Consider the following 72,089-nt stretch of genomic DNA (forward strand, 5'->3'; position numbering starts at 1 on the left):
ATGTGCTGTTTGAAAAATATTTCTATAATTTTTCTGTTCTAGGGCCTTTCTTCTGATAGTAAAGCACAGTTGTTCTGTGATCTCATTTCTAATGCACAGAGACACTCTCACACATTGATCAGAGTTCCAGATCCTTTATTGATTCTTTATTGATCCCACGCTGTTTGCATGCCAACAATGGTTAAATCCTGGATTTATCATTAATCTGCATCAATGGGCTGCTTAAGGGTTTGTGCGTGTAGTCTGAACTATAGCATTATTGAGCTATTGTGTGTGTATGTGTGTGTGTGTGTAATCTATAATCAATATGTGTTGTCTCTGTGGCATTGGGTTAATACGTGGCATACAGACCGATGCTAGCAGCATTACAACACATCTGCTTGCTAACGTAGAAAATCACAACTTGACGCAATGTATTAATTTTATTTACACACACTTTGGGAAACATTAGCTATATTATTGTTCCAGAGAAAACATTTTAACATATTGGTTTCCGCCACAACATTACAGCACACAACGAGATAAACCAACTCCATACAGTATATAAATAAAGATAAAGCAGCCTGTAGGCTGAATGCTCACAGAAACTCATGAAAACAAACACACAACCACACACAGCTGGCTTTAATGTCCTTCTTTAGGATGAAGTACAATCTCATGTCACACCTTTCCTACTTTGAATTTGTAACTTTCCACTGGTTTGAACTACCTGGGAAGTATTTGGTAGGTACATCGGAACTCCTACTAAACACAGGAAAAAAATCTAATATCTTAGTGGTCAGCCATGTTGGAGACATTTCCACGTGCTAACTCTGAACTCGGAGATCATGTTTTGAACTCGGAAATACCAATGTGCTAGGATGTGATGAATTTGATTGTTCTCTGGTCATTTCATTTTTTGTAGTTTCATATTAGCATTTCTAATATGTTCTCATTCACCAGTTCTAGACGGAACAAAATGTGTTACATTTTATGATATTTTACCCACCCTGCCCACTCATTTTCCTGGGAGGATGGATGGAGCAGCCTCGCAGAGCATTTATTTCCAGGGCCATCAACATCGTCCTGCTCCTCTGGCACACACCGATAGTTATAAACACTGCCAACGCCCCCTGAAAACTGCACCGGCCCTGCTGGTTCCCTCAACTCAACTCAGCACCAAAAATAAGGAAAGTGGATATTTCAACAGGATTTTTTTATTAACTCTGCTGCACAGTCCTTTCAAATGTGGCACCATTCAGATTTTTTGCCAAGAATCATTGTTAAAGAAAAGATAAAAGTTGAACAATCACAAATGTCTTTGTTTTTTGTGCTAAGCCCATGTTCTGCTGCCTGGTGATTCCTAATGAGCTGGTGTGGACTCAGGAGTGTTCCAAACAAACAGCAGAACTGATCAGAATAGAAGTGGAAGAGGTGAAGACTGAGGAGAACAGGACAACTTTACATTGTTTCAGTTTTCTTTCTTTTTCATTTGATTTTTCTTTTCAGATAATTTCCTTTTAATTGAACAAATGAGCAGTTAATATAATAAAAAGTTAATATTCAATGTACAGTATAGCATACAACTAAATATATTTATTGTATATATACTGTATATATAATTCATTATGTAATTCATTCTTAAACTAATATGGGTGCATATCAGAGCTACAGTACATGAATACAACATGTGGTGTCGATCCATGTGGCACACCACCCCAGTGACCTGGAAAAGGAGCAAATAGATTGGAAAATGGATGAATGGGTTTCTATACCAAAAAGGGACAAAAATCATACTGAAACACTAAAATAACAAAAACGCAATATCTATGTTCAGATCTGAATTTGGTCAGAGTTTTGAAAGTTAAAAAAAAGATATTCATATATAATTTTAAAGGTCCCATATTATACTGTTTTTCATCAATTTCACACAGCTGTCAAATGTCCACTAACACTGTATTCAATGTGCATAGCCCCAAACCCATCCGTGGTCCTGAATTTCAGCTGTCAAAAAGTTGCTCTGCTGAGAACAGGCCGTTTATGTGCCTACCCCTTTAAATGCTAATGAGCTCTGTCTGTCGACGCCTACTTCTGTAGCTGGGACAGAATATAGGCACTTAGGTTGATTTGTACAACCAACAACAGAGCATGTTGCGTGTCTAGCTCTGAGCAATGACATTGTGAAACGCTACTATCTCACCTCTGGACACGCCAAACTTCACCTTGAGGATGAACGCCCACCTCTCGAATGTCTCCTATCACTGTTTAGAGGAGGTCAGCCAATGAATATGACTCCTTTGATTACGCAACGACGGGAGCTGAATCTGAACAGCCATTAGGAGCGCCGTTTTACCAGTGGGTGGGCTGCAGAGACCATGCAGGAATTGCTTGTTTTCCTCATTCTGGGAGTTGGCAGGCTCAGGGAGGACCAGTTTATAGATTTAGAGACCAGAAAAACACTGTTTCTCATAATATAATTCAATGCTAAACATGTAGCAGCTAGTACCTCAATGTTAAACATGTAGCTGCTAGTACCTCAATGATAAACATGTAGCAGCTAGCGCCTCAATGCTAAACATGTAGCAGCTAGCAGCTCAATGCTAACCATATAGCAGCTAGTACCTCAATGCTAACCATGTAGCAGCTAGTACCTCAATGCTAACCATGTAGCAGCTTGTGCCTCAATACTAAACATGTAGCAGCTAGCACCTCAATGCTAACCATATAGCAGCTAGTACCTCAATGCTAATCATGTAGCAGCTAGCGCCTCAATGCAAAACATGTAGCAGCTAGAGCAGCTAGCGCCTCAATGCTAAACATTTACTTTTTTTATTTAAAGGCCTGACACGTGTTGGAATTCTGACTAAATAGTGATGATTAAACTTTAAAGCTGGTGTACTCAAATTATTTTTTTTAATTAAAAAAAGATTATTATTAGCAAGTAATCATTTCAGGCCCCACTTCTCTGGAACCATCTACCAACCACGGTTCGGGGGGCAGACACCCTCTCTACCTTTAAGGTTAGGCTCAAAACATTCCTCTTTGATAAAGCTTTTAGTTAGGAACCAGCTCATAGCTCATAGTTAAGATGCAATAGGCATAGACTGCCGGGGGGGGGGGGTCTGGCATGCTCGGTTGGAGAGAGGTTGGAGAGGGCGTTAAGAGAGAGGTCATTTAGGTTAGAGAGGGACCGGAGAGGGTCCCATTCCTCTCTGTAACACTCCCTCTATGTTTGCTTCTTCCCTTGTGTGTTTGCTCCTGTACTCCTTCTGGCTTTTGTCTTGCAGGTCCGTGGGATCCTTAGTGTGGAGTTACAGAGTCTCAACAACTCTGTCTCCACCCTCTCCTCTGCACACACCCAACACAGCATAACGTGGATGGCTGTTCATCATAGGAATGGGATCCACACAAGGTTCCTGCTGCTTAACAGAAGGTTTTCCTTGCCGCCATGATGAATTCATGTTGGGTGTGGGATACATATGTATGTGTATATACGTATATATGCATATGTGTGTATCCATAAAATGAAGAGTCCGTCCTTAAGACTGCTCTACTGTAAAGTGTCTTGAGATACCATTGGTTATGATTTGGCGCTATACAAATAAAGATTGATTGATTGATTGATTGATTGATCATTTCTGAAAAATGGTACGTCTGCATGCTGTCTATGCCTTATAATTAAGTATTAAGTATAGTTAATAAAACCCCCTATGGCAAAAGGAGGGGTGAGCAGAGCCCACAAAGGAGCCTCCTCATTGGCTGCCTTATATAGGAATATACACATTATATAGTGAAGCGTGTTTACGGTGCTAACTTGTTTTCAGTCTTGGACTAACTTTGGATGCGCAAGTGGCTGTTTTCCTTTTTGACAGGTCATCTAATGTTCCATTTTCCTATATTTTCTGTGCATCCTTTTGCGTGGCGACATGTTTTACCGGTAGTGCACGTTCAGCTCTCGTGCGCGATTTCGTGCATTATCAGAGTGGGGGACAGGATTTACTCTTTGAATTCAGCCACGCCCCTCTGTCATGGTTCAAGAATCAGGTAGTGCAGCTTCAATGTATTTCAAATATACACATTATACAGAATGAAATTGGGTTGCACAACCTGATAATTCTAACTATTACATTAAGAGTAAAGTGTAAAAGCAGTTCTTCACTACGCAGACATACAGTTTACATTAAGAAATGATGAAAAGTATTGTTTTTTGAAATGGTCTCTCTGACTACAGAATTTTCTTTTATATTTAATGATCAAATGAGAAAGTGTAAAATACCTGGTGTTTCAGAATAGACTCTTAATGCACAGCGGGGAAGTGGATAAAAGAGATTAATCTGTATTTGTGACCTTTTACCTCCTGGATGTGTCTAAAATACAAAGTGTAGGGGTTCAGAGTGATGAGGGTTGTATGAACTGTTAAGTGCTTTGTGATTGTTACCACACAGATGTGTGACACTTCTGATCATTTGTTGTGTCAGTGTTGCTTTCACAACCTCTGTGTGACATTTCAATAGTCAGGCTAATGTTGCAATCAGAGCAAACGTGCTGTAATGGACCTGCCACATGGGGTCAAAGTCAGTGGGAAACTGTTAGTGGACTTGGGTTTTAGTAATTGTCAGATAAAAAGTCAAATGTCAGCACTTTTAAAGTTTCTGTGTATTTGCATTTAAATAGAATGTTTAGGCTTATACTTCCTATAAAGACAGTTGCTGCATTATAATGCACACACAATCTGTCTTTAAGTATAAAAGAGAGAAATACATACAATTTTAAATCTTTGCATAAAGTTTTGGATGAGCTTCTGAATGATCTGTGATTGTTTTAAGTTAAGTCGTGTTTGAGTGCTTTGAGTTTTCTTTGGGTTTGTTTGGATCAGAGATTGATTTTACTTCTCAAGATTTCATTCTGATCCATATTTTATTCTGTCTGTGGATCCAAGTTGCTTCAAGCATATACGAGTGCTTGAGCAACTAATTCAGTTCAATTCAACTGTATTTATATAGGACGATTTACAACAAAAGTCATATCAAAGCGCTATCAAAATATAAAATTCTTCTTTTCACTGGGAACTGGTTCTAAATAAGAACCGGTTCCCATCCTTCCTTACTTTCGTCTCTGTGGTACATCACAGAAACTTGGGACCTTGCAGACCGAGACAAAAGTGATGCAGCATGTAATTTTATGAGAATGAAGTTGTATCTTAATAAAGCTGTAATTTTATGAGATTAAAATAATAATATTTCAAGATTAAAGTTGGAATAATTCAACAATAAAATTAATATTTTCTGAGAATAAAATTTAAATACAAATTGGATGTTGTGTGTGTTACGGTCACTTCTGTGTTACAGAGAATTTGGAACATTTAGGGAGATTTTATTTCTCTTTAGGTTTCACACATGGTGATATACTGAGCCTTATGGCCCATCATCGCCACACTGTTGTCAATTTTAGGACTTTAAAGACACTTTGCAGACATTTGTGTTTGTTCTGACCAAAGAACCAGACTGGTTTGGAGCAAATAGCCTCTTTTATTGTGGAGGAGGAAATGGATGGAAGTGGTCGACTTCAGGGCTATCGCTGTTAGTTAAGTTCACTTCAACAGGGAGTTCTGAGCGCTAAACCATTATGATTTAGAAGATACAGCTTTATTCTCGTAAATTTATGACTTTATTTTCTAAATATTTAAACTTTAATCTCGTAGTCCTCAGTTCTTTTTTTTCTTTTAATGTGGCCCTAATATGCCATCGTAAAATCACACCACATATCCACAAATAGGAGGATAACCCATGTATGGGTCAAATAGTAGAGGTCATCTAAGTCTATAAAAGCATACAGTATCTAGCTTGGCAGACATGGCAGATTAATGGAACTGCTGTCTGAACTGGTATAGAAGCTAAGTCAGCACAGTAGTACTGTATCATAGTACAGGTGCCTCACACACACGTGGCCATCCACTCAAGCCAAAGTGTCTCTACCCATCGAACCATTAGATCCAGGTGCGGAAAGCCCAGAGAGTGGGAGAGACTCAGCACAAGTGCCTCATGCATCATACCTGATATGAAGATACACTTATGGCCAACCTCAGGAAGTGCCACATACTGTAGATGATAACTCCTGGGAAGAGCTTTGCTAAGGACCATAAATCTTGGATATCCATTATGTACAATGGTGTCTGCCAATTTGAAGGTGAATGCATCCAGGCTGCACAAGACAAGTGTCAGCTTTGGAAATGAAGAACAAAGGAACCAATTACAACAAGAGCTACAACGTTTGTGGTTGAGTACATATGCCGTTCTTAGCGAGTACTCAACTACCACTTAGTAGACATTGACATTAAAGTTCAATCAAGAGGGAGAGCGAGTCCTGGGTTTTTCCCTCTCAATGATATGTTCATCACATTTACACAACTGAGCTTAATTTACTTAAGTCTGCTCTGTAACAATTTTAGTAATAAGTCAATGGGCTAAAAAGGCTTGATTGTTTTAACTGTAGTCTCGAGTCTATTTTCTAATAATAATTTATGTATGAGTAGGTTTCTGACCTAAAAGCACACATTTATGAGTGAACTGACTTTCTTCTTGTTGCCATGAGATATGGACTGTTTTAAGTCAATATTCCTCTGTTGCTTTATTTCAACAGCAGTGGTCTACTTGACCCTTTTGAAAGTAATGTATTTCTTCTAGTCTTAGACCATCTTATAGTTTAGAGATTTTTTCATTTGGTACCGTTTATTTATTTTATTTTATTTAACTATTTTAAAACATTCAACCACTGTTTGTGGTATATACAGTATATACAGTATATATTTGATAACAAAGGATGAAAATCTTCATTGATTTTGTCTTTCAGAGTTTCAGCTGGGATGGAAGCATTATACCCCCTCTAAAGAAAAACACAAAAACCTAGGGTCACAACACCTCCCCCCTGAAAAATCAAACATTTCTAGGGAAAAATGTTACTCTGAGAGCATCCACCATGACTTTTTGGGGGCTTGTCCGGGATCTGAACCCAGGACTTATTGCACCTTGAAGATTGGGGATTGGTGGTTTAAAGTCAGCAGCATCCCAACAAGATCATTTTGCAATGAATAGAAATTACATTGACCTCATATCGCACCTGCAGACTAGACGTTGCAATAAAGCTAATCACAGAGTTCATTTACGAGAGCTTCAATTAAACTGTGTTGAAATATCTGATGAAAGACACTGGATTAGACCCCATTTAAGCTGTATAGGGTTGCCTTGGTAACTTCCACCAGAGGAAAATAACCAGATACAAATGAGCTGGATATGAATTTTTATTTTTCTATCTGAAACTATGTGTAATGAGATGGGTTGAGAACATTATACAGAGTCCCAGTGCTGACAAACATTCCATCATCATTCTGCTAAAACGCTAAGACGAGTGTGATGTTCTAACCATTGAAGCAAAACAGGCAAACAAAAAGCCAATATCCCCTTTGAACAAACACTAAACTGTAAATAAGCTTTTTCCCCCTCTAGCTGTAGCTAATAGCTAGTGTCAAATCAATGCAGGACTAAACTCTTTTCATCATGTCTCTATCACTTTTACCATAGCTTTGAATGACCCAGCCAATGTTTATTTAGTTTTAGTCTTTTGAAGAAAATGCAACTTAGTTTGGTTGAATGAGATGAAGTCCAGCTTTAGAGTTACTGGTCAGATGCTGACTCAGGGTTTATTATATCCGAGGGGGGATTTAGAGGTAAACCAGCATTCAGTGTGTGCCTCTGCTGCTGTTCAGTGATCTCAGGGTTATGTATGTGGCTGATAGGGTAGGCGATTTTCTCCAGATACACTTTTTAAGTTCTTGGTTAAAATTGTCTTCATGTCCTGACAGAAATGAAGGCAAGGCAAATGTATTTGTATAGTGCATTTCATACACAAGGCAACTCAATGTGCTTTACATGATAAAACATTCAACAGCTTAAAATCAATAAGAACATTTAAAATCCTCAGTAAAATCAATTCAAATCATCAACAAACACATTACATCAACAACATGACTAAAAATCTCCCTCTCAATCATACGCAGTAAAGAAAAAAATGTTCACATGTGATGCTGACTTCAGCTCTGCTGCAGTTTGTTCCACTTCTTTGCAGCATAACAACTAAAAGCAGCCTCAACATGTTTACTGTGAACTCTGGGCTCCACTATCTGACCTGTGTCCATAGATCTGAGAGACCTGCTGGGTTCATACCTGACTAACATGTCACTGATGTATTCTGGACCAAACCCATTCACAGATTTATACACCAGCAGCAGAACTTTACAGTCTATTCTGAGGCTGACTGGGAGCCAGTGTAAAGACTTTAAAACTGGAGTAATGTGTTATGACCTCTTTGTTCTTAAGACCCGAGCTGCAGCGTTCTGACCCAGCTGTAGATGTTTGATGCTCTTTTGGGGGATTCCTGTCAGAAGACCATTACAATAGTCCAGTCTGCTGGATATAAAAGCATGGACCAGTTTCTCCTGATCTTTCTGAGTCATTAAGATCTTATGTGTTCTGAAAAAGGAACTAAGAAAATCCATCAACTGTAGCAGCTGTAAACCTGTAATAACTTCAGCCAATGGAAAAAAACATTCTTTTTTTAACCAATCACGTCTCCCTGTCTCCCTGCTCGTTCTCGATTTTTTGCAAGCACGAGCTCACATGAGCATCACCACTGATGGAGTTAAAACAGAGTCAGGTCACGTTTTTACCATATATTATGGTAGTTTATTGTTTACTCACTGCTGAATGAGGCATGAGACAACTTAGTTTCTACACAATACAAGAGATGAGCTAAGCTCCTCTTCAGCAGCACAGATGCATGTGTATGTGAGTGAGACGGAGCACAGAGGGGAGGGGGGTAAAGGGCAGAGAGGGAGGCTGCATTTAAAATTATGCTAGCTTTCGAAAATCGCCTACCCTGCAATTAAATTAACTTTCTAGATCACCAGCCAGCATGGCTAGTAGATTCTTAAAGTTACTGGCCAACCAGATTTTCCACGGGCCAATTTTTTTCCAGTGAAAATAAACTACATTATGAGCCACAGAATAGATTTAACTATTCATGTTTTTTCAATGCTATGGCTGTTGATACATAAATGTATGCATAGACTGCCAGTATATTCATACGCAGCGCCCCTCATTGGCCAGTTTAGGTGATATGATTGGTGCACCACGTGACTTAAAGTTCCTTCAGTTTTATTTTAGCTCATATTTATTTTTATTTACCCCGCTAACCCTATCTCTACCCCGCTAACCCTATCTCTACCCCTAACCCTAACCCAGGAAATACCCTAAAATGTTATTTTTTTTCGTAATTGTATTTTGAAAGATGAAATTTGCCGTGCTGAATATGTTAAAATCAAAAAATATATATGACAAAAGCAGGATTCGAACCCACAGCAGCGGAACGAAGAATTCTTGAATCTATGGTGAAACACGTCACCGTATCAATAGACATTTTGTCTTTTTAAATAGTTTGTGATTTAGATGATTGCAGAAATACATCAAAATGGTGAAAATACATATATTTAATTTAAAAACAATGTTGTAACAATGCTTAAAAGGTGCAAAATGGAACTTTGGGTGTGTCACAGAAGATGAGCTCGCTTCATGATTTTATTCTTAGATTTTACCATAGTCAATCTAGAAGAGTTTAGAATAATTATTCACATTACTATATATAATCCTCACATTTTTTAGCTTATAAATGCATTTAATCATGATTTAATCACCACATTGTTCTTGTTTCTTATTGAATTATGTAAATAAAAGGTTAAACTGTAATCGTTGATTCCTCTGATTTATTGAAACTGAATTAAGGTGTAGATGTGCTGCATGAATCTACTTCCCTGGTTCAATATTGGGTTTAGTCTAAAGAAAAACTTAGACATATTTCCTCTTTTTAAGAGGTGGCACCTCAGCATCCATAGAGCTAATATTAATAATTATAATTAATATTCTCATTCATATAACCTATTATCAATAACCTGTATCTTCCTACACTGCTACATGTTTAGCATTGAGGTGCTAGCTGCTACATGCTAGCTTTGAGGTGCTAGCTGCTACATGTTTAGCATTGAGGTGTTAGCTGCTACATGTTTAACATGGAGGTGCTAGCTGCTACATGTCCAACATTGAGGTGCTAGCTGCTACATGTTTAGAATTGAGGTGCTAGCTGCTACATGTTTAGCATTGAGGTGCTAGCTGCTACATGTTTAACATGGAGGTGCTAGCTGCTACATGTCCAACATTGAGGTGCTAGCTGCTACATGTTTAGAATTGAGGTGCTAGCTGCTACATGTTTAGCATTGAGGTGTTAGCTGCTACATGTTTAGCATTGAGGTGCTAGCTGCTAAATGTTTAGCACTGAGGTGCTAGCTGCTACATGCTAGCTTTGAGGTGCTAGCTGCTACATGTTTAGCATTGAGGTGTTAGCTGCTACATGTTTAACATGGAGGTGCTAGCTGCTACATGTCCAACATTGAGGTGCTAGCTGCTACATGTTTAGAATTGAGGTGCTAGCTGCTACATGTTTAGCATTGAGGTGCTAGCTGCTACATGTTTAGCATTGAGGTGCTAGCTGCTAAATGTTTAGCACTGAGGTGCTAGCTGCTACATGCTAGCTTTGAGGTGCTAGCTGCTACATGTTTAGCATTGAGGTGTTAGCTGCTACATGTTTAACATGGAGGTGCTAGCTGCTACATGTCCAACATTGAGGTGCTAGCTGCTACATGTTTAGAATTGAGGTGCTAGCTGCTACATGTTTAGCATTGAGGTGCTAGCTGCTACATGTTTAGCATTGAGGTGCTAGCTGCTAAATGTTTAGCACTGAGGTGCTAGCTGAGGCGAGAAGAGCCACGGTGATCCATTAACTCTGTCTTGCACAATTTGCACACAACTGTGCCCGTATTCAGGAAGCTTCTCAGAGTTCCCTCAGAGAGCTCCTAATTTAGCCTAAAAATTCCTAGCAAGGAATCTTCAGTGATTCAGGAAGCTTCTGAGAGCAACTCTGACTCTTGACATACTGTAAATTGTTATCTTAGTGAGGAGGTGTGGTTGACCTGTTGCAGGGTATGATGCAGTCATCTGTGATTGGTTGTTAGAGGAAAGGGGAAAAAAAAGAAAAGGAGTGAATGTAGAATGAAATCAACTGATCAAACTTGGACTGTATTAAGAAACGTGTAATCATGAAATTAATTTAATTCAGCAAAATTGTATTCATTTGTACACAGTTTACAATATTTGAACCTCGTTCACATACCAATTATTATATTGTTTTACTTATTGTTGTTAACATTCTATGTTGATAATTTGACTGCTTTATGTTAAAAATTCATAACATGTTTTTTTCAAATGTACAAAAAAACTACTATCATTCAGGATTTTGGAGAAAGACACTGCTTTCATGTCTAAAATGACACAACCTGTGCCCAATAGAGACCTCCTACATTTGTTTAATGTCCTCGCAGATGGCGTGATTAAAACCAGTGATTCCCTGCACCATAAAGCTCTGCCTACTCAAGCTTTTCTCACATGTTAACGCAACACATGTTCTCTGAGACTCTTGTTGTCCATATGTGCTATGTCTGCATGGATATGCATCCATTGGCACATCCCCGTCTGTCTGAGTACCTGTGTTTTAGAACAGCATGATTAAACCCCAGATACACACCATTTGCATAAGTGAATATTTTAGCATATTAACATGCCTCTGGAAGCTTTCATCAAGCCCCGGGTGGCATCTGTGTGTCAGTTCCGCATGTGCTCTCTTATTAGAGCAGAGCTGCACATGGAAAACAGCAGCAGCAGACTGTATAGAACTAGAACCTGTTTTAACTCATGCCCGGTTGTATAATTTGGCCAAAAGACAACTTAACTGTAACTGTTATGTAAGTTCTCCATTCCAAACTAAAAAGGGCATTGCTTAAGGCTGAGTAATCAATCATCACATCATAGGATGCCATTCCAAAGCAACTTCAGCCAGTTTCAAGAAATGCTGAAACTTAAATACCCAGACATAAACTAGCTTCTGTTGAGAGCAACTATGACAAAATAAAAGTAAAATAAAATCAGGAAAAACACAGAGGTGCTGAGAATCAACAATAAGCAAGAAGATTTATGGCAGTTATAGGGCGAGAAAATCACTGAAACAAACAGCTCTACATATTTGGGTAGTGTGGTGAGCAAGGACAGTAGAGCAGAAGAAGAACTAAGGAACCAACGAAGCCAGGCCCACCATCATCACCCTGCACCCAAATGGAGATCACACCAAGATCCAGACCTTCACCAACAGATGCCTATGACACATCCTCAACATCAGGTGGCCCAACAAAAGTTCTGACACCAACCTGTGGAAAAAAAAAAAACAAGTAAGGCTAGATTGTTCACTCCCCAGCAGACCCAGGCTGTGATGGAAATGGTACACTCTGTACTATACACTACAAACCTAATGAGTATATAATGTCTTGAGCAATATTTCTCAAACTTTTTCAGATCAAGGACCACTTAACTCATAAAAAAACACTCACAGACCACCTGACTCAAAATACACTCCCTTTCAGGGAGAAAGGATTGACTGACTTTTGGCTCCACATCCAGCCTGAGCACCCTGAGCTGGCTGAATCTGCTCTGAAATAGCTGATGCCGTTTCCAACCACCTACAACTGTTGGTTTTTTTCTTCCCTTGTTGGTCTGAAAACAAAGCAGCCCAACCAGATAATGTGGACTATGATATGAGACTGAAACTGTACAGTTTAGTGCCAGACATTGCTTCACTTATGGCCCAGAAAAAAAGCAGCACCATTCCTCTCAGAGAGTAGAGTCGATAGCACCAGTGGAAACGCGATAAGATGACAAAAGTACAGAGACAGAGAAGTAATTGTATCTTTGGTAAAACTGTCATTTTATGTTTTCATTTGTGAACTGAAGTTGGCATATTGTTTTGGGGCTATTTTGAGTCAGGTGGTCCAGCTATTTCTCAATCTTTTCATACTATCAAATGTGAACACACTACATACTAATTTTGACGTCAGACTTAGTACGAGTAGTATGTACTGTATGTATGTGATTTCAAACACAGCCATTGAGACGATTGGTTCTGGTGGTCTTTGTCTCATTCTCAACCAGATGCTGAGGCAAAGCCCTTGGTTGAGAATGCTCCCTAAGGAGTCTATAGGAATAAGTCATCAGAGGTGAAAAGATAATGCTAGAATTAAAATATGTTCTGTTTGCCATGACCCACGTCATCCCAACCCAGTAATGGTTCTCCTCACTACATTGCAGTCACTAGCTTCTACTGGAAAAAACAAAAACCCAGAATAAAACTTTTTACCATCCAAAAACCCAAACAATACGGAGGACTTGGAGCTCCACACTCTTTTTACTACTTCCTCTCACACCAACTGCACATCAAACATTTGACATGACAGCAAAAATCCCTTGTTAGACATGGAAAACAGTTCAACATAAGACATGGAAATTAATATCCTCCCATTCATAGAGAAATCTATCACTACTCATAGCTGCTACAAAAATAGTGGAAATCCAACAAGTTTCTCAATCAATCCTGCTCGCTATGTGTCCATACACCACTGTGGAATAACTCCATGTTTTAAATCAATAAAACACCATTCGCACAGTGGCATAGTGGTTAACAACATGATGGTCCTGGGTTCAAGCCCTGGGGTGGACACTTGGGTCCTTTCTGTGTGGAGTTTTGCATGTTCTCCCTGTGCTGTGTGGGTTTCAATGGAGAGCAGTTATATTTACACTGCAAAATGCAGGGCAATAAAAAAGCATGAAAACCATACAAATGCTTTTTATGTGTTAGGATACACATAAAAGAGTGATGTGAATGTGGTTGGCGATATATTTTGTGTGCAAGTCAAAATACAATTACAAAATTACCTGGTTCATCAGAGGTTTATGACAAAAAGGGCATAAAAACATGCAATATATAATATTGCAATAAAAAACTTTAGATTTATGGTTAGGTCTTAAGTTCTGATTATATTTATATATGACATGAAAGGTAAGAGTACCATTGTGGTACCTATGGTCAAAGAGTGTAGGTTTTTTCAAAAAATGTTCATAGCTCTCAAAGTAATAATGGTTCAAAATCAAACCTTCTATCAATTATCGATCAACTGAAATCTGTAATAACTTCATACCAAATATTTCATTGTGCACCTTATTTTTAAAAGAAATGCATATTTTGTGTTTTTGTCAATGAAAAAATACAGAAATATAATGAAAACTTTATATCTATGGTTAGGTCTGGAGTTGTTGAAAATATCTGAGGAGAAAAAAGTAGGAAAAAAAAATTATATACAACATCTTTACAACAGTTTTATGAAGGGTATCGTTTTGGTACCTAAGCTCCAAGAGTGAAACTTTTTTTAAAGGTGCCCCGAGGATTAAAGGTGGACCTGTCAATCAAAGTCCAGTTTGTCTTTTGGATGGCAGTGTGTCATCTAGCAGGGGTTTGAGTAGGCATTGCTCATTAACAATAAAGTATTTTGTCATGGAAGGGTTGGAAGTCAATTCTGATTTTGTCAAGTCGAAAGTCAGCAAATTTGTGACTGGAGTCCAAGTCATGTAACTCTTGATCTAACAACCACAATCTCCACAGACATCAGCAGCATCCCTGCAGATTTCAACAGGCAAATTATATGCAACAATATCTTCTCTATGTCCATTAACCGCTACAATATAAAGTCCCACACAGAGCACACATCACTGCACACAAACTTTGAATAAAACTAACACGTTCCTACTTTCCAAATGGCAAAACCATGAACAAGTCGGTATGACTTGTTTTTTTTTTCGTTTTTTTTTTTCGCAAAATAAGCAAGTTGAAGTACTAAAGAAAGCACTCCACCCTTCAAATAATCACATCAGGTTTTGAATTTGCATACTTTGTCTTTGCAATTGGCTTGTTTTAGTGCCGAGCAGCATCTGTGTTTGGGGGTGTGGAATTCCAACAACTGATTACCATATCGGCTTTCATTGGCTCTTCTTATTGGCTTGGGCCAATAAACTGCTCGTTGAAGTAAAACACAGCTAGTTAAGCATCTATCTATCCAGTGAGAAGCCTCGGAGCACAATGATATTCAGTAGGAGTGGGAGAAATAATAGATGCATTGTCATTCTGACGTGATCATTTTAATCAATGCAAACACTTTCAATAATCAATCATTTATAGGGGACTTATTATACCAAATTTTCACCTTTCCAGTTTCCTGTGACCTAAATGACATATCTGTGCCGGAGTTTGGTCAAAACGTAACATGAATTAAGCAAGAGGGGAGGTTTAAGACCCTGTATTATTGAGGTCTTTGAGTGCGCTCCGTTTGGGGGGGTGTGTCCCTGGATTTGCATAGGCCTCCGCCTTCTCCACCCCTCTCTTCCGTGGGGTGGCACAAACTAAAGGTGCGTTCACACCGAATGTGACTGAAGTGACTGGATTACATTCAAACTAAATGCACCTTCGAGAGCTCCCGCTTCGTGACCTAGTCGCTGTTAATGATAAGTGCTGTAAATGTACACACACACACAAAATATGGGGGGTGAATCCATTCTCAATTCATGTGCACCAGTCCCACGTGTACCTACTGTACCTGCTTAACTTTCACTAAACTTACCTAATTGAAGTAGTTACTGTAGGTGTAGTGGCAGGTGTGGCATGAGTGAAGCTATAGCGATCAGGTGACCTTCACTATCGATCACCATCTGCGTGACATGTAAATACTCAGAATATAATATAAGGCGCTTACGCATGCAGGCGCACACACGCGCACATTAGTAAGTGTGTGTGAGTGTTAACTGTTGTATCCTGTCCAATCACAGCAATGATCTGACTAACACTACAGTCACTACTTCTCTATGGACGGGTGTCGTGATACAGACTGTAACCAGACTAAATGGTGGTCCGTTATACACTCAACACTCACACACACACACGTTCCCCCAACCACCTACACACACACACACACACACACACATCACGGGCGATTGAAGTGACTGCAGTTGCTACAGTCGCGTTCGGTTTGAACACACCTTCACTCTTTCGCTAGCGAGAAAAACAATGGCGGACTTTTGCAAAGGTTTTCATCAAGTTGGGGTGGAGTCCATGGGTGGAGATACTAGCGGAGGTGAGGGTATTTTCTTTCTCTGTTATGATACTTACAAGGACCACAAACAAACAACTGGATGGTTTTATTTCACATTTTGTGTGCCGGTTGACACAAGTTACCTCATATGAGATCAAAAAACTGCAAAAGTGGAATATTCATTATATGTCTCCTTTAAATGTTAAATTACATGAAATAGAAATAACTACCTAGAATAAATCCACCCACTGGACCCTTTTAGCAGGAGCACATCACACGGCAGCATGGCTACGTGGGAGATCTTCCCACCTCCGTTTTGATTAAAAGCTGAAGGAATTATTTTAGTTTTTACAAAGTTGATGGCTAACATGAACTGGACAAAAGTCATGCTGTGTGTAAGCTCTGTGGCACTAAGATAAAATACTTTGGTAACACAATAAACATGAGACACACAACATGTTGCCATCCAGAAAACAGATAGCTGCTACTAGCGCTTATAGCAGCCAACAGATAACTAAGCTACTTTAAACCTGACATCCCAGCATGCCCTTAGGTTACCCACTGAGCAAAGGCTACAGGGGAGAGTGAGACACATTGCTGCATTTTTCCATCACTGCTAAACACCAGCTTGAAGAGAACCAAAGGCTTCACAAGGGTCACAAGCTGAACACTGATCGCAGATGCTTTCTGGAGCAACAACCAGCGGTCTGTGCCAGCCTGCTGTCCCCTCAGGTGAGAGGAACAGAGGCAGACTCTCAGTGAGGCAGACATCTCCAATGCAGAGTAGGTCATCATGGGAACCATGAAGAACACCACCACTGTTATACCAGAGCATATGCTAAACTCCTTGATGAGACAAAGGGGCCATGCTCTAGACCCACAGACCCTACCAGACAGGGAGAGAGAGGACACCCAAGGAAGAGTGACTGCTTCAATATTAGGTCTATTTGAATTTTGAAGAAACAGTCTTTTTCATCAAACTTTTAGTTTATACATGTGGCAAGATTGTCTCAGATGTTCTTCCATTTTTATGCCTTTTTTATTTGCCAGCTTTATTTAGTTGAAGACACACAAACCCTGAGGATAGAAGTTCTTTGGGGCGATTACTCTAACTTCAGTGACCAGAGCTTCATGGTTGAAGACAGTGGTTCTTAAAGGTTTTTGGCTCAAGTACCCTCTTATGTCTGACTTCTACATTTTGCTCAGAATTCAGTGAAAAACATCTATAAAGCATAATGACTGAATGAAGGATAATTTAAAGGATCTAATTTTGTAAATAATTGGAAAAAACAGTATTTAGTGCCTCCTGAGTAGGTTTATTTCTACAGTTTATTATTTACGGTCATCTCCCTCCTGATGTAGAACCAAAACTGACCCTTGTACTTTCAGTTCATGTTCTAATCGAGATCATTTCTATCAATTTTGTGTTTTTTGTGTCATTTTGTGTATTTTGTTGTTGTTTGTCTGTTCTTTTTATTATTCAGTATATTTTTCTCTTATTTTGTGTGTTTTTGGCATTATTTAAATTATTTAAATGGCACTTAAATTTGTTGTTTTTTTTATGTCGTTTTGTATGTTTCTTTGTTATTTTTGTGTATTTTTTGTTGTTCGTCTGTTTTTTCATTATTCAGTTTTTTTTTGTTATTCATTATTTTGTGTGTTTCGGTTGTCTTTTTGTTAGTTGTTGGTAAGATTTAGTGCAACTATATTTTTTAACTAAAAATAAACATTATAAAACCCCATATTTTTAATGCACTAATTTGTTAATTTTCCTCTCTCACTCTCTCAAGTACCCCCTGTAGTGCCCGGGGTATGTGTACTCCCATTTCAGAATCACTGGTTTAAGGGAAAGTAAAGGTTCCTTAGGAGAACTCTTCTTTGTTGTCTACCACCAAACATACATACAGAATTGGTACTGTCACCCCCTGCAGTCACAGATCATCTTTCTGTAAACAAAACAGCTTTACATCGGCATCTTTAACTTTGCCTGGTTTTTAGAGCAACTATAAGCAGCACTAGTTGTCATTTTCACTGAAAAAGCTGGTAAATGATCTAAAAATCAGGCTGAATGATTCACTCCAATAGAAAACAATGGGATGTTTACAGGCAGTGGGGCCGTGTGACATCATCAATCAGGTGATTTCAAGATGGAGAAACAGAGGCTTTAAAATTGTAAAGTAGTCCTATTTTAAAAATGCAATTAAATGAATATTGTGCATGATAATCATTTTTGTTAGACATAGATCTACTAATAAGTATATTTCAAAGTTTTTCATTCAAACTTGTAAAAACAGTGGAGGATCCCTTTAAAGTCAAATAAAAGCATGGGTATTTTTACAAATGCCATCTTTTTTATAAAAAAAAAAATATTGTATAATTTTCCTGAGCTCAATCATGTCTATGGGATCATGATTTTTTTTATTTATTTTTTTTCTATGGGATCATGATCTCAACCCTAATAACTATCTAAGGATCGGTGGATGGATCTCAGAAACTGAAGCTGTTTCAATTGGTGTTAACACTCTCAGTATTTTCAAGTGTTTTGTTCCAACTACTGTGTCCTTTGGACATAAGAGTATTTAATTTCTCTGACTACAAATGTTGAAGCCCCTTAGGGAGTTGTATCACAAAATAACTTATTTTCTGACTGATCTTGTATGAAACACTGTGTGTTGAACATTTTAATCAATCCCTTCTTAAACTGTGAGGATAATATGACCACCAACCAACTCAGGGTTCAATCAGTTCTCGATTGGTCGGCCAATCCGTAGTATCCACTGATGCATGTGAATAAAGTACTTTAAAGAGTAACTGAACCCCAAACCCACTTTTTTTCTGCTGAATACTACATATTTGAGTATTAAGTAGTGCTGTTTATTAATCCTAGTCCCACTCTTCACATTTTAGTAGAAGTTTATTAATGTTGCGTATTTAGTTGTAAAATGTCTGATATACTGGCCACTAAGGATTGAATGCTGCTATTACAAGTGAATTTTGCTATTGGCTAAAACAGATTCTTTAAGATTCCCCTGCGTCATCAACTTTCACTGTTGGCCCCGCCCCTCCTGTAAAAGCTGAGAGGAGGGAGAGGGCTTCCTCCAATCACAGCCCTCAGTGAGCACTGATTGACAGCCTCACTAAGGAACTAATATTATGTAGAGCAGATTCTGCTCTAATCAGAGGGTTCATCAAGCTATGTGTGTATTTACAGACACATAGTGTGCGTATTCCCGTCTTTCTCTGCGTGTGCACAGACGTCTTATCTCTATGTGTGCAGGGTGGTGGGAGAGCAGGGCCCTGAGTGATGTCTGTAAGGCTGTGTGTGAGCTTCACATTGTTAATGTGTGTGTTTGTGTTAGAAGTAACGAGTTTCAGCTTATGAGCACGCTATGTGTGTGTGACACATCATTGTGTGTATTACCGTTTGTCTCAGCGCACAGTGTTGACTGGCTATCTGAGTGGGCGTGTCTTACTGCTACAGCAGTAACGCCCATAATCAAGGCATTTTTTTGAGCAGAAAGCAGGGGTTTAGTTACTCTAGGTTTTATACATAACACTGACATTATCTGTCATTGGCATTAATAAGGTGTCATGAAGGTTGTAGTTAAGTGTTGTTTGTTAATTTATAACACCTTAGGAACTATGTTGAAAATGTTTAGGTTAAGTGGAGGGATCTAGTGGGGTTAGGGTTAGGGTAACCAGCAACACTTAATGACAGCCTTCATGACACCCTATTCATGCTAATGGCAGGTGTCATGTTGTAATAATGACAGCGTAATGTCAGCGTTTATGTATAAAACACTTTTTGCATGTGTGGTCAGTTAGATCCTAGATTCCCAAAGTGGGGTACGGTACCCCCAGGGGTAAATAGAATTGAAAACAGTCTGACAACATTGGAAACTAGAATATAAATAGAGCAGAGGTCAGGAGCCTCTATGCATTGTTACAAATGACACACGCAGAGCCGATTCATTCAGCCTCAGACAGAGAAACATCAAAAGATCTCATCAAAAAAGCACAATATTAAATTCAGCCAAACATTACAGAGTTCTATGCATTCTCTCAACATCACCCTTCTCATTAAAGTTGTAGTAAGTTGTATTTCACAGTTTCAAGTTGATGAAAATTTAATATGTTGCTTTATTCAATCAACTAATGTTTGGTAGATTAATTTTTGCAAAACGAAGAGATTGGTTTAGCACAGAAATAGGCTCATTCATTAAATAAAGCAAACAAGTGATCATTCTGAATAAGATGCCTTATGTGCTGACAGATTATTATTATCATTTATTATTCCTCAACAGGATTGCGTTGACCTGAAAGGCCATGTTGCTTAACCCCCCCCCCCCGCATGCAGAGTTTAGACTTCTGCCGACGGGGAGGAGGTTAACTTATGCTAGTAGATCTAAATCTAACAGATAGCCAAATTTCACTGTCGGGCTACAGTATATGTGTTTTTTAAGTGTGCAGCAGTAGAGAGTACATGGCTTCAGGTGAAATGTATGAAGGGGTTCAGGACTGGGAAAAGATTGGGAACCACTGATCTAGATTATTTAATTAGCTTTAGGGATTTTCTTCAGCTATAATGTAATCATTATTGATCACCGTAATGAAATTCTTCTCCGCATTTTTACCCATATTCCCCGAGGGGTAGCGGGGGGCTGACAACTGTAGATGCCTGAGGAGCAGTTGGATTTGAGATTTGATGGAGGTTAGCTCAAGGTTTTCTTCAATGAATCTACTTTTAGGTTAACTGAAAGATAAATGGTCAGACGTTAAATGTAACAACCTTAGGAAAGGAAAGAGTTTAGAACCAATTTGACTTTGACGGAAAAGCAGCAGCTGTTGTGTTTATCGTGTTAATATTTTATACTTTCATCTTTACTATCTCCACACGTTGGATCGTATCCTTTCCACTTGAGTTGCTCTCATTGGGACTGGCATTCTGCTGACTTTGCCACTTCCACCTCCCTCACCTGCGATCGACTACCACCACAGATTGGGATGTCATCTGCATACACATCTAACACATCTTCTGTCTGCTATGATTTGTGAACCTGTCCATCAGATCTGCAAACAGAAAGGAGTCCCGTGCTGATACCTGATGTTATTCCAACCTTCTTCACTCCTCTGTCACACATGCAACACCACCATTACACTCCTGTGTTTGTAGACGTAAAGACACAGTTTCACTCAATTTAGTTCAAGGGCAAATCCTGACTAGGTTGATCTCAAGTGGACAACAGATTTTATGGAGGGAAACAATGCACTTACAACATTAAGGTGCCCTAGTTTGCACTTCTACATATAAATAAGATGTAACGTATGTAAGGCACCAACAATATCAAAGCAATAAGTGACAGATATCAGTCCCTGCAGGAGCTTCATTTTATAATTATCTTGATTTTGTGACCATTTTCTCTTCAATTTGGCAAAATTTAGTGAAATAATTTAAAGGACAATTGCAATATTATGGAAAAATTCCACAATATATGCCCTGGCATATATTGTGGAGTTGTTTTTTATCTGTACTAAGACTAAATATTCTGGCTATGCAATAAATATGAGTAAAAAATAGAAACAAATGACCAGGGGTGGACTACATACAGAAAAAAATCTACTTAACTAGAAGTACTGATACTTGGATTGAAGTTTACTTAAGTAGAAGTAAAGTTACTGGTGTAAAAATCTACTTGAGTAAAAGTAAAAAGTGGATCACTTAAAATGTAAAAGTTACTTTGTTACTTTTTTTTTGGGGGGGGGGGGGGGGGGGGGTGGGATAAAAAGTACACAAATGTGTATAAAGATCAAACTAGGTTATTTTTATTATTATTATTATTATTATTATTATTAGATATTGTTCATTGTGTATGAGCTGAGCTGTGGCTGCTATTAATGTTAGCTGGTGTCTATAAAGTAATCGTCTTCATGTTAGCTGTGGACCTGTTTCCAGTTATTTTTGTTATATGATCATTCATCCACTTGTGTATTAATTCATCTCTGGGCATATGTTAAAATGAATAAATATTGATGAAATTGAATCTCAACAAATAATATTCAACAACACACATTCAACTCATAAATGAATATACATTGTGGCACTCACATTTTTATAATTAATTTAGGTATTAATACAATCTACCACAAGAAGGTATAAATGCAACTCCAAGTCAAATGCCGAAAAAAAATAGTAAAGTGTTTGTCTTCTCATGTTTTTTTTTTCTTTTTCGGTTGTGTTTTTAAGGTGATAAAAAACGTGACTGAATGCTCACTGACAGATTCTGACATCTTAAATGCAGAAGAGATGGTGGAAGCGCTGAAACCCATGCTTGTGGCAACAAACATCATGTGTGAGGAAAAGTTTCCCACCATTTCCATCATTGACCCACTTTAAGCTCAACCGCTAAGTGACACTGTCATAACTGCTGAAGATTCACCTCTGGTTTGAGACATTCAGAGTGCCATTCACCAGGATCTGCTGCACATCTCATCAGAAGCTGTAGAATTTAAGGATGGTGCACAAGCACTAGGGCAGCAACTACAGGAAGATTCTGAGGAGATGCCTCACAAAAAAGGTGAAAAGGACAAGGCGGATCTCGTTGCACAGAATGCAAAGAAGGCAAGACAAGGCAAATTTGTTTGTATAGCGCATTTCATACACAAGGCAACTCAAAGTGCTTTACATGATAAAACATTCAACAGCCTAAAATCAATAAGAACATTTAAAATTATCAGTAAAATCAATTAAAATCATCAACAAACACATTACATCAACAACATGACCAAAAATCTCTCTCTCAATCATACGCAGTAGAGAAAAAAAGTGCCTTTAACTTTGGTTTAAAAATGTTCACATGTGATGCTGACTTCAGCTCTGCTGGCAGTTTGTTCCACTTCTTTACAGCATAACAACTAAAAGCAGCATCACCATGTTTACTGTGAACGCACAATCTGACCTGTGTCCATAGATCTGAGAGACCTGCTGGGTTCATACCTGACTAACATCTCACTGATGTATTCTGGACCAGCTGTATTTGTTTGATGCTCTTTTGGGGGATTCCTGTCAGAAGACCATTACAATAGTCCAGTCTGCTGGAGATAAAAGCATGGACCAGTTTCTCCTGATCTTTCTGAGTCATTAAACCTTTCACTCTGGAGATGTTCTTTAGGTGGTAGAAGATGTTTTTGTGATAGATTTGATCTGACTGCTGAATGTAAGATCTGAGTCAATCAGAACACCAAGGTTTTTGACTTGGTCTTTATCTTTTAAAGATCCAGACTCAAGATACTTGCTGATAGCAGTCCTCTTTTCAGAAAGTGCAGAAAGTCTGCATTTGTGAACCTGCTGGGTCAGACTTTCAAAAACAATGCATCCGCATTGTGTCAGTCTGAATCAACCAGAGCCCTTGTGGAGAGAGAAATAAAACAATACCAAGATGCTCCATCTTTTCCACTGACTGGGGATCTGCTGCTATGGTGGAAAAGTCAAGCCCATGTCTACCCTCTTCTGGCACAAATGTATTTGTGTATTCCCGGCACTAGTGTAGCAGCTGAAAGGGTGTTTTCAACTGCGGGAGACTTTATCATTGCTCAATGATGTATGCTCACTCCTGAACATGCTGACCAGCTGCTCTGTCTTAAAGGGGACATACTGTATCATGGTTTTAAATCCATTCTTTTTACATATAAATCATACAGTTGTGGTCTATATGAAGTGGAACTACAATGCTTGGGTCTGAATTCCTCATTATTATAGCTCCACCCCTTTTCTACCCCTTTTCTGATGTGCTTCTGAGAGCAACTCGTTTTGGTGCTGTCTCTTTAAATGCAAATGAGACACTCCATACCCCGCCCCCTCTACAGGTTGCAGAGGTGACACTCAGTTCAACTCCACCCTGCTCGGCCATTTTTGTAGTTTGATAGAAGAGATACGACTATGTAGCGACGCATAAACTTTTTATTCAGAGGTTATTTACAAAATGTCAACAACGTTAGACTTGTCCATCCAGCTTTACATATTTGAGCCAGAGTCGGACCCAGCGGAGCGAGATGAAAATGATGATGATGAACCTGCAGAACCCTAACAAGTGAGCTAACACAAGCACCGAGCTAACGCTAGCGCCAAGCTAACGTCACGAAATGCATTTTAATACAGTCTTTTCAAAGACAAAAACGGCAAAATGAAATGACTAATGAAAACTTTAGACTTAAATTAAATCAAGTAGGCCATATCATCAAGGATCTAAAACGAGCACACAGCGCTAACATATGAAGACGGTGCAACTGCTAATGCTAACAAAACAATGACAGGGACGTCTTATCATCACACTTTTTAGCGTTATTTACAGCTTACCGAAGTGTTCTGTTCGTCGTCTCCAAAGGTAGAAGGAATTGAACCCTCAATCAGACAAAGTCTTTCTGCAAATCCTTCTTTATACTGGTGGAGGTTGATGAAGCAGTCATCCTTGAAGTGCTTCACACACACAAAATGACCTTACCCACAGATGTGGGTACATTTCTATAAAAAACAAAACTCAACCAGGCACTTTGAAAAGGTTCTGATGCTGGGAGACGGTGTAATGAAGCGTGTGGGTAACATTTTAACTTATCCTCTCGTAACTTCGGCATCCTGGAGCTTGGACTACAAAATAAAAGCGAGAAATAAAAATGGCGGATTGCTCGAAGTGTTGGGCCTGGAGTTGATGTCCTAATTTAGCAGTTCCGCTGCAAATACTGTGATGTAATAGTTCAAAAAAACGTAATAGAGAATAGAAAAATCGAAACAGATTGAAAAATATGACCAAAACAGAATATAAAGATATCTACGGAGCACCTGAAGAGACTAATTGGAACTTTTCTGTACTTCTAAACACTAAATATACAACAAAATGCATTTAAGGGCCAAAAAAGTGGATTTAGCATGATATGTCCCCTTTAAGAAAAACATGCACATTTAACATGTACTGTATCTGTCCGTTTTGCAGAAAGGTTTACAAGAAAGAAAGAAAAAAAGCTTTTGTTACATCAATCTAAAATATGTTCATACAAAATGCACTTTGATTTCTGAAGAATGTAAATATTGATTTTTTTGGATTTAAGATTTATTTTATTATATTCAAAACCTTTTTCTGCTTTTTAATTTTCACTAAAATATGCAGGTTGGTATTTTGCCTGAAATGACATTTTTGCTTGTTCACTGCAATGTTACATAGAAATTGTATCACTGTTTGTTGAAGGAACCAATATTTTGTTTACTAGAATATTGCACTCTAATAGTGTCACTGGTAAGAAAGAAACTATTTTTTTTTGTTTACAAAAAGCACTATTGGAAGTAGTTATGTTATTTATCACAGTTGACACTTATTTACAGAAATGTTGCACTAAAATAGTGTCACTGTTCATAGGACACTTTTTCAATTTATTGTCTTTCAGAGATTCATCTTTTTTTGTCGTCATGTCATAGAATATCGTAGATTGATTTCTGATCAATATATTGATTATCGCACTATTGTCATATTGTGAGATAATCGTTATTGTGAGCTTTGTATCCTGCATCGTATCGTATTGTGAGGTACCCAGAGGTTCCCACCAGTACTGGCCAGTCAAGCACTGTAATGGCATAGGCATCAAACCAGGTTTTGGTGCTTCTGCGGTATGGGCAATGGCCAGGTCCTGCTGGAAGATGAAATCTGCATCTCTATACAGATACTCAGCAGAAGGAATCATGAAGTCCTCTAGAACATTCTGGTAGACTGTTGCGGTGACCTTGGATTTAAGAAAGCAGAGTTTACCAACACCTGACCTGACATTGCACCCCAAATCATGACTGACTGTGGATATTTCTCACTGGACCTCAAGCAGCTTGGGTTCTGTTCCTCACCCGTCTTCCTCCAAACCCTTGGACCTTGATTCCTGAATGAAAGGCACACTTTACTTTCACTGGAAAAGAGGACCTTGGACCACTGGCCAACAGTCCAGTCCTTCTTCTCCTTGGCCCAGTTGAGACACTTCCTACGTTGGCTCAGGCTCAGAAGTGGCTTGACCCGAGGAACCCGACAGTTGTAGCCCGGATGCGTCTGAATGTGGTGGTTTTTGAAGCTGTGACTCCCGCCTCCAGATTCTTGTATCTTCCCTGTTTGATAATACGCTGAAGCCCACGGTCATCTCTTCTGCTGGTGCATCTACTCCTGCCACATTTTGTCCGACCACTAGAATTTCCATTGATATGCTTGTACACAACACTCTGTGAACAACCAGTCTCCTTTGCTATGAACGTTTGTGGCTTACCCATCCTATGGAGAGTATCAATGATGGTCTTCTGGCCAATTGTCAAGTCTGCAGTCTTCCCCATATTGAACTGGACTGAGACAATTGAACCAAAGTGAAGCAATTTAATGACACCTGGGGAAACCTGCGCAGGTCCTTTGAGTTTCGTCGATGATTAGTGTGTGACACACAGTTTAATACATTCATGCCCTGGAAAATTTGGGCTGATTTCTTCACAATATTCAGATTTTTTTGAATTCCTCTTTTTGTGGGTTTTATTATCAAGAAGCCCAAATTATGTAAAAATAAACAAATAAATACTTAAATTGTGGGCCCTGAATCTATAATCTATTAAAGTTTAACTTTTTGAATGGAATTGTGTAAATTAAACAATAATAGAAATTAAACAATAAAGCTTCATGCGTGATTTTTTTTTTTTACTCTGCAACGGAATCTATTTCTAATGTAGCAAAGTATTGTTACTTGAAACAAAATTTACTTAAGTAAAAGTAAAATTACAGATTTTTGAAAGTACTCAAAAATGTAGAAGTACACAAAAAAGCTACTGAATTACAGTAATGAGAGTAAATGTAATTTGTTACTTTTCACCCCTGCAAATTACACTCTAATATTTCATTGATAGTGTACGTATCTTTAAAGGGCAATACAAAAGTTTATTATGATTGTTTAATCATACTGAATATTATTAGTTCCAGCGAGATTCATTTTGTCTTATTTTTTAATAGTATGTTAAGTTGAGTTTTCGTTTATTCAGACAATGTTTTTTAGAAAATGTTTATCTCCCGACATGTTTTGAGTGTCAACTGTCTTCGTTTAACTGGAACAATTACATTGTTGTCAAGTGAAACTTAAAAGGTAGCATCAAAGGCAATTAGCAGAACTCCTCTGAGGAAGACAGGCAGGAGATAAAAGTTTCCTGTAAAACCTGGTCTGAATAAACAAGACCTCAATGGTGCTGAATATCAAATACATTTAATGTAATTAAATGTTATTTGTTCAATAATATACTTACTTTATGATTGAGGTTTGGCACTGATGATGATTTTATTACAGATACCAACAACGCTATATTTTCTGGTGCCACATCAGTAAGTCAACACAAATCTGTCTCCTGGTCCTGTCGTGTAGTTCATTTTTTCTCAGCATTTGTTTCCACGGTGATATTCTTCTCATAACAGAACAGTTGACATAGAGTCAGCATGACGTTTCACAGCAGTTTGATCCGTTGACAAACCAGCAGCCACCTGACTGGTGACATGAAGCTTGGTCCCTGATGTGGAGATGCCATCTGTTACATGGAGGGGGATTATGCTAATCACTGGCTGTTACATGACAGTATTTTGGAAAGAAAGAGGTTGAGATGTGGCGAGCGAACAGGAAACTTCCATGAGTGACGATAGAGTGAAGGACAAAGTTGTTAAGAAGTAACCGATGCTCTATGTCAGCAGGATATTTACTAAGGGACTTTTAAAACTACATCATCACACAAATGATAACAAGTATCTTTGTGCCACTTAGAGGCCAAAGTAAACCAAATATTATTTCATTAAATGTGAACATTCCTGTGTTCATTTTACAATTTTTGTTGCTCTTTGACGAGTACAGTGCCCGTCGGAAGTACTGTATGTATTCATATAGTGGGGGCTTAAATAGAGTTGTCAATTATGGTTAAATGAGTATGTGTTGAAGGTTGGATGTACAAAGAGGTGTACATACTCTGTACTGTGTAGTGTTATAAACAGTGACGTGCAGTCAGGGTAGGCCAGGTAGGCAGTGTCTACCCAAGGGTGAATTGATATTTTAATTATTTGTTTTAATTATAAAATAATTATAAATTTATTTTTCAATTTCCGATAGCCTACAGTACCTATATTTTTGAAATTGTCAGCATTTTGTGCTTTTCATTGCCCAAATGACTAAACATCGCTATTTCCTGTTATGCCAGAGATGCTGCACAGTCTCACTCTGCTGTAAGGCAGGAGGAGGCCACACCCCCTCCCACAGGCACGTTGCTGATCTGCCTCTGTTCCCATAGCGTGTTTTTTATGTGTTTGCGCATGCACAGTCAGTTCCCCAAGATGAAAACCATTTAAATAAAAAGGCAGCTCTCCACGCTGCCTTTGGATGTAACCGTGCTATGCTAAATGCTATACGTAAGTTCACAGTGCATTAGTGAATTTATATCACGTGACCACTGCTGCTACGTTTTCTAGCTAGTGGGCGGGATAACACTACAGTCAGGATGACAGCGTTAGAGACGATAGAGAAACTTTCTTTTGAGTAAAAACGACAGCTTTTAAAAGATGGAGACCAACACCTGAGTTACCAGACCTTCAGCAAAGGTAAAGTCAGAACATTTTTCGTATATTTTACAGTGAAAGGAAGAATTGACTTTGTGGATGCGCCTCACTGAGGCTGTTCCGAGTTGTTGTTGTTGTTCATTTTCTTCATGTTTCTGTGTTTCCAACACAAACAACGGATGCGCTGCGTGTCATGAGATATATCTTGTTGGGAGAGTATAGAGGATATATTAAATAATTGTTTATATTTCTTTAATGCTGTTTACGATGTTGATTTTGTTAGATAGCTAAATGCTTGTTCATGTGGATCTTGTTGGGTTTTTTCTTTCTTATTATGAATTTTACATTTTGATAAGCGCATTGAGATATCTTTGTTGTAAATTGTGCTATACAAATAAAGTTGAATTGGATTAACTCTTTCCAGCAGAAACATATGGAATGGTCATTGATGTTGACATTTGTAGTCTTGATTTGCAACGCCCTGCCTACCCAACACTAGTGCTCACGGCACGTCATTGGTTATAAAGGGGTGTGTTTGCGGGTGCAAAGTAAAATAGCATGTGCAATTTCTCTGGTTTAATTTCATGGGACATGCGCATGATAAATGTCTTTGTTTTCTTTTTACTCATTTTTATATTTTTTTTGTTTGGTGTATTTTTCTGTAATAGATGTTTTTTGGGGTCATTATGTGTATTTTTGTATCTCTTTTGGTGTAGTTTTGTGCATTTCTGTTGGGATTTTTTGTATAAATTTTTAGTTTTGTGTATTTTAAGTCATTTTTTGTTATTTGATGTGTTTTTCTGTAATGTATGTTTTCTGGAGTCATTTTGTGTATTTTTAGAAGCTTTTTGTATATTTTTGTCGTTTTGTGTGCTTTTTGTATAAATATTGTTCAGTTTTTTTGTTTTATTTTACTCATTTAGCATATTTATATTATAAATGTCTTATGTGTGGTGAGGGCGTGTGTGCGTGTGCTCCCATGAAATGTTTGAGACGCTGATAACCAAACTCCATAAACATTGTAGCGCCGATCAAAAAAGTAAAATCAAAGCTGAGCAAAAAAAAATGTAAAGCTGCAAACTACATGAGTGAGTAAGTAAATTAAAATATTATCTACAATTCGGCTGTCTTTTTAAAAAAAAACTAAAATAATTGTTTACTTTCAAACCGAGTGGTCAGAGCTTAGCTTCCATGCACGGCACCACAGAGAATCTGTAGTTTTCCAGATGGAGAATTGAACGGGTTTAGTTCAATACCAACTCTAGTGAAACAGCGCGTTAGTGAGTAATTACATGGACAGTTATGTGGTTTAAACAATGGGAAACTTGTCTGTAAAAGACTCACCAATGGCTGACGGTTTCAAATGATCTATTCAGAGAGCTCCAGTTTGTGAGACGCGATGATAGCATGGCACAGCGATGGAGACGGAGGAGGAAGGCAACTCCGTGACCTGCGATTTAAAGGAAGTTTGGGATCACGGGGATCATTTTAAATAACCATGAAATATTAAATAACCATGAAATAATAATTTAAATAACTTTTAGCAGTACAAAAACGTTTTTAATATTGATCTTTTTTAAACCCAAACAAACTGCGACACAGTGACATCATGAACCCGGAACCGAAAGTAGCGCGCTCAATACCGAGAGGGCCATAATCTTAAAATGAATGTTTTGAAACACCAAATTACTCACACACACACACACACAGAACATTCTTGCTTTTATAGGTAGATTTTGTCCTTTACAGATCTCAAGATTTTAGGAATACAGTACTGTATAAGTAAATAATGGCATTCTAGTACTGGTTTCTTGCTAGTAAACACAGACCTCGATTACAACTCTCTAAGTTAAGCAAGTTGATTCCAGCCTGGCTACGTGAATGCTCTTGTGACAGAGGTGGAGATTACAGCGTCAGACCAATCACAGACATGGAGAAACTATGGAGCAATTTACGCCACAAATGAAGAATAATTCTTTGAAAATATGAAAAATCTATAATTCAGGCCAAAAACAATACTGTTGCTGCAGTAAAAGCAGGAAGGGATGAATGCAGGAATTGATGAGTGTTAATGGTTAAATTATTAAGATTATAAACAGAGAATAAACAAACACTGATCAGTTTCACTTTCTCTTTTACCTTGTCTGTGGCTCTGATGTTGTGTTCATACAGATCAGCCTAAATCATAAGAGTGGAATATATTTTTATATTATCTTACAGGACTGAGGCTCTCTGCGTCACCACAGAATATATGAATGAATTCAATAATTTATCGGTCTAAAAAGCTTTATCAGCTGACTAATGTAGGTCAGTCCATCAGATATAAACCTACAGTATGTTTTCTATATGATGTCATGTGTAAATGAAAGGGTTCCATCAATGTCTAAATATTCTCTGTCCTGTCAGTGTCACATCAGATCCACACAGAAACGTGTTCACAATGATCCTCCTCTTATTGGACAGGTTGTTTTCTAAGAGAACTCATTGTACTTGCTCAGAGTACTTGCTCAGATCCAAGCCAGAACAAAACCTGGTCCCAACCAGGTTAGGTGTTCAGCCTAAGTTACCATAGTGATGTAGCTCCGTAAGACGTTAGCCAGCTTCGTAGTACAGTACACACCGATTAAATCCTGGAAGTTTGCACGATAAGAGGTAATCTAATTTTGTATGATATTCCCTTAAGTGAAAAAAAAAGTGTTAAAAGTTAAAAAAAAATATTCATACATTATTTTAATGTTTGGTCCCAGGAGACCTGGCACCAGTTTTCCCAGCTATGCTGATGACACAGTTGTATGTCACCATGTCTCCAATGGCACTCGACTAATAGGGATGCGCATCATTCAGCGGTTTCGTTTGGGAACTTTGTCAAACAATTTTTTGGGAACTTAGTCAAATGATTTTTTGGAATCGCAAACAAAAACACTTCATGATTCTGCTATTGAGTCTTCCAGGGCTGTGCCGCCACTGTAAACAAATGTACCCCTCATGCAAATTTGCGATGACGTCACACACACACAATCTGCTGCAGAGCAGAGCTGAGCTGAGCTGCAGCATTTTACAAAGAAGGACAAAACCTTGGTGATCGTCACCTGTAATTTCTGCGAGAGAGATCTGTGCACCACAGGTGGTAACACAACCAATATGTCCAAACATTTGACCATACAACACGGTATTATACAGCAGTGCTGTGTCTTTGACGCACTGAGCAGCACCAGTGCTAGCACTAGCATTGCAGGTAAAATTAAACAACTCTCTGCGCTGGCTCAACGCTGCACTAAATTACCGACTCCTTTAAAATGCAGCAAAAGACACTTTATACAGACAAGCTTTTAATTAACCTCTTTTATTAACTTGGTATTTTCTTTTTCCTTGTATTGTATCTTTGTAAAGCACTGTATATTATTTTACTGTGCAGTACTTTGTGATTTATATCTATGAAAGGTGTTATATGACTAAAATTCACTTACTTATGTTGTGTGATAATGATAAAAATAGGTTAGTTTATTATCCTTATCCAATAGCCACTTGAATTGTGGACTCATTTTACTCACTTGAGTATTGTTTATTCTAAAGCTGTGAATAATTAAGATTTATATTAATAAACCTGATATTTATTTTAATAAACCAGGTTGTATTCTTTTCTGTACTCATGTACTACTTGTTTTTCAGCCTATTTGGGAATCGATAAAAAAAAACGGGTCGATAAACCATCTTATCGATATACACTCCTATCGACAAATCAATGCTCTTTCAAGCTCTGCAGTTACTACTAAATCTTACTGCACACGTTTAACCAGAGATACTGATATATTGTACTCTAGTAGAAGTATTAAAGTAATTAAATAGTACTCAAAGTAAAAGTTACTAGTTACTTTCATCCCCCCACATTTATTTTTGGTAATAAATCTAGCCGCGGTTCCCTTGCATACGGTAAACATCTCGTGTATAAACTTACAAAGGAAGAGACCAAATCTTGCACAATTAGAACTTAATTTATTTTCCACAAAGGCATTTGTATAAAATAAAAGGTTTGTCAAAATGTACAATTATTTTTTAACTAAAATGACAGCAATAAATTTAAAATAATTAAAAAAAAAAAAAAAAAAAAAACACAATCTGTGCAGTGTTTTGTGTAAATTATAATACATTGCATTACGATACTGTCACCTTTCCTATGTTTAAATGTAAATATGTCAGAAAGATGCAGTCAGGGATTTGCATCATCATCATTCTCTCTCTCTCGTGGTGTTTTCTCTGGAGCGTCTCCTATACCTTTTTTTTTTTTTTTTTTTTTTTTTTTTTTTTTTTTGTTTGCACATGCTGTTGAAGGTTAACACTACAAGAAGTGCAATCTTTTAACAGCAATGCATATTTTATTATTGCAATTAAATAAATGAATTTATTTCATTGCATAATTGTGACCATCACCAGCCCTCCCTAGGGAAGGGTAAATACTTTATTAAAGGGGGGATGTAAAAGAGAGAGGGCAGTGTTACACCAGGGTGAGGGGGGTGGGGGGGGGGAGTTAACAGGGAGGAGGGATACAAGATAGGAAAACGAATGGGTGGGGAATAATCAATAAGTTTCAAGTGATGTGATGTGAAACTGTGGTTGTGTATATTGTGCTTATTGTTGTGTTATCAAGCCAGTCTGGTGACCAGTGTGCGGCTTAGGAATAATGATGGTGGCTGTGAGCAGAGGAGGAAGTGAGTGGAAGTTACATAAAACAGGTATTTGGGAACAACGTGTCTATGGTTGAGCCCAGTATGAGTGGTATCCCACAGCCCGAGGCCAGTGCGTCCATGACAAATGTGATTCCAAGAGCCGCTACTGCAAAACCCATAAGCCGCCCCCGGGCCCGAAGAAGCAGTCGGGCCAGCAGAAAGAGCGAGAGATCTAGGGGCCCCCGGCGACCACCCCACGGCCAAGCAGCCCCCCGAACGCCCCAAGGTCCCAAGCCGAGAGGCTGCCATTGCCCCCCCCATACACACCCGAAAAGCCCCCAAGGAGCCAAGGACCCAGCGCACCACACCACCGACTCCAACCCCAACCCCCAGGCCCCCCAGCCCCCCACCCCCCCACCACCACCCACACCCCCGCGCCCAGCCCCCCGAGGGGAGGGCCCAGAGAGCCCCCCGCCCGAGACCCCAGCGGAGGAGCCAAAGCCCACGCCCAGCAGACGACCAGAGCCACGCCGAACGGGCAGCCGGCGGGCCCCCGCCGGTGAGCCCAGAGCCAGCAAGGACCCGACCCCAGGCCAGGAGGACCCGGAATGGATGCAGCACCAGGAGCAGCCCGCCCAGGGCGAACGACCACACCCCAAGCCGCATACGGCACCAGGGGGCCGCTGGGAGTCCCCCCGCCGGTCCCCAGGCACCCCAACCTAGCCCCCCCGGGCGCCCCAGATGCCAATGCCGCCCGCGCCACGAGCTTCAGTTCTTTAAAGCCAGGGCCCCCTCCAGAGGCCAAGCCAGACCGCCCCGCCGGGATGTGGCCCCCTAATTTAACCCCGACACTCTGCCTCACGGGGGACTGCCCAAGCAGGGGCCGCACCAGAAGGTATGCAAGGGCGCGGCACGCGCCACCCGCCCCAGAAGACCCCCGCCAGGACCGGCCCGGCCAGCCGGCCAAGCACCCCGGGCCCCAGGAGCACCCCCAGGGACCAGGACCCCCCAAGGGCAAGCCCCCCGGGACGCGCCCCCCACCCCAGCCCAGGTCCCGGCCACAGCCCAGCAGGACCGCACAGCCCCAGACGGCACAAGGCCAGAAGCCCAGGGCCCGCCGCCCCCCGGACAGCGCAAGCCACAGGGCAGCGCCCCCCGCCGGCCCGCGAGCAACCGGCGACCCCCACCGCGGGGACGGAGGCACCCCAACGGCACACATCCAGCGCGGGACAGCAGCCCCCAGCCAAAGATGCCCCGGACCCACCCACCAGTCCGCAGATGGCAGGACATACCCACCAGGCGGCCGAAAGCAACCTCAACCATCGGAACAGCTAACGCCGCCCCCCCAGTAAACAGCATCATCCCGAGGCGCCAAACAACCCTGCCCCAACCCCGGTGAGGACACCAGCACCCCCCCAGCACACCCACCCCCCAAACCGGTGAGGCAGGCCGCCCCGGGCCCGCACACCGCGGGGCCCGCCCCCAAGGCCACCAGCGTCTCCTATACCGTCCATGGTTCACTTTGGTCTACATAAGCAGCAGCAGCTAGTTCTTCTTCGTCTGGTGATGCTCTGAGAAAATAACCTCCATTCAGAGCTGTTTTGAAACGGGGCTTTACGTTTAATCTGACTGGTTGGCTATCATGTGATGCATTTGATGGTTTTCTGGTTATTTAATTTTTTGTAATTTCACAATGTCTGATTATTTTAAAACAAAAAAATAATAATTTACTGAGTAATGGTTGGGTGTAGAAATGTAACAAATTACTTATTTTAAAACATACTTAAGTACAAGTAAAAGTACTGATTTAGAAATGTACTCCAAAAAGTACAAGTACCCATAAGAACAGCTCAATTACAGTAAAGTGAGTACTTGTAATCAATTACTTTCACCTCTGGTTTTAATAAAGTCTAGGGGAAGAGCTCACATTGATACATTTGTAAAACTGCTGCATTGGCTCCTTGTTAGCTTCAGGATTGATTTGAAAGTAGTTTCATTTGTTTGTTGGTTTTTTAATGTTTTAGAAATAACAAGAGCAAGTACAAAAACTCATGGTATAGTCAACATTTCAACTAGAGCTGCAACTAACAATTATTTTTGAAGTCGAGTAATCTAATGATTATTTTTTCAATTCGTCGACAAGTCACAATTATTATTCTTTTTTGAAGCACATACGTTGGACTGCTTTTTGAGTGCACCTGCTTTAGTCCTTCCACCTGTGAACGTGTCCCTGTTGTACTGTGACAGCATGTTTTACAAAGAGGAATTAAAACAATGACATAAAACATGTATTTGTAGTGTACTTATATTTAACACATAAAATATCATTAAAATTACAATAAAATCATGAATAAATTAAATATCACAAACTTAAAGTGTAAGGTGTCTTGAACAAAGTAGTAGTCGTAAACAAAGAGAGTAAATAAGTAACTTTAAACATCTGGAGCTAACCTGCAGGTTGTGGAGGTAATGAGTTCAAACCAATCACAGAGTTCCTTTTACTTAAATGAAAAAGTCCATAAAATAAAATAAATAATAACCTCTTGTTTCAATGAATCCTTACAAGTTAAGAAATGTCTAATTAATGTTATCCAAATCACATAAATCATCACAATAAATTCAAGAGGTTCACATTGATGAACAATGAACATTTCTTCTGAACATGGCTTCTCTTGCCTACTTCCTCTGGCAGCGCTTCCTCTCACATAGCTGAGCTACATTTGGCTTGAGGAAAGAAAATGTCTGTGCTCATCACCAACCTTTCTCTTCACAGCAGGATTTGAACATGACATGCTGTCACTCTCCTAATAAAGTTTTTTTTTTTTTGTTTTTTTTAAGCAATAAAGGTCAAGTCACGTGTTTTGCCAACCAGCTGCATGGAGAACGTAATTTCCGCTTTTCCTTCCGGCAACAACAAGGCGGATAATGAACCACACGGCAGCAATCGCCTTTCTTTTTACGCTCAATGTTCATGTATTTTGTGATGACATGAACATCATGACATTTGTAGATGGTAGAAAGTACCGAGATAGAGAGCGGAAAAAAAGACTATCGCCAGTGAGGCATTTACTATCCGTCGGGACAGTGGGACATTAGCCGATTTTAGCCGATATAAACCATGGGACGCAGCCACTGTACGTTCCAGCCAACACCGATGTTTCGTTGACTATAACCGAGGCGGGTAGGTCCCCTATGAGCCCCTGGCCTCGGAAGCGGGACCGCGGGTGCGAGCTGGCTGGGTGGGTCATCGTCAACGCACAATGCTGTAAAGTGCCATTCATATTGTAACAGACTAGGTCCTATTTAACTGAGTTATGATCCACGTCTAGTTTATTCAATGTTTAACCGGTGTTGTGGTTTCCCATGGCGTTTGAAGCATCGTTACGTGCAGCTTTCTCTGCCAATGTTCGGCTTTGTTTACATGTGTTCTGCGTGTTGATTGGCTGGGAGGCTGTGTAAGGCCGGGCGTAAGCGGAGTACATAATGTACATAATGTTTTAACCACTGCCATTACAGGCTGATAAACCTTTGATAACGACTCGAGTCATGTCATTACAATACAGTATAAAACACACAGGCCGCACTAACATTACATTTTCACATTGTCGTGCGGGATGCAAATTATCGAGAATGAGACCTCTGCCCTAGAGGATAGCAAAACAAGACTGCGGACCAATAATCTCATATCTCTTCACAATATGGCATGGTCATACGGTTTGCCAAAATTCAAAACACCTTTTATGCATAATCTCCTATCTTTTATAATTATTCTCTTTGAATTGGAAAAAGCCAATATTTCATTCCAAAATGGAGCAATAAAGAAGTCTGTGTCCTCAAAGACATTATAGGGAGAGGACGCCTTCGTGAATTCCATGACTTGGATTTATCTTATAACCTACCTAGCACATTTTATTTTTATTTACAGCTACATACAGCAATGCCTGCTCAAGGTGTTCCTTGGGGGACTGTGCTAGATACTCACCCTCTTCATATAATAGTTGATACCAAAGGCAAAAACAATAGTACTTGTATAATTTTATAGTCAAAACTTCAAACAAACCTTTATTATCTCTTCAGACTTCGACTGACACATTATATGGTGCAATACATTCATGTCATCCAGAAATCTTGAACACTAAATGATACATTATAAAAGTATTCACAGATCATATCTAACTCCTCGAAGGTTACAACAAATGAAAGTCAGAGACAATCTATACTGTGACTTTTGTTTAGACAATACTATCGCTACTTTTTATCATATGGTCTGGCAGTGCCCGGAGGTTAATAGATTTTCGAACAGTGTCTCAAGTACTCTATCAAATGTAATAGGAGTAGCCATTCCTCACTCACAGTGTTTGCTTTTACTAAATGAAACATCAGCTTTAAAATTGTCTGCAAAAAACAAGTGTATGTTATTGGCTGGTCTTACAGAATGATAGTTTGCCATTAAAAACCACCACATACACTGTCGGTGAGGGATTGGCTTCTCGGTTGCAGAGGTAGTGCCCAGTTGGAGCTTTCCACAGCTCGTTAGCACTTTGCCAAAACACGAAACATCAACTGCTGGTCAAAGTTACTCGTGAAAATTAGTCATCTTGTCCATGCTCTGCATTTATTTTGTCAAGTATTATGTTATGAAGATTTTATGATGTATATATACATATATATATATATATATATATATATATATATACATTTCCATACCATCTCTGTGGATATCGTCCTGATGGAGATAAATGTGATTTCTGTGTTTACTAATGTATTTGATAATTTTGGGAAATGTGAGGGTCAAGGGACTCCTGGACCGTGTGTGTGTGTGTGTGTGTTGCTACAGTATATCATTAATATATTGTTATATTTAGGGAAATAACTTCCTCCTCTTTTTTTCTTTATTTTTATTATCTTCTTTATTCATTTTTATTTACTCTATTTGTTTCCTTTCTTCCTCTTACTTTTTAGTGGTCCTAAGCCTTGGCCTGTGGAGAGGGTCTGGGGAGGGGATGTGATGATATATACAGGAACAATGGCTACTCAATGTGACACATGTATAACATGCAGTATGTAAATAATTCATAACCGTTTCCTGTATCTATTGTATAAACTATGGAAAAAACCGTGCAATACGATGCAATTCAACCTGATGCAAATAAATTATACCAAAAATGTAAATAGAAAATAAGAAAATGCAATTCAGTATAGTACTAGAGGCAAAGGATTATTTGATTTCCTTATTAGCAGCACGTTTAAAAAGTGCACATTCTACTAGTACTATGCATCACTTTATACAATTTATTTTTGGCTTCTTAAAAAACACAACAAGAAAACAAGCCTTTTCACCAGTAGCGTTGGGATTTAGAACCAGATTCAACATAAGAAACAGGAATGGGTTCCTCACAGTCTCACACTGTCACAACACAGTAAACAGTGACAACATCAGTCTCAATGAGTGCCTTAAAGTCACATTTTTAATAGTTCAATGTCCATATTCCTGTCTGTCAGACAGATACTAATATGAACTGTTCAGCAGGTTTGAGGCTAATACAGTAAAGAGCAGCAGAAATAAATTAACATATAAAATACTAATAATAATATAATAACCTTTCACAATTAGGTCTTTCACAACTGCTTGTGCAAATAAAAACTATTATTTAACAGTCACAGCTGCTGTAAACAGACCGTTACTGAGTCACATTTAATGTTCATATGACAATAAAATAAAATAAAATACACTTTTAGAAACACATCTGATGTCAGTTATGGCTTTATCACAGGTAGGCTGTACTGCCAGAGTAGCGCCTTGGACTAAGTTATTAGAGGCACTTTTCTCACCAGTTTTGCTGGAGCTCTGATTCCAATTGGCCTGGGGGGCGGGGGTACAGCATCGGCGCCATATCGATACTAGTGAGCCTTTCAGTTTGTGTCAAATTTAATAACACGGCATTCTTCACAAACCACATGATTCTTGTCAAGTTTACCATCTTTCTACGCCTGATTTGAAGTTCATTAGGTGCGTTATAAATCTCATCTATAGCTGCTGCCGCTGCTCTCACTGACCTCAACGTGTTGTTGTAACTCTGTTGTGGTACCAATGCGCTTCCTGGTTTTTCGGTCCGTGTTCAAAGCAAAACGCGAAGCATTGATGGTGCATTCAATGTGCCTCGGAAAAACAGCATAGAACGAAATGCAACATGAAAAAATCACCCCGCTCCCCCGGAAAACAAGAACAAGCGGGTCAGTAAATAGATGGATGATGGATGGATGCATAGATGGATGGAATAAAAAAATGATGCCACCATGGATTTTACCAATGCAGGCACGCAGTGACCGCCGCATCTCGATTTCACCAGTTAATTGTACCGATGCATGAATGAATCTATACACTTTCATTGCGCACATTTGTATCTAGATACTGATTTGTACTGATTATTTCCACATGCTTAATTCAGATTCACAGAGTCACTGTTAGCCCCGCCCCCTTTTATAAAAACTATCACCTGTGGACTCTACAATCTGTGGTGAGCAGGTTGGACTGAGAGAAGAGTGAATACAGAGGTAGTGAGTATTGAATAGCTAGTTAGCATAACATAGTTTGTTCTTTGTAGATTTTATAGTATAGACTGGGCATGTTTTAACTGCTCCAGAAGCCCCGCCCATAATCAAGGCATACTTTGAATTTCCTCCTCTAGTGGCAGGTCAGCAAAAACATGATGGTTTTTTAGTCTTTAAAATGTGTTTTAACAGTCATTCATTTGAAACAATAGCTGCAACTTATGAACTCGACCAAAAACCATTTTTTTTAAAAACTAATAACTAGCTACCTTATGCAACATGCAGAGGTGAATGAGTTGACAAAATAATGATTCAGGTTTTTGGTCCAAAACAGAAAGAAAGCTAAAGGTAATATCTCTTATGATTATAAAATATTACAAAAGCAATGTTTAACTGAAAATAAGGTAAGAGAAAAATGGGAAAAATAATTAGCATTGAGGTAGAGGAATGGAAAAAAGTCTTGCATGGAAACCATAAGATGACTTTCTCCAAATACTGGAGAGAATTTACATGAAAAGTGGGCATGAGGTAGTTTATCACATCTACTAATGTGAAAAATACTCTGCTCAAGGAACTCAATGTTGGAGAGGAAAAGGCAAACTATATACAGTACATATGCTTCTTAAATGCCAGACTCTGAGCAATTTCTGGAAAGAGGCTGAGAAGGTACTGACTTGAAATAAATCAAAACCTGAAATTAGAAAACCTCTTGGGAATACATTCATTATTAATTATAAACAAGATATCATTCCATCATTGTGCTTTATTGTTGTATTTTTATTTATTTATTTATTATTATTTTGCGCAAAAAGCTGTAACTGTAAAAAGATGGTACTTGGACTCAGAAGTACTTGAGCTAAACAAGTTTGAAAACCACTGATGTAGAAGGTTTCCAACAATGCAATTTATCTCGAGTTCCAAAGAAAACCCAACCATTAAACATTAAATTTAATGATTCAAAACATTTTGCAACAAATGAAGTTGTTTAAATAATATCCTGTAACTCTGAACAGGACGAGCAACTCTAGAAGAAATAAAATAATTTGGTGGATTTACGACAATTAGGACGATTGATAGATTGATTAAAACTGCTTTGCAGACCTACATTAAAACCAAAATAAATAAATAAATAAGAAAAATCTGTTTAAAGCACTTTTGCTCTGAGCCTTGCCTCCTCCTCTTCATTTGAAGCAAACATAATTAGAGAGAGCATTTGAGAGAGGTTAGAGAAGGATCAGACAAATGAGATGCTGAAGTGAGACAGAGATCGATGGGAAATCAGCCCCAGGAAGAGCCAGAGAGAGATAAGGGAATAGGGAAGTGCATGAGAGCAGAGCAGAGGGATGGGAGCACTGGGAAGAGTAGGGACCAGTTTGTCTGACACATAGAGAGGAAACGTGGAAGAATGAGATGAGCAAAGATAAAACTGGTGCTTGGATGTTATCAGGTCTCACTCTCCGTCCCGCATCACTGAGCAAAATATGATTCAGTGAGCCTGGACAATCTGGATCCTTTAGTCTGTGCACACACTGTGACTGAGATATTGAGATAATGGTTTCAATTGACTGATGCAGCATGAATCACACTTTTACAGAAATAATGGTTTGTTCTCCCAGTGGGAACCTTTCATCTGTTTCTCTGCAAACAATGATCCACTCAGGAGGGAAGTGAATAATGCAGCTACGACACAAAACAGAACTACCCCCCACACTCCCCCTTTAAAAATCAAGATAATTGCACGATATATGTATCAACATATCCTCTAGCTTTTAGATTAGAAGGCATTTTGCTACAGAAACTACCCTAAGAAATTTTGGTGGAGTTGATCCATTCAAGTGACTGTGTAGCAGTATCAGCATGAAAAATGTTTGAATTCATTTTTTTTTTTTTTGCCTTTTTCTGGGAATCAGGATAATCCATTTAGCGTGTTTCCCTCTAATTGATATGTAAAGTAGGTGGATCTCAGAAGGGGCACAAAAAAATGGTAGGGGGACAAGCTGAAATTAATGCAGTGGACACAATGCAATTCATCAAATCTGGAACAGTTTGAGGCAAATGTTTTCTGCGTCAAAAATTGTACGACTCACAGGCAAGTGCAAACTCTGTTAAAGAAATTATATTCATGCCTAGGAATGGGAATCGAAAACCAATTCTTTCCGAGAACCGGTTCCCAGTAATCCAATTCCAAGGAATCTTTTGTTGCTTGCCTGATGATTCCGCTTATCGGTTGCAAATGTCGCAAATATGTAACGATAAACTTCTCCAGGTCCTGTATATTGTGTTTATGCTAGCACCAAGTGAAGCTCCTTCATCATATAGTTGTTTGCTCTCCACCGCGGAGAATCCACCTCCTCCATCCACAGCTGTGCTGTCCTCCGTGCTCTGTTTGTAGCGTCTCTGTTGCTACGCTACTCACTTCGGGTTCTGTACATTTGCGCTTAAAGTTAAAAAAACTTCAGCAAGAACACATGCCTCGTCATCAGTTTATGTCCTCATAACAAGTAATCAGATACGGGAGACAGACTGGTACTGATCGTTGTCTTTAGTTTGCTCAATACACACACACACACACACGCGCGCGCGGCTGATGACGTCACATGTAACAACGGGGACGGCGTCTCTGAAGGTCCATTTATAGAAATGTAAACAAAGGCTAAACTAAAGCATTATCGTTTAAATACATAACAATAAGTGCAGCTGTACTTTTGGTTAATAAGTTATTTTTTATTGAATAATTATTTGATTTATGTGTGAATTAATTTTGGATCAAGTTGTTCAAGTTCAAAAGGAGCTATGTAAATATTATCAAATGTTTGTAGCCAAAATGTGTCATATGTTATAATAATAATAATAATAATAATAATAATAATAATAATAATAATAATAATAATAATAATAATAATAATAATAATAACAATAAATACATTTTATATAGTGCTTTTGTATGTATTATTATCCAGTGAAAATAATCAATACCTGGTGGATTAAAAAAGAGCTGATATCCCTGCAGGAAATTAAATATTCAATAGACAAAGATAATATAATAGAGAGTTAAAGCAAAAAAAATCCATTTATATTATTTCATTCCCTCACTCAATGAGAATTGATTAGAGAATCGGTAAGTTATCAAATCGATAAGCAGTATCGATAATGGAATCGGAATTGCTAAATTCTTATCAATTCCCATCTCTATTCCTGCATACACATGTATTACTTTATGATAATTAGTTGTCTTTGATATAGTTAATCTCAGTTATTGCCTTTGAATAACACATTACTGTTTTTCACTTAAACTCAAGGTAATGTCAAGTTAAATCATTAACACACTGGGAAAGGGTTGGGCTGACATCCTTATCTAAGGTTTCTACCTTTTGCTCGCTATCAAAGGTTTTGTTAGTAGATGATTTACATCAACACCTACTTTTTACAAGTATAAAATATCTTCCATTAGTAATATTTTTCAGACAATCAGCTGACTTGTAGTGTGATTGTCTCTTTGGTTCTTGTATTAAAACCAAGTAAATTGCAAACAAAAAACATACTTCTAAGTGTTTTCTTTGTGACTTACATGGTCTGATTTTTTTTCTCATGTAACAGTTGGTCCTTCGAGCTGGATTGCTGAGCGATCATGGCTGCACTGAATGTTGACACAAAACACAACGGAGATGGAAAAAAACTGCTCCAGTTAACCTTTCTAGTATAAGAAAAATAATTTCAATAAAACAATAGTCAATATTAACATTTTCTTTCAGTTGCTGAGGATGCTGTGCACCAAGCTTCATGGATGTCGCTCTGGACGCACGGCTCCAGTGAGCTCCTGTTACTTTCTCTCCATGTTTTCACTCAAACTCTTGTGTTGCCTTGATGGCAGGAGAATCAGACCAGAATCTCGATGCAGCAATGGCACAATGTTCACAAATGAGAGTGTGCATGACACAGCACTATTCAGGAGCTCAGACCTGCTGGATAACGGTCAGTAGATCATCTACTGACTGTGTAACTCAGATCAATGGCATCAACAGATCAATAGGACGGTTTGTGACTAAATCTGCCTGTTTTCCATGGACTGATCAGCGCAAAGTTACAGGACCTGATGGAGCACCCACAATAAATAAGGAGGAAAAATAACATTAGGTTTTAAAGTTTATTAAACAACATTTTTATTTATTTAGTTTTCGACATTAATAAATGTTTGTGCAGCAGACAGAGAAGTTAATCTGCCTCCAATTTAACTTCTTCAAATGTCATTTTGTGCATCTGTGCACTCACCTCTCCACGTCAAAAATGTTCATTTAAATAGGACCGTCTGAACCGCGTCTATACGCACAATTATAAGTGTAGCAATGTTAGCAGGTGAGGAAAACAGCACCACTAAAGGATTTAGGGATGCACCAAGTTCACCACCTTTTATTTCAGATCTTAGTCTCCTAAGAGCCGATTAAACAAAGGAAGTATCAGAGATGACGTAGAGCGCACGGCATTGTGGGTGATCATTAGACCCGGCGACAGCTTAAACCAGGGCTTTAAAACCACCAAAAGAACAACAACTTTTTGCTGCGCCATTGTTTAATGTTGGTAAAGAACAAACTGAGAAGGAAGAGGTTTCTAAGCACTCTTTACTCCATTTGACAGCTTGGAATTTAAAATTTTAATTATCTGTAAAAAAAATAAATAAATAAAAAAAAGAAGAAGAAAAAAAAAGTAAGGGGGATTAATGTAATTTAAAAAGTGGGAATAATTATTGTAACTCGCAAATAATGGACATGAGAAATTGTGAATGTTGTTAAATTGGCATAAATAAGCATGAAATATAGTGAAAAGAGGTTAAAAGGGACAATAATGGCTCACCATAAGTGACATTATTGTTGAAAAGAGGTGGAAAGGGTTTATAAGAAAATGTCTTGAAAGTGGAAAATGTGCAGAAAAGGCATTAAAATTTAATCAAGAAGTGTCAGAAGTGGGAGTAATGTAGCAAAAATACATTAAAAGTGGTGAAAATGGGTTAAAATATGGCAAATGTTGTGTAGTTGCAGAAAAATGGGCTGAAATTCTTAAAAAGATATATTCTTAGGTTCTTGAATGCCTTTGGCAACCCCCAAAATTGGGGTTAGACTCCAAGGTTGAGAACCCCTTCCATAAGGGACTATATGGGTTTGTCAGTGGCTGATTGACAGCGTTGCCAGATTCTTACATTTGGACACTCAGCTCTGTGATTGGGGTCCGACTGAGTGCTCATGCAGAGCTTTTCATGTTGAACACAGACATAAAAACAGCAGTCCCATGATATCTGAAACACTGCACAGTCTTAGCTTTGTCTTTGTGCAAACTTTAGTGCCTCGGCATGCAGAGCATCCACTGCTGTTTTTAATTAAAAGGGATTTATCTCACCTTTTACTAAAACAGCCACGTTTCTGCACCGCCCCTTCAAAATCTCACAATAACTGTCTCGCTACCGTTTAGCCTCATAAATAGAGGATACAGTGCCTTTGTCTAAGACCACCCACATCCGTCACCCATTCATGTGTTAATGTGATATTTGATCCCTGTCACACAGCAGTCATTCTGGTTGCTTCAGTGGAACCAATGAAAATATATACTGTTGACATCAAATATTTACACTACATATTCAAAATGTAACCTTTTTGGTCACATGTAGTAAATAAGTAGAGACCAGTGGATTTCTGAGTGTATTCAAACGACTATTAACAATACTATATATAACTAATATAAGGTAAGAATGTTGTGCTTTTTAAGATGTGAGGCTGTAGTCTTCCTTTCCTGCAGGTTGACACTTTGTTTAATCCACTACCACGGTGAAAGTAATGGATGTACTCTTTTATTATATTTCTAAATCAGTAATTTTACTGTTTTAAATAAGTAAAGTAATACTTACATTTCTACACCCAACCATTACTGAGTAAAGTTACTGTTACCCACATGGCCCTTTTGACATGGCACTGTTTTATAAATTCATAAAGTTAATAAATGTATCGATACCTAAACCTGATAATTATTTTTATTTTAATTGAATCGATTGATTTTATTTTATTTTAAAATAAATTGTACATTTTGACAAACCTTTTATTTTATACAGATGCCTTTGTGGAAAATAAATGAAGTGCTTGACTTTCTCTTTCTTTTTAAATGCATACATGAGATGTTTACTGTATGCAAGGGAACCGTGGCAAGATTTATTACCAAAAATAAACGTAATTAGTAACTTTTACTTTGAGTTCTTTTTAATTGAGCTACTTTTTACTTTTACTTGAGTAGTATTTCAAACAAGTCACAGTACTTCTACTTGGGTAGGATATACTGTATCTGTATTCTTTACACCTCTGCCCTCTACCCTGGGAACTTGACGGTAACATGAACATTGAACTTTGAGCCTTACATGTAAATATAAGGCTCTATTTAGAGATTCTATTGAGAAAAACTCAACACAGTGCTAATAATAAATAAATAAATTAAATGCACATTTGAGGCCTAAATACCTGTACACTGCAGTCTTTTCTTCTCCATCATGGCCTGTGGAATGATTATGCAATATGGTAAATACCTTATTTTCTTTTGCTAAGTTAAAGGCTTACTTTAAAACAGTGTTTTTAAAGTTAATAGTTCAAACAATACATGTTCAATGTTTGCACAAGCCACAAAGAATTATGCCCACAGAGATTTTTAAAGCAAATGGGGTAAAAAAAAAAAAAAAAAGCTAATGCAGCGTGTTCTGTGAACATAATTTCCCTTTTCAAGATAGAGTCTTAATTCTTGTCCATGAATACCTCCCAGTGTGGTAAAACACTGTGTGCCATATTGTTTTAACGTTAACGCACATGCAGGATTTGCTGGACTTGACAGAAGCGTGCAAAGCTAAAGTGGAAGAATCAGCACAACTGTTCTGGTGTATTTAGACAAAACCTGATACTGTCAACATAATTCTCACGTGTTCCACTTCCAAGGTAATCACATGTCAGCTGGTTTAACTATTAATCTGTGCTGTCATCATTGTTTTTGTATCTGTGGGTGGGGGAGGGGGTGGGGGCACGACCAGTTACGGAGTTTTATCTCCATTTATACAATGTCCTACTTTAGTGTGTGTAAGAAATTTAAAATAATTTGCATTGGAAACTATTAATTCAACAACAAGGTTGTTTTTGGTTCAATACATCTTGAAGAAACAGAAGAGATCAGATTTTCCATATGCTAATTAACCACCAACCAATTCAAAGATTTGTCATAAAAATAAATAAAAAACATTGTGGGATTCGATTAAAAAAAAAAATCATCAAATTAATTATAGACTTTGTAATTAATTAATCTCCTAACTATATATGACACAGTAAGCAATGTTTTCCATTTTAAATGGATTTTGACTGAATCAATGAAAACAATAATAGAGCTTAAACAATAAAATATTGTTTATTTCCATCACTGAGTGCTAACAAACTTAAATTTAACTCAAATATATTCATGTTTTTCAGGATTTTTGTAAACTTTCTAAAACAAATATGTTTTTGCATTAAAATTAGAAAATAAACATCACAGTAGTAGTCCTGAATACTTCAGAGAGGTATAAACTGAACAATGTAAAATAGTTAGAATATCTGTGAATATCATGAAATAAACAGAACAACTGATGAAGCTGATGATTTTAGTTTTGAAATAGTTTTTCTACATAACAGTTGATAAGTTGGGTCGGACAATGCTATCTGTAGCAGCGCATCTAGCCCCGCCCACATCCTCTACCACAGAGTGGTCGACTGTCACTACAATCATTTATCACTGACTTTGTTCATTTTTCACTCATGAATTTATTCATTTTGGTTCTGAACCCTGTCTGAGTGTCAGTGTGGATTGGAGACACTGTCTGCTCCACTAGGACCATTGTCCCTGCTAGCTGCTACATGTTAGCATTGAGGTGCTAGCTGCTACATGTTTAGCATTGCGGTACTAGCTGCTACATGTTTGCATTGAGCTGCTAGCTGCTACATGTTTAACATTGAGGTGTTAGCTGCTACATATTTAGCATTGAGGTGCTAGCTGCTACATGTTTAACATTGAGCTGCGAGCTGCTACATGTTTAGCTTTGAGGTGCTAGCTGATACATGTTTAACATTGAGCTGCAAGCTGCTACATGTTTAATATTGAGGTGCTAGCTGCTACATATTTAGCATTGAGGTGCTAGCTGCTACATGTTTAGCTTTGAGGTGCTAGCTGCTACATGTTTAACATTGAGGTGCTAGCTGCTACATGTTTAGCTTTGAGGTGCTAGCTGCTACATGTTTAGCATTGAGCTGCAAGCTGCTCACCCTGACATGTGGCAATGTTGCCCATGGTGCATGTTGTACCACAGCACCATGGGCCACCTTTGTGTTTGGTGCTTGCAGGTGTTGGTGCTAACCATTTGGTCCATGGTGTCTTCACCTCCTTTGGACTTGTTGTAGAATGTGATCACTTCTGTTTTTATTTCTTTCTGATATTTTCATCCACCATTTTGTGATGATGCAACGTGCTCAGGAGCACAACAGCCATTCCTTTCTTTCTGACATAGCTGACCATGGTAAGGTGGCCATTACATCCACATGCACACACATGAATGAGCAAGTATGTTGTTGAAATTGAACATCATTGTTGAAAGATGATAATACTTACATGTGAAGTGTGTGGTTCTAAATAAATAGATTTCTCACAGCCACAGTTGGTTAGAATCAAATGATCTAATGAGATTCAATAGGAAATGCATGCGGGTCATTTTTGACCCACTTATGGAAGCTTAGGGTAGTAATACAAAATTATTATTTTTTTAAATTCATAAAAGGTATATGAAAATTTTCAATGGCATCATATCAAAAACATGTTTTTTGAGGAATACCTGGAATAAGAAATGATAACAACAATGTCATCGGGTCATTTTTTACCCACTTATGCATCTAAGTGATAATAAACCAATCAGAAGCAATGTAATGTGGGTCTCACACAACACGCACTGACTCGACAGAAAGAAAGTGTGTCTAGTGGACTGACGTCATCTGAGAGAGTATGTTACTACCACATTTTGTTTACTGTTTATGTTGTTGTGTGTGTGTGTGTGTGTGTGTTATAGTGTTAGTTTACTCGTCTAAAAAAACTAACATTTTGTGTGTGTCTCTCTTTCTCACTCACGTGTTTATAAGGGTGTGCGATCTGACGATATTTGATTGATGAGGTTGTAGAACCGTCTGTAGTTCACATTTTAACCCTTGTGGTGCCGTGTCTGCGTCATATGTCTGTGGTCCATACACAGCACATCCAAATGTTTTTTAACTGTCTGTCAGAGGCTCAGTGCACATGTCTGTCTGTCCTTTAAAACTCTATCAGTTCTGAGTGTTGAAGCACTGAGAGATGTTTGAGGAAACACTGCATGTGTTTCTCTTCTCTAACTAACTTTCTCTGTAGCAGAGGTGCTGCTGAGGCATTCTTAAAGAGACAGTGTCCTGAATGTGATTTACTTTAAAAACTACTTTCAACAACTCAGAGCTGCAACACTGCAACAAAGCAACACTACATAATTTTATCACATTTCAGCCTTAATGAAGGAAAAAGTCAAAAGTGACACAAAATGTAGTTATTGTGCTGCTAGTGATTAATTAAAGGGTCTTTGTGGCTCCACTGACTTTGACCTATTATTGTTTTTCTTATAAAACTATTGGTAAAAAATAAATGGTTTATATTGCCTATTGCTATTTTGAGGAAAAATATAGAGATATGAATATTGGTCCATATCACCCAGGCCTAATGTAACCAAAGCAGTAACGTTTTATCTTGTAAAGGATATTATTGTCTATACTGTGTGAAATGAGGCGTTCAAACACTGCTTAAAGTAGGATTTTATTAATATGAGTGTGTTACCTCAATAACAAATAGAAATCACTAGACTGATATGATGCCTTGTTATGTAGCAAGTGATGCTAATGCTAATGCTACACCACTTTAGTTAAACAAAGTAAAAAGACTGTGTGACTAAAATAACACGTCAGCCTTTTTGTTTAATGTTAATTGTACTTGGAGCCAGTTTGATAAAATGCTTACACACAATTTGAAAAAAATATTTGAAAATTACCTTGTCTTAAATGAACTTTTATTCATTTTTTCCATTTAGGGCGATGAATTTATGTAAGTGAATTGGTTTGTTTCATTTGTAAATAACTTTAAAATAGTCTAAATGATTTGAATGAAAAAAATCGTATTGTGATCGTGATTTTACAAGGAATAAATTGTGATGTGATTTTTTTTCCCCCACATCGCCCACTCCTACGTGTGTGTGTCTGTGCTAGACATTAACTTAAATTCATTAAAACTTTTGTTCAGCTACACAAGACATTCATTCAATCAAAAATCACTTGATGTTTTAATGTTTTTTACATGATTATCTTTTTAATGACCTTCTGTTGCAGACAAGGAGAGCTGAGGTAAAGGTAGCACTGCCTTGGGCCACAGTGTTTTAAGTGGGAGCCCCCTGCCTCTGTCATCATCAACATCTGTGAAAACCCCTACAACATGAGACATGTCCCCAGATAAATGATGGAGAGTTGGTTGAAATGATATATTGACAAATACATGTATTTTGTCAAAATTCTTGTTAGTTTTCATTTCTAATTTCTGGTTGATTAAAACTAGCATTATGAGGCCACAGTGCAGGAAGAGCTGCTGGCATGGAGGTGATGACATCAGTCTGAAGGTAGAAATCAACGTTAAAACAGGACAAAGCCATGTTTAAAAAAGGACACTTTTTTTTTTTTTGCTCGAACGTATCATGTCACTAAAAAGTCTCACTCTTGTCATTTTCTGAAACTTGGCAGCCATGCTACATGTTTAGCATTGAGGTGCTAGCTGCTACATGTTCAGCATTGAGTTGCTAGCTGCTACATGTTTGGCATTGAGGTGCTAGCTGTTACATGTTTAGCATTGAGGTGCTAGCTGAGACTAGCAGAGCTCCATTGATTCATTCAATCCAGTGTTTTTATTTAAAATAAAATTAACTCCCATGAAGGACAGCAAAAACTTCTCTGGTTCTCCTGTTTCTAGTGTTGTGGTCAGTACATCAGTATTATGGGTATACTGGGAAATGATAAAGGTTCCCCGCTGTTTTGAGTGCAAAAACACTATGAAATATTTTTATTGCAATATTTTTCTGTAATTAATTAATCACAATTAATGGGATAAAGTTCCAGCACTAGCAAAGACAAAACAATTTCATAGCACACTACGAGAATGGAAAACAAAGACAGAACAAATGAAGTACAATAAAATGATGTTGTGCACGTCGAACAAGTGAGTCCTTTTGTGTTCACTGTAGCTTGTTCTCTGAGTGCCTGTGTGGGGGTTAAGATATAGATGACAGCCTAATTGATAGCTTTAAATTGCCAGGAGGTGTGATTGTCTTTGTGATGGAGTGGCAGGAAGCCAGCAAGTATTATTTTGCCTTGCTGGCTTGAAAAATAGGACATACGGGATTAGAATCTGGATGGGTAAGAGTGATGATACGCCACAGACACAATACAGAACAATTGGGAATGATGACAATGACACATCGAAAAGAGCAGAAATAAGCACCATAGATACAGCCAGGCAACAATCTGATGCTACATATCCTGAACTGCTCAAACATAAACATGTATTTGGTAAAGTGATGTGATCAATCTGGAATTACAAAAAAATTGTCATATTGAATTAAGTGACTCAAAAAAGGAGAAGAAAATTGCTGAAAACGTGCAATCGACCAACAGTTCTCCATAAGTAAAGTTTTGTTTTGACACCAAAATGGATCAAAAAGTGTCCAGTTTTTTTTTTTTTTTACAGCTGTTATTGCTGTTATTGTAATTGAAGAAGCTGCTGTGGCCCATCACACGTTTACACTGACATGTTGTCAGAGAACAATCACCACAATTACTGTGTCAACATCTGAAGAGTACACCCATCTTACATCCAATCAAAGTTCAGGAGCAACATCAGTGATGCTGAAACAGTACAAGATGGTATATATATATATATATATATTTTTTTAATCTTTGTTTGTAGGAGCATTTCACATTGTAAGTACCTCACTTTTGTCCAGAAACGACAGCTTTTAAAAGATGGGAGACCAACACCTTGTTGTCATTTACTCCGTGTTTCTGTGTTTCCAATACAAACAACTAATGCGCTGCTGTGTCATGAGATATATCTTGTTGGGAGAGTATGGAGGCTATATTAAATGACTGTGAAACACCATTAAAGAAACAAACAATGCTCATTTTGTTAGATTATCACTTGCCAGCTGAAACATATGGAATTTTCATTGAATTGTCATTGGTGTCGACATTAGTGGTCTTGATCTGCAACGCCCTGCCTACCCAACCCTATTGCTCACGGCACATTACTGGTCATACCTATTAGCCTAGCATACCTAGCTAAAGTAATATTTGTAAATGTTTTCAGTTGGTAGACAATGTTTATGATGTGTTTCAGTCATTTTAGATGCTAACTAAGATCTAGACGCTATCTCATTAGCTATCACATCCGATCTGTATTTCATGTACAAACTATATAAGAAATGTTATATGTGATATGTTTGTTGCACAGTATTGTAGGTATTTTTTGTATCGTTACCATTTACTTGCTTGGATAATTAGTATGGATGACGACTGAGGCCAAGACAGCTGCTTTTATTGTACAGATGTGACTATTTGTGGAATACATCCAATAGAACATCACATTGAAAGTATGACATTTCCATTAAAAGATAATGTTATAGCGCTTAATAACCACCAAAGTAGTCCCAAAGCTTTAGAATGTCAGCTCATTCACATACCAATGGGACAGAGCTGTCATGCATGGCTCGGAGCAAGTTAGGGTTCAATTTATTTATTTTTTTTAATTTATTTATTTGATAGGGACATTGCACATTAATGAACATCAGTGTAAAACAAATGTAAATATGCCGGATTATAGCTACAAGGCTAGTTTTCATCCGTAGTCCCTAGGCAGGCAAATACATAAGAAATGACAACATACTATAGAATACAATACAATACAACATAAAACAACACAATACAATACAATACAGGCAGCACAGGGAAATGTTCAGAGTCCAGTGGTCACATGACTGGTTTCTTTTCAGCCGTAGTTTGATTTGGGTTTTAAAGCTGACCAGTGTAGGACTCTCGTATGTGCAGAGGGAGACTGTTCCAGATGTTAGTGGCCCTCACAGAGAGAGAGTTCTGTCAATGACTTAGGTCACTTTGACACATAGACAGTTAGAGTACTTTTTGACAGGGTGTATCTGTACATTAATTACACTCAAAAACGCAAGTACTCTGGACAATATCAAAAAATTGGCAAAAAAGGCACACAAAAAAAACCTCCTCGAGCAAAAAAGGTAAAAAAAAATGTGATGGAAGTGACCAGAAATAAAGTCAAGGCTCTTTTCCTAATTGCAGATGAATAACTTTCCCAACCAATGATTTATGCAGAAATTCCAATAGTGATAGAGTACAGCTATGAAGATCTCACAATTTATTCTAGCAAACGACGTGTAATGTACTGTTGAAAATGTTTTCTATTGGTGAAACACTGCCCTCTCTTTAATTTATTCTATTTTTCATCCATCTCCATTTGTTCTAAGAACCCCAAAAACACAGTATTTGAGGTTTATTTTCCCAAACTTGCCTGTTTTCTTGAGTTGTAGCGTCCAAAAACAAGCTGTTTTGGGGCATTCATGCATATTCATGAGTGGGCGTGTCGATAGACGCAGAGTTCATGCCTCGCTCTTGCGAGGGTGATCAGTGATCACCAAAGCGATTTTCTTTTTGGTATCCACATGCTCTTGTTATTGTTTTAAGCCAAAAAACTGCACATTACAGTAAAACACATGGATATTCAAGCGGCTATTGTGATTGTGAGTCCATCTCAGCGCTTCAGGCTGTGTGTTTATTACAGCAGCAGTGGAGTCATCCAGCTGCGTCAAACACTTACCTGAGTGTTAAGCTGCTTGGTCACTTTCTTCTCCTCCTCATTTCTATTAACTACAGGAATAGTTCATTTAAAGTGATAATTTGTTTTGTCCAACCGCTGCGTCGCATTGCGTCACAAACATGTCAGATCAAGTCAAAGGAGATATGAGGTGATATAACTGATTGTAACTGCTCTCTGGGTTCTACTCCATTGCTACCCACCGCTCCTCAGGGAGGGGTTAAACGCAGAGAACACATTTGGTGTATGTTGCTTTACATACAGTATATAACAATAAAGTATGATGTATATTAAACCGCAGTGTTCACTTTAGCTGTGAAGTAGTTTGAGAGGAAGGAGCTTACATTCTTATAAGGTAGGAGGAACCAGCATTGTCAGGAGATGACTTTATTAGTAAGCATAGTTTACTTCAAGATAGTCAATACGGTTTTAGAAATAATAGATCAACTGCTCTTGCATTGATTGATCTAATAAAATATTTGTGTAATAAAATAGACAGAAAAGTGTACTCCGTACAGAAGAAATATCCATAGATCGGCAAAAAGCGTTCAATACTATAGACCATGAAACACTTTTAAAGAAACTACAACAAACTGGGATAAGAGGAATTGCATATAACTGGGAGAAGTCTTTTTTAACTCATAGACAGCAATTTGTTCGGGTGGGTGAGCAAAGGTCAAGATGGAGGAGCATCACTAGTAGAGTCCCTCAAGGTTCGGTATTGGGACCAATATTGTTCCTGTTGTACATTAACTCACTCAGTGCCCCCGACGACATATCTCGTCATTTCAAATCCAAACGCTCAGCACCATTGACGAGAAACTCGTCATTTGCGTTTTTTCACGGGGATTACTAGAAAACACCCTGGCGGAGGTCCCTCATCAATATCTAAGCTGTGGGGTGTTGTAGTAACCAACTGTGCCCTGACGATGTCAAATTGTCTTCTATGGGAACACTTTGGGTTTGATGATGAAGACCTAGAACAAAGACACATCACGTGCAAGAAGTGATTTTGTTTTTTTGTACAAAAAATAGATAACTTTTTGGTTGGCAAACAATCGTTTGAAGAATCGTGATTTCAATTATGGCTAAAATAATCGTGATTATTATTTTTTCTATAATCGAGCAGCCCTAACTCTGGTTGGACGACTGTGAAGTCACGAGACAGAGGAGTTTTCACGATATTTATATAATCGCACGAGAACGCAGTTAAATGTATGTGTTAATAAACAGGTCAGTGTTCCTAATGAAGGAGAGCAAGAAGGTTGGACTCTCAGGATTTGTCATAGCCACATATTTTATCAACAGCCAACAGAGAAGAGATAAAACTGCACCAGTAAAACATGAACTAAATCAAAGTTGCTGCAGTTTACAGTGAGTTACAGTATGAGAGGAAACAATATTTTTGTTTTTACACATTATGACGTTTTGGTGATGGAGTTACTTGAAATATAATCTGAAGTGTTTTATTTTGAAAAGTAACTGGATATTTCATTACAGGGTACGTGTTTAACTTCCTGTTTAGCTTCATTTGCTCTGTGCTGATTGATGCGTCATGCTCCGCCAGAAATAGAAGCCCTGCGTATATCTGGTGGAGGGCACTGGACTACCGCAGCTGGGAAGGAGCTGACACGGTGGAAATTAACACATCGGCTAAAATGGAAACCTATCAGCTTTGGTGGCGCGGTGGAGACATAACGCAGTGGAGCCGCATCCAGTGGAAATTGGGGGTAACATACTGACTTTTCATATTGTTACTCAATCAATACATGAAGCATTTTTGTATTCCTGCTTACTATGGTTTAACAATATGCAGTATGCTGTTTAATGTTATCCTTCATGACATAACTCAATGTACGGTAATCTTCATAAGCCTGTGACAATAAACGTTTGATGTGGAATGTAGCTATAAGCTCTTACCATGTCAGGTCTATGTTATTGATTGTATGGTTGAAAATGCAATTGTAAAAGGAAAACTCATAAACATGTACATGCTTGTGGTTGTGTGTGCCTGGGTATGAAAATGGTATATTTGAACTTTTATGGTCACTTTACCAATGTAATGTATATTGTAAGATGCAGTTGTTATTAGTTGAGTTCCCAATGGGAATACAAATGTGAAATGCACGAGTACTGAGAATATGAATATGGGATAGACGCACATAAGCTTCTTTGCTTCAGCCTACTCCTTTTGAGCCTCCATTACTGTGTAATGATGTGATTTATGTAAGTAAATGAATGTAAACAAAAAAAAAACAGCCTTTTACACGTTAATTTGTTTATGATGTGAATTCTAAAACTAAATAAAGTATTGTCAAGTCAATCTCAATTTTGTGTTTTGTGTTGTTCCTGACCTAAATAACTTTTCTTTACTGGATGTTGTTTCCTGGACTTCACTCAAAGAACCAGACCTTCAGTTACTTCTTTCTTTTTAGGCCGTGGCTATGGATGCGTTAAACGTATCCATAGACTGCCACTCTATGCATACGCAGTGCCCCTCATTGGCCGCTTTAGGTCACGTGATAGGTGCACTATGTGACTTAAAGTTCCGTCAGTTTTATTTTAGCTCATATTTATTTTTAGTTACCCCGTTAACCCTTTTATTTTAGCTATATCCCTAATCCTAACCCTATCCTTATTCCAGGAAATACCCTAAAATGTTTGTTTTTGTTGAATATGTATTTTTGAAGATGGAATATGCCATATTAAATATATTAAAATGAAAAAAATGTATATGTCAAAAGCGTTATTCAAACCCATGGCAGCAGAAGGAAGAATCCTTAAGTGTGGCGTCTTAGACCACTCGGCCATCCTGACACAGTGAAAACACAGGCACATTACGCTTATGTAGAAAAGGTTCCTGAAACATACCCATAGTCCTGGAGGCTATGGCTAAGTTTAACGTATCTCGTTTAACGCCAAATCCAGCCCGTGCGGACCAGTGACACTAATAACCTGCCGTATGGTAAAAAAAAGTGTGTTTTGGTTCTTTTTTGACATCGTCCCACACCGAGCCTTAAAAGTGGATTAATTTAAATTATCATCTCCTCCTTTATATTATCCACAGGTTTGTATTCAGTGAACTTTACTACAGACGTCAGTAGATGTTTTAATGCAGATCAACCTCAGTGTCTGTCACCTAATGATCTGTATCCACAATGTTAGAAAGAAAACTACTGTTTTCACACAAAAAAAAAAATAAAAAAAATATAAATCAACACAACATTAGTAATGATGTGAACACGTCTGTGGTGTGTGATGTTACTAATGTGTTTCAGAGAAAAGTGTTAAGGTTAATTAAAAGGTTCAGAAACGGTGTTCAGGTGGGCGGAGCCACGTAGAAACCCAGGGTTTCTTTGATAAAACCTGCCAGCAACCAGGTTTAGTTCACAACAATGTTGCCATGGAAACATACTCAGAGAAGAACATACCCCGCGTTTAGGAACGGGATACTCAGAGTTTCCCTCATTTGAGCCTGAACATACTCAGAGTTTGAACATAACCTGCTTTATGGAACACCACTCTGATGTGCTCCAGTCTGACTGTTTTCACACAGTGTCACTTTGCTCTTCTTTAGATGAATGTGGTTGTAGAAATGCTGCTGACAGCCATCTGTGAGTAAAGCTGAAAGCCTTTTGGACATTTTGCTGAGCGGTACACTGTTTAACAATCAGCATTAATGTTAGTGATATTGGTATGCAGAAATGTTCCAGGTCTGTGTATCTTTGCCTGAGGATATTCTTCTTGTTTTCTTCTTGTGCACCACTTGCTGTTGTTTTTTGTTGATCAAACTGGTCAAATTATGTTGATCAAAATATTCTCCAGGGGCATTTAAATGTTTTTTTTTCTCTTGTCTGTCCCTCATAACAGGCTATGACTACTACTGTATCTGCTACTACAACCAACGACCACTACTAATTATTACAATAATACTACTTCTAATAATAGCAACATCTGCATATAAAACAATGTTTACTGATCCAATGAAAAAAAAAAAAAAAAAAAACATAATAATGGACATAATTTGGCCCTCAGTGAGAACTAATTGGGGAACCTTCTCTAGACCCTAACCCTCTCACCCTTCTTTTTATTCAAAGTATTGTTTGTAGGTACATTAGCTTAGGTGAAAAACCTCAAAAGGAAAATACACAGCACAGAACAATCAGACAACCATTTATTCATTGAAATCAAATTTAGTTTTTCAACTTTGTACATTTTTCCAAGTGTTTCATTTAGTTTTTTTTACAGTTTTAAATCAGTAGCGTTTTTTCTAAACAAGGTTTCCACTTCTAATCTTAATCAATTATTTAAAATTATTGTTATGTTAACTAGCATTTAACAACCACATTTTAACACTATTTAACATGTGTATAGTATGTATTTGCCCAGTCTTAAAGATTAAAATCAAATATTTATAATTATCATTCTTTTTAACAACACATTTTTTAACAAAAATCAGATTGATAAAAGTAAGTAAACTTAATACTTAAACTCAGTTATTTTTTTTTTACCAGTTTTATACCACAGCATTTTAAGCAATGTAGGTTTATTCTAAACTACTACTAAAACTACTTTTACCCATTGTATCTTAACTTATTTGTATTTCACATGAACCAAATCTAGTTTTTTCTACACAGTTAACATGGCACCTGAGATAAACATAATCAATCTTTAAATGAAACAAGTACATAAACTCAAACATTTCTTGAATTGCTGATTAAATTAACAATTTGCCAAACTTTACGAATAATTGAACAAGAAATGCATTCACCTTAATTGTCTATACGCAACAATGTTTAAGTCCAAGTTTCTCAAGTTTTACTTTTGAACGAATTGTCCAAGGAACAGAAGTTTCTATGAAACCTGTGGTTATTTGGAGGTGCTAACCATCTAAACATGTAAACATTCAAGTTTGAGGGGAATGAACCCTTTCCTCTGTTAAGCATGCACTGCCATTGTCCCACTTCACCCACAGTGTCATTAAAAGAACCAGGTGTGCACGTTCACAAGTGGGAGGGGCTTCCACCTGGCCCCTCCCCTGCTTAGCAGGAGGGAGGGAGGCAGCTCACAGGCAGTTTGGCAGAACAGGAACAATAATAACCAGTATTAAGTTGTTTCTGATATGATGCTGAACAGAAACAGCTCATATAAACCTTTGTTGTTAGTTTCTTATACAAAGCCTGTGAAAAACTAATAACATTGAACTTTGTCTAGGCAATAAACAAAGGTCAAACTATGTTACTTGTAATGAATGTCCATGTATGGAGCTTTTGTTTTCTTGGGCTTTGGGGAAACTTTGATGGTTTCTAACATAACTTGTTTGTAGCACTGGACAATGGATGAATATAGAAATACATGTTAAAAAGCCCATATTTTATTCTTAATGCATGCTTAAAAAAAAAGAAGAAAAAACTCAACTGAAAGCTTATGAAAAATTCACCAAAGTTGAAGAAATGAACCTCTTTTATGTGACTTTAATGCTCAGACTGTCACTGTGAGGAAAACTACAATGGCTGACCTCCTGCTGTGTGTTTTTGAAAAGCAATGAAAACTTTCAACTTGTAATACATTCCTAAAAATAGTTATCTTATATATAATACATACTGTAGCTTTATATGTGTGGCCCAAGGCCTGGGAACACTAACTGAACCAAGCAGATTGTTTGGTGCATCTGTAATCTGTCACCACACACTGACATTACAGGGTTAATAGGGTTCAGCTGTGCGTCATGGCCCAGATGTTCAGCTTTGGGCTCAGTCCGCCTTCTCACCATCACACGTCACTTTCAGGATGATGCAGAATTGTCTTAATACCACCTGCCCAATGATCCCATCGCTACGTGACTAAAGGAGAGCAGACGGAGGGTGAGGTTCTGAAGCTACGACACATCATCCAGGCCTTGATCCAAAGTAAAGTCCAGCTGGTTTCAAACACTGCGAGCCCCGCAGGTCAGCACATGTTGGTGTTATAACAAACTTTTTCAGTAGTTCTTTATAATACAACCTGTGTCTTAGCGGGTAAGTGTATTACAGTGAAACGTCTTCTATAGTGGCAGTAGTGGTCAGTTTAGATTGTTCTGGGTTCAAAACTAGGAGTGAGTACTAAGTGTGTAAGGAAAAAAATGATTCTGCGGTATATTGCAATATTTCACCGTGCGATTATCGTATCAGTCCACAAAATTTAAGAATTCATTTTTTAAATAATGTTTATTAACAAAAAAAAAAAAAAAAAAGAAACGAATTGTGCTAATATCTGCATAGCACGTAAACGCCAGGTCACTATTTGTCAGTGAACCACATCAGACCTTGTTCAACGACCGCACTCCTCAATGCGTTTCATCTGGAAGTTAATTGCACTTTATTTTCAACATACGAGGCACTTTGACGGATGTATGTGGTCACTTTGTTTTTCAGAATTTAAGAACTTAACAAAACCAGAATCTGTTGTCAAAGCAAAAGTTCAACTTTTTTGAAAAATGTAATTTGACAGTTTGAAAAACATATCACTTGTTTTTGATATTGGCATTTACAATTGACTTGTTCTGTAAGTATTTATTTATTTTTTTCAAATAAATTGTACGTCATACCGTTTTGTACTTTCAAAGGTGAAATCTGAAATTATTGATATCACGATAAATTGCGATGTATACTGTTGTTGTTTAGTATCAAGATAGATTGTATCGTGACATGCAAATTGTATTGTATCAGATTATGGTAATGTACACCCCTAATAGGCATGATCCATAACTAGTAAAGGTCCCTAAGAAATCCCCAAAGTTCATATACACTTTTTTTTTAAACAAGAGATCCAAGAAACAAAACAAAAATAATAATTATTTATATATAAATATTCTGTTGTTTTTTTTTATTGCCATCAAATGTAATCATGAAATATAATCAGAATCAAAATTATATTAATTTATATTACATTATTGTCTTTATACATTAGTATAACTAGTTAAATTCAAACTCATACAGTTTCACTGCAAGAATTTAAATTTATAGCAGATCAACAACAAATAAAATAAAATGACAAGGTAATAACTGCTTCGTATTTACATTTTAAAAATATAAATTGACATAAAAAAGTGCAATGCCCATAGGAAGTATGTGTTGCTATAGAAAAGTGGGAGGTTCAGTAGCTTTTTCATGGATGGACATGTGAGGTTGTGTTTGAAGGTGGGACGTCAGGGACATTTAGGTTTGTTGTGAAATGTGTAGAGTAATAACTATTGTTTTCATAATTTTAGGCTTTTAACAAGGACACAGTAGGGAGTTGAACCTCATCTATTCTGATTCCAGTTTGTTGTACTCGCAGATCCGGATCTCCTAAGACCGGAACAGACTCGGTCTGGACTCGATTATTGTCATTAATCCACAACAGTCAGTAAAAATAATGTATTAGTCAATCACTGCACACCATAGCCACGTGTGCGCCAGAGCCAATCACTGGACAGCCCACCCCATGCCCCACCCATTTTGGAACATCAGAATATTAGAACATTGTGTGTGTGTGTGTATGCGTGTATGTGTGTGTATGTTTGTGTGTGTGTGTATGTGTGTATGCGTGTATGTGTGTGTGTGTGTGTGCGTGTGTGTGTATGTGCGTATGCGTGTATGTGTGTGTGTATGTGTGTATGCCTGTATGTGGGTCAGGGAGATATTTGCCCAACACACACACACACACAGACATTTCTGTCATTATAGTATAGATCAGGGGTCACCAACGCGGTGCCCGCAGGCACCAGGTCGCCCGTAAGGACCAGATGAGTCGCCCGCTGGCCTGTTCTAAAAATAGCTCAAATAGCAGCACTTACCAGTGAGCTTTTATATATATAGATTTATTTATTTAGCTATTCTTGTTTAAATCACACTGACATGTAACTTAGAAATGACAATACATATATATAAACACTTAAAATGTAAAGTGTTTTTTGTGTTTAATACATACTTGCCAACCCTCCCGATTTTCCCGGGAAACTCCCGAATTTCAGTGTACCTCCCGAAAATCTCCCGGGGCCACCATTCTCCCGATTTTCTCCTGATTTCTGCCCGACATTGTCCGGGCGGACCATCCTTCACTGAGCGTCGTTTCCAGCTGGACAATAATAACGATTACACCGCATAAGAAGAGGAAGAAGACTCTTCTTCCTCTTCTTATGCGGTGTAATTATATTATTGTAATAATAATATTGTTGTATTAATAATAACGATTACACCGCATAAGAAGAGGTGTAATCGTTATTATTGTCCGGCCGGAAACGACGCTCAGTGAAGGATGGTCCGCCCGGACAATGTCAGTGAGGAAATCGGGAGAAAATCAAATCCAACCATGTGTAGGGAAGTGTTTCTGTTATGGTTATAGCCGTTGTTGTATAGGCTATGTTTAATTTTCCTTTTGTTGATTATTTTTATTTCAAGCATACATTGCATAGATTGATGGATAATTTGTGCAATGTATGCCTTTTTTGTTTAATTTTATGTTATTTATTTTATTTATTCTACTACTACCACCATTTACCATTTGCACGGGTACTGTGGAATTTGTTCTTTACTTTATATGTGTTTTTCAAATAAAAGAACACTGTGAAATTGAATTATTTCATTTTCTCTTTAAAAAGCAAACTCCCCCCCCCGCTTTATTTATTTAAGTGTGTATCAAACTGGTAGCCCTTCGCATTAATCAGTACCCAAGAAGTAGCTCTTGGTTTCAAAAAGGTTGGTGACCCCTGGTATAGATGTTTATCCATCCATCCATCCATTCATCCATGGATGGATGGATGAATGCATTTAAAATCAGGCTTTAACCTTTTGTTTTATTTATTTATCTTCCATTACAGGGGGTTCACATACATTTTTAAGTTTACCCTCAAGATTAAAATGGTTAATTAGAGTTGATGTTTGATGCTGAGGAGCATTGAGACGGTAGATGAGCAATTAGTAAACTATGGTTATCATCTTCATAGAGGGAAAATGTAATTCATTTGGTGTATAATAATACGGTATCTGATTTTTTGTGTTCCTTAACCTTCCATAGTTGGCAGAGTGGGGCCCCCAAAAGGTATCCCGCTTAGGTCCAGCCATGGTCAGGAGGATGGATCTGATACTGTGGAAAGAATCACGGTACAGGACTTGCACAATGCTTCCTGCACTCTGCAGGTGTGAAAGGATTGCGTGGGTAAGAATGATGACGGTATTGTCCACACCAAGGTTCAGCTGGCACTGGATCAGTGTCTCCCACAGCTGAGGCATCTTCCTCAGTCACAGGAAGAGATTAAAGAGAGACAATGCACTAGCACAACAAAGTGTGTAAACTCTCACGATACAAGGACTCACAACACATGCTCTGTCATCTTGACTATTTAAAATAGTTAAATATAGTTTAACATCCAGGAATACAGATCGCCATCCAGTCATAAACCTAAATCTTTTTTTAAATTTCATATCAGATAAACCTTGCTTTTCTAACATTCTGTCACTTTTAAGTTATAAATACAAGTCTGTGATTTGAAGAAATCAATGGAGGAACACCCCACTGTGGGAAAAGTGAATCACTTTCAGAAAACCAAATGTCACAACTAATCAAAGCATGTCATTCATGATGAAGAGCACCAAAACTGGCCCTCCCAACAATGCTGAGCCTCCAGGACACAAACCAGTGGAAGGACTTCATCCGTAAGTTTGGACCGTTTTCAAATCACAACCAAGAAACGCCCTCAGGTCGACAAACTGAGCCAGAACACATGTGACAGAAGGCAACGGTAGCAATTCAGCCAAATTCTGCTGTCATCAACTTTATTTGAACTGACAGAAGTGTGAAGCTTTTCAATTGAGCCATTTCCATGACAACCGAGCAGAGACTCTGATGTGGATAAAAGCTGTGGAAAAGTGATCATTTATAAGTCCATTTGTTAGGCATTAAACATTCTGACATCTGAAAACATTTAAAACTACTTCAGCATCACTACATGCTACATGCTAAGAGAGCTACATTTTATTTGTCTAAAAAAAAGCTAGAGAGTGATGTGTGCATTCATGTCTCTGAAACAAGGGTGTCACACTTACTTTAGTTCAGGGGCCAAACACAGACCAGTATGATCAGAAGTGGGCCACAGATGTTAGGTGGGAAGAAGAAGAAGCAATTTCAACATTTTTATATACTGGTTGGCTCTTCTACCTAATATACAACTTCAATTTATTTTCCATTTGCAGTGAAAAATAAACTACATTGGAATATTTGTGCAAAAATACACCAGTATGCACCAGAGAGGGCAACAACAAACACCAAAATAGACAAGATTTGGAATTGAAAGGGAAGGAGGAGAGTAATGATGGAAGTAGTAAAAAATCACGGTGGAACGATTAATAGACGTTAAAAAAAGAATACAGGTATGGTGAAAAAGTTGACAAACATCGACCTTGTGGGGTTAGAGAGGGTGAGGCAGGAGGCAGAATTTTAGCGGATGAAGCTGAAAATGTTTTACTGAGCAAAACCATAGAGCCTGAGCATAAAAGGCTTCTTCTGAGCGCAATAAGGGGAGGATTCACAAAAGGTTTAGTGGTATTAAAACGTCACTGCACGCTAATAAGGAGTACAAATCCCAAAGAATCAGTATTGCCTGTCAGAATGTGCCCTCATTCCATTTAGCGCGTTTCCCTCTAATGAATATGCATAGTAGGCGGATCTCCCAGGGGAAGCAAAAATATGAGAGGAGGAAATGATTTGCGATTTGCTTTGGCTATCCACACAGTCTTGTTATTGTTTTCAGCCAAAAAACTGCATATTACAGTAAAACACATTGTTATTTAAGCGGCTATTGTGATTGTGAGTCAGGCAAACACTGTTTCAGGGTGTGTATGTGGCAGGGTGTTAATGTGACAGTAACTGGTACTCTAACGCAGTGTTTTTTAAAGAAATAACGCAGTTACCGTTACAATAGTGTGCGTTTGTCTGTTATTTTTCTAGCTGCAGTATACTTCCTGTTTACAGTGTTTACATTATTTTGCGAGATGCCGTGCCAACCTCCGTAAAACAGAAGAAGAAGAAGAAGAAGAAGAAGAAGAAGAAGAAGAAGAAGAAGCATTGTTGGCGTGTCTCTGTTTACATCACGTGCGTTAATCATAGTGAGTCAATGCGAGAGCAGGACGAGTTTCTCAGAGTGGAAATACGCACATTACCATTTTACCATTCTACCTCCAAAAGATGTATCAGTGAAGATCTGAACAAACGCTACGTTGGTAGATGTTGCTGCACCGAAACAACAGCGGATGGATTTTAACTGTTATCCAGAGACAGATCAGCAAAGCTATTGCTATTATATTGTTGTAAATACGCAGCCTGTTTCTACTGTGGAGTCACTGCTTTCAGCAGGTCGTTAGCCTGATATGTTTAGCATTGTGTAGCTGAGAAAAATGCTGTGAATTTGTTTTTCCACATGTGGAGAGGAGGAGGCTCAGCTGAAGAGAGGTGTGGGCCATGGAAGCACAGAGTAGGGCTACTTATGACGTCCTTCCAACACCTGCCAATCTCCATCAGTGGTTTGGGGAGGATCCAGCTTGTACCCTTTGCTCCAGGCCAGCCTGTATCTGGCACATTGGAACAGGGTGTAAGGCATACCTGTCAAGTATCCCGTTTTGGTACCCCTCATTCCTGCCAACTTCCCGTATTAGTATTTTCCCGTAAATATCCCGTATTTCACTGTAGTAATAATTAAAAGATGCCTTACTAAACTGAACGCCATCACTAGCCTCGCGAGAACCACCACCTGAAATGGCCTGGCCTGAGTGGCAGTTCTCACAAGATTAGTGCTGACATCAGCAACAAACAGAAACAACAGAACAGAGATGATGAATGAAGACGTTCTAGTGAAAAAAACAAAGAACTGGTGTAAATACGTTGTAAAATGTGACAGAGTTTATCTTCCCAAAGACCATCAGGATGTGACACAGTTACACGTTCTGTTAGATTAATAACTGATATTTTAACGTCTACCACAGAGGAAGGAACCACGTAAGTCACCATGAAAAATCATCCAATCACAAGCTCCACAAATATACACTGTTTATAAAGTGTTAAAGAATGTAAAGTCTGTAATAAATGTGTCTAATAAGTCATTAGTGAATACCAGAGAACCACATGAGTGATCATGAAAAATTATAAGAAAATGTGTAATAAAATAAAATGTTAATGTCTAACTTAAAGACAAACAATGTGAAATTAACAGTAAATATACAACGTGTTGACTTGTATATAAACTGTAAGTATATTAAATAAACACGTGCTTCATATACACATTTATGTTTTAAGAATTAGAGCTTGGCGATATATATATATCAACCGTGGCTCAGGTGGTAGAGGGTCGTCTTCTGATCGAGAGGTTGGGGGTTCGATCCCAGTACCTGACTATGTGTCGAAGTGTCCTTGGGCAAGACACTGAACCTTAAGTTGCTCCCAGTGGTCGACTAGCGCCTTGCATGGCAGTCCTGTCCCACTGGTGTGTGAGTGATTGGGTGAATGAGCTGATATGTAAAGCGCTTTGGGACTGCTTCAGTGTGGTGATAAAGCGCTATATATAAATCAAGTCCATTTACCATTTATTATGTATTAAAATACCTGTTCTAGGAGTCGCTGCTTTTACTTCTCAGAACAACATGTAAAGCTCAGTTAGATGATTAATGAGTGTCACATATTGATCAGCTGTTTGTTAATAAATGTCCCTGTGTGGCATTTAGCATCAGCAAATTTAACCTAGAATTGTTTTTCTGGTCAGACTTTATTTGATGAAATTATCTAGATCATCATTTTGAGAAAAAATATTGAGATATGAGTTTTGGTCCATATCACCAGCCCTGGTAGGAATGTTCACAGCATTTTAATGTTAATAAAGGTCAACCTGCCAGATTCTAATCACATAATTGTGTTTAGTAAGTGGTTGACAAGTGGATATTTTAGATTTCTTGTACACCTATATTAAAATATAAGGAATACTGGAGCTTGGTTGAGCAGGTGGGATGGCTCGTAGTGGGTGGCAGAAAATGTTTCTTATTTTCAAATCCAAAACTTGACAGGTATGGTGTAAGGCCAGTGTCACCCAAGGGCAGTCCGTTTGGCGCCACAACCGAGTTCTAAAAAGCCTTGCGGCCGCCTTGGAGAGCTACAGATCTGCCTTCAACTCCCTACCACCGCCAATATCCAACCTCTCATGGACAACTGCTTTTGTCGGTGAAGGGGTTAAAGCAACCAGGAGCAGCTCTGCACTGTCTGAGAGAGGCCAACTGTGCTGTAGCACGTGACTGGGCAATGCTGGTAGAAATTGGCCAACAACTGGTGTTTTCTGCAGAGATCGCCACCACCACCTTAAGACATGATCTGGTGCTCTGGTCCCGCTCCCTAAAGAAGGTGTACATCATTGAGATCACTGTACCCTGGGAGGATTCTGTATATAAGGCATATGAGCGAAAAAACCTGCGCTATGCCGAATTAGCTGCAGAAGCACAACATCGCAGCTGGAATACAGAAGTCCGCCCAGTGGAGGTTGGATGCAGAGGGTTTGTGGCAACATCCACCACCACACTACTCAGAGACCTGGGAGTCAGGGGCCAGAGCCAGCATGCAGCCATCAAAGCTGCATCAGAGTCAGCAGAGAGAAGCAGCCAGTGGCCCTGGCTGAAGAGGAACGACACCTGTTGGGTCTCCAAATAGCCGGTTAGGGGTATGCGGTCAGCTCAGGCTTGGATCGGGGGGCAGGGCGCCCATGCCTTGCGATGGCCTGGGATGCAAGCTATGGGCTGATCACCTTGTGGCTAGCCGCCTCAGGGGAGGGCGTATAGTGAATGGCCGAAACACCCTATGATCCAGAGGAACACTACTGATGAGGCGTCCTAGGCCCTTGCTTGCCCTGTGGGGGTGGGGGTGTCCTGTTCCCTGGGTCGGGCCCTTTCATCAACTTTTGTACGTGCTCGCACAAAAAGGATATTAACATCTTGTCCTGTGTTTTGGAATCTGCAAAGAGAGAAAAATTGCAGTTTTAATTTTTGAGCAGGTCTTTTGTTATATGCACATAATTTATGGTTGTTTTATAGCAGTTTTTGTAAAGCAGAGTTGGTCAAATGTTAATTCAGATTGCTTTCATTTTTTTTATTTTAGAAGGTTTTTTGTGTTTATGTTGTACATTGTTGCTAGTTTTTGTACTTAAGCTGTATGGGGACATTCTAAGGGCTAAACACAACTGTTTTTATGATGGTAAAGCCACTTTAATTATTGATTTTTTTTTTAATCGTGGATAATAGTCAGGTTGTTTTGTGTTATTTATTTCACAATTCCTTGTGACATTTTCAGTTTCTGCTGATCTCAGGTAAATCAACTGGCATTGAAAGAATACTAAGTGTTTTAGTCAGACTGGTGTTTGTAAAGAGTAATACTGAGCAGAGTTTAATACGGTGAATGTAAATGATTATAAACTGTAGGGTTGGATACAATAACATTTCATTTATCAGAGGCTTTTATCCAAAACAATGTTAATACAGAAGCAGTAGGGGTAGGAGGGATTAAAACCACTGACCCTCTGATTACAAGCCAGCTTCCTTAACCACTATTCCTCCACCTCACAGTTCAGATCAACAGTGGATTATTTTCTGATACAGCACTGATATGACGCTGTACGGACACAAATGATCCAAAAAAAATACATTTCTTAAATTCTAAGTAACTCAAAAGTTACTTTTTCCAGTAACACATTACTTTTTGGTGTAAGTGATCAAAATAGTAACTGAGTTACTTTGTGAATGGAGTAACGGTATCTTAGTTACTTTTTTCAGTAACTAGCACAACACTGCTTATTACAGGAATAGTGCATAAGGTGGTATAACGGGTATTAAATATGGAACTGCTCCAGGTGCTACACCATTGCTGCCCACTGCTCCTCAGGGAGGGGTTAAATGCAGAGAACATATTTGGTGTATGTAGCTTTACGTATAAGACAATAAAGTATAATGTATATTCTATATTATCTCACTCAGTGCCCAGATATCTCGTCATTTCAAATCCAAACGCTTAGCGCCATTGACGAGAAACTCGTCATTTGCGTTTTTTCACGGGGATTACTAGAAAACACCCTGGCGGAGATCCCTCATCAATATCTAAGCTGTGGGGTGTTGTAGTGACCAACTGTGCCCTGACGATGGCAGCGGTGCACCTTCAGATGAGAGATTAGCCACTGATGCTACCATTAGCTGGAGAGGAGAAACAGGAACAAGTGAGATTATGTCGCTATGAAGTGATATTGTGACGTATCCAGCAGCTCACAGCACCACATACCAACACAGAACATGTGTAGACCTGAGTGGATTATTGATAATGTTGTGATCATGAGATAAAACCATCAACTAACCGGGCTAAACGGGTCATTTCTGCGTGTCGGTAGGAAGAGGAAGTTACGTCTGTGTGCAGACTGATGGGAGGGAATGTTGGAGGAATGCCAAAATACAGTAAGAAATCCATTCAACTCTGACATAGACGGCATAATAATAATAATAATATTGCCATCAAAAGCCAGTGTTTTTTTTTTTATATGTTTTATATAAGGAAACGATGTTCAGATGTTAGAGTTGTCACTAAAGCAAAAAAAAAAAAAAAGCTTTAAAGTCACTGACAGGGTTTTTTTTTTACAAAAAGGCTTTTTTCTCAGCTTTTTGCTCTGAAACTGAAGATTTGTGTAAAACTTGCTCTATTCAATGGCTGATTACAAAAGAACGCCAGAAACAAATGGGTTTTTTTTTCATGACAGTAGAGGCTTCAAAATATTCTGTGGGTCTTTAAAATCGGTCAAAACACTCAAAAATGGCTGGCACTGAGGGGGGTAGAAAATTTGAAAATGGCTGGAGTTAAACCACAGTGTTTTTTTAGTTGTGAGGTAGTTTGAGAGGGAGGGGCTCACATTCTTATAGGGTACAAGGAGCCAGGATTATCAGGAGGAGTTTCCGCTGGGTCACGTCAAGTAGCGAGAAAAATCCAGCTGGCCCGTTCGGAGCTGACTTTTTACAAAATGTGGAATAACAAGAGAGGGAGGTTTCTCAACTTTGCCCACTGAATGAGGCTAAAGGAATGTATATCACTGTAGCAAAACCATTATAAAGTGATTTTTTTTTTGTAATACTGTCCCGTTTAGGCAAGCTGCATGGTAGTATAAAACTGACTGCTTTTTAGCAGCAAATAAAATTAATCTTCAAAATCTTTGAAATGTGTGAATGGGTATTAGTGAGTTTTATGTATCAAATGTGCACATGTTGATATTCTACTTGGTCAATTTCCCACTTAAAAGATTTTCAGAACTTTTAAAGGTGGAGAATCAACAGAGATAATTAGTCTCATGGTGATTCAGGTTTTTGTCCTTAGAGGTTCCAAATGCATCTTGGGAAACTTGGAAGTATACTTCAATGGGAATGCTCATCATCCTAATCACATTTATACTATATAGTAGACAGTATATACTCATTGTGGGATTAGTGGTCTCGTGGTTAAGGAAAGAGGATTGCAACCGAAGGATTACTGGTTCAAATTTCACCATGGGCCATCACTGTGGGCACCTGAGCAACACCGTTAACCTCCAACTGCTCCCCAGGCGCCACACCATGGCTGCCCACTGTTCCACAGGGATAGGTCAAATGCAGAGAACAAATTTCATATATATGTAAACACAGCTTTAGAGCTGTGCAATAAACTGATTACACACAAAGAAGATTGCTCCAATGTGGGAACTTGTTGGGTGTTATGCAAGATATATTAATAATTCAACGAAGTGTAAAATCTATTAAGTTATATTAAACAAAAGATGAAAATGGAATGCAATGTGTAACTATAAAATAAAACAATGGATTGTTGTTTCTTGACCCAATGGTCATCAAAAGGTGAGACTTCCTAACAGTTAATTGGAAGTGTTGACCTGTCATCCCATGGGCTCCTGTGGGGCTTTATGTGCACTGAGACAGAGTTGAAGATGCTTACAGGAGTATGTGCCATGAAAGGGTTTCAGGACTTTCCATGGAGACACTGAGGTCGTTGGGTGGCTTTGTATTGGCTTTTACCAACTATCTGGATCTCTTCCTGTTCCCCTTCCACCGCCTGCTGGCTCCGGGAGCTGTTTTGGCACCACCAGATGCAGTTTAAGAACCAAACACTCGTTAACCTGTTGTACGCCAGCCTCCAGTTTGGGGCATCTTGGTCGGGGACACTTGTCTCGCCTAAGTTACATGGGAACAGATCCGCAAGTGGTCCAGGCCAAGCCCATCATGGATGCCTGGGTGCAGACTTACCTCAACCAGCAGGGGAATCAGCAATAACTGTACTCTCAGGCTCTGGGATGTCCCGCCGCTGACCAGGATGTGATCGCGATCAAAGCCATATCTGAGATGAGCTCAAGCCCGACAGGAGAATCAACTATTCTAGTACATAGTACTGTTGCTCTGATTATGGACATGACCCTTGTTTTATTTTTTGAGCATTATTTTTCTTCACTGGTTGCAGTTTCATATCTATGCAAAGTGAAGATCTCCTTTTTGTCCGTGGTTTTAGTTTGTCACCACAAGGAAAAGTATAGAAATCAAAGTTAAAAAAAATATAGGAAGTAAAAAAAAGATAGAAAAGATGTCTCGTGGCTTAAACTAAAACATGTATTTGTCAAGCATGTTCTCCCTGTGGTCAGTCATGTAGTGAAATTGTAATAAATGATGTAACCATGTGAAAGAGTCTACTACTTGAACTACTTCAGTTCAACTTTGATACAAATAAAACAAGACAACAATGACACCAGATATGAAACAAGAGATAAAGGGAGCAGAGAGTCCTGCAGAAATAATAACAAATACACACGAGCTCTAATGCACTGATAAAAGACAAAGAAAACAAAGTAAGAGGATGAAAGAAGTGAGATGGAGGCTGGATCCAGAGAAGAGGAGCATGGCAATACTTGTGATCTTCAATAATTTGTTAATAATCTTTCTGCATTATTACAAATGACTTTTAAATCTGCTGATCAGCTGATTGTTTGAACACCATTGTTTGTCCTCAGTTCATCACAGAGCAGGAAATGAGACTCAGAAGTAAATAGAGTGGCAAGAGAAGGAAAACATAAAAGACAATTGATAAGTGAGTAGAGGTAAAGAAATGGCAGCATTAGTGTTGTCTCTATATGTTTTCTTT

This window comes from Gouania willdenowi, chromosome 10 (genome assembly GCF_900634775.1).
Source record: "Gouania willdenowi chromosome 10, fGouWil2.1, whole genome shotgun sequence".
Taxonomy (NCBI): Eukaryota; Metazoa; Chordata; class Actinopteri; order Blenniiformes; family Gobiesocidae; genus Gouania; species Gouania willdenowi.